Raw genomic sequence first — 72,089 nt, 5'->3', positions numbered from 1 at the left:
CCTTATACACTAGAGGGTCCACATTCTCGATCACTTGATCAAGAGAGCGCTCATCGCTGGACCCGCTCAGCACCTGCAGTTGCAAAGCCCCAGGAAGGTCTGCACTAGGCACGTGGGGGGGTTTAAACGCGCTGTGAAGCGCGGTAAATGGGCTCCAGAGGGGATCTGTGTCCTTTTCTCCTTCTAAATACATTTCGACATTATTCGCTTTTAATTAAAACTGAGGCAGGTGTCACTCTGCTAAGATCATACCTAAGAAGTGAGAGGATGGAGAGGATGTTAAGAGGGATGGGCGTGGATAATGCAAGGTAATTGCGATGATGTTTCATGAAATGTGTTTTGTTCTTAAAACTGGAATTGGCTTTGATGTCTTTCAAAGCCCCAATTCATTTTTAATCCATGCAGAGACTCTTTTCTTCGTTTTCCAGGCTCTTCCAGGGGCACTGGGGACCAGTGACATGCCGGGAGCTGGACGGAGCATGAGTTTGAACAACAGTCGTAATGAGATGGTCCAGTCCCCAAGCCTGTCCCACGGTGGGCAGCACTGTGGGCATCTGGGTGCAGAGGGTGAGGGGTCCCAGTCCTTTCGTGGTTGAGCTGAAAGTCACCTCCATGATGCAGAAGGGTACAGCACCTCCCCAGGAACCCGGGTCCAAGGCTGTGCTGTGTTCATGGGTCACAGTCTCTGCCAGGCAAGGGTCAAGGTCCTCTGGGTCCAGGCTACAGACCTGGACTCTGACCAGTGCCAAGCACCAGAAAACTTGGAGACACTTAGAAATTCAATGGATTTTCATCCTGATCTGAAGAATTTCCTCTTCTTTCCTGCTACCCCGTGCATGCGTGCTGCCTGAAGGAGGGGGGGAGGAGCTTGGCTCAAAGCGGACTTAAAGTGACATCTGTGAAACAGCCCCCTCACCCCACCCTGGGTGGGAGTTCCCCTCAGGACCCGGCAGAAGACACCACCTGCCAGGATTGGCTTCCTCCATCGGCCCCACCTTGGCAAGTTATCCACAGCTTCGTGAACGCCGACCCACAGCAGGGAGAGCGTTCCCGCGTCCTTTTAAAGGTGGAGAATAAAAGTGCTCCCAGGACAGAAAGTCCAAGTGCAGCATCGCTGCGTTAACAACCTCCTCGTGAGGGTCCCTGGCCTCGTCTTTTCTCTGAGCTGTCAGAGTGGATGCAGTGAACTGTGTTTCCCCATCTAACGCCGGCGCAGCCCGATTCCTGGAGATGCTCAGGGCCTCCGACGACCTGGGAGCCTGTCAGCAGTCACAACGTCCTGAAGAAGCCCCACTTCCGATAAGGAGAGGGGCTCTTGGGAGAGCCTAGGCAGCAGGACAGAACCAGGGAAGATTTGTGGAGTACGTCAAGGGTCCTCACAAGTTCTTTGTTATCTAAGAGATAAAGGCCTCTTTGCAAAGTATTTACTGCATCTGTGATGCTGGAAAAGAAATACACACGAGGGTTATTCTACTTAAACATCTTGACGGTTTTCTCTGGGGAAGACTGAAGGCTGATGATTTAGAATCGTGATATATGCTATACAAACAAGTACTCAGACCACCGCTAGAGCGCCCCAACCGTTCTCAGAGGCCCAAGCACCACAGCTGCCAGCCCTTCTGCATCCCTTCCCTGGTTTCCAAACATGTTTTGTCTCCAGGCAGATCTGGGTCTCAGGCTAGAGGGAAGTATTGGGCCCATATCTACTTCTTACCGAATATTATGACCAAGTATGGGCCTGAGACAGCTTGTGTACGTGTTCCACGTGGCTAATCTATGGGTGTGCATCTGGGGATGGTTCTGTTACCTGCAGGGGCTGCCTGAGACTCACCTATCTGGTTCCCACGTCAATCGCCCGAAGGTGTGACTCATGGGCTATAGCGGTGTGTGTCTTACATCTGCGATGCTGTGCGTGTCACGCACGAGCTGTTTTCTTGTGCTCCGTGCGCTTCTTACGTGTGTTCCCAGTGACTGTATCGTCTGCTTCCCACGTGTTGCTATCCGATGTCATCCCTGTATATGTGACCTGTGCTACACTCACGCACCTGTGCTACCTGGATGTGGCGGCATCCTGTGCGTGTGCGTGTCACTTGCATGTGTTGGTGCTTATTTGCGTTGCCACGTGAGTCTCCTCCGTATCCTGGTCCGCATCCGCCTCATGTACAAGCTTCTGCTGTGGGCTCTTACTGTGCACCGCCCCCCGGTGGCCTGTGTACCCTCCTCCCTGTTCCCGCGCCCGCTGCTCTGGGTGTTTCACGCACTCCTATATGCGCCCTACTCACGTCAGTTGTTTCCGGGCTACTCACCGCAACATTAACCCTCCATCCTCCTTTTACAGACGAGGAGGCCGAGGCCGGAGGGTCCGGGCTCGGACCGCACGGCGGGAATCTGCACAATCACGACCCTAGAATCTGCTCCGTGCCCTCTGCACTAACGAGGCCTCCTCACTGCGAAGTGACGGACCCACCTCACATCTGCTCAAGAAAACAGGGGTGGGGCTGGTGCACTCCTGACCTGAGGTCTCCGCAGGGCAGGGCCAGCTTCAGGTGCGGTTGGATCCAGGGCCCCAGTGACGTCATCAGAACTCAGTCCTTTCTTCCCTCTCGTCCCTTTGCCTTCGTTCAGCCTGGCTTTGTTATCAGGCGCCAATCTCTGCCTTCGGGCATCTTCAGGCCCCTCCACGGTGACGAGATGGCAGCGGAGGTCCTGCTCACCTCCTCTCAGAGCCGAGGCCTTCCTGTCAGCCCCGGGCGAGGCCCGGCACTCACTCTGATTGGATTGCATGAGGTCATGTGACCATCCCTGACCCAATCACTGCAGCCAGGACACAGCCAGTGGAAAGTGTAAGAGCCTTTCCTGTTGACTTGGGACAAACCCTAAACCTCACTCTGATTGGACATGTTAAGGTGATGTGACCTTCCTGAACCAATCACTGCAGCCAGAACACAGCCCGTGGTAAGAGCCTTTCCTGTCCGCCTGGGACAAGTCCTGATGCTCACTCTGATTGGACATGCTGATGTCATGTGACCAGCTCTGGACCAATCACTGCAATCAGGGCAGGGCTTGACTTGACCTGAATCACAGCCCCAACTGGAGCCAAGGGTGCTCTGCCTGGATGACGGGTCTGAGCGGGTGGATTCCCGGATGGAACTTGGGGCGCTCCTAGGAGAGGTGGATGCTGGGAGATGTCCAGCACAGAATCTGGGTCAGTGCCCCGGAGGCCCCCAGCTGCCCCTCATGCCGACCCTGCAGGGAAGAGAGGAGGGATTCCAGCCTGGTCCTCACTTCTGGTCCTGGACACGAATCTCTGAGACCCGCTGACCTCGGCCAGAGCCTGGGACCTGCTGGGACTATGGCCTCCTGTACAGCTCTGGCCAGAGGTCGGCCGCCCCGCCCCACGTCCTGCCCTTTCTCTGGCCCTGCAGATTCCCTGCCAGGCTCCCCACAGCCCAGCCACGGGCTAACGCCTCTCTGAGCCCACCTGTAATGTGCTCCTTAGACGGTACTTTCATATTTGAAGGTTTAGAACCCGAGTGTATCAGTGTGAAGATTGGGGGATTTGTGCATTCACCGAATATGAATTACACTGAGCTCTGGAAGGTCTTGAGGCTCTAATGAAATTTGAAATGTTAACCTGATTCATGAACTCGGAAGCAGATGAACCGTCCACAGGCGTTTCAAGGCGACAGCGAGCTGCCGACTGTGGATGTGTGTGTCTAGTGCCAGTCCTGGGATTCTCCACCCGATTCAGAAACCAGAAATGCCGCCTAATGCGATGCACAGCTCACACAGCTCTAGGATCAGAACGGGAGATTCTGGCGGGAACGGCTCCCAGAAGTAAGGTCTAAGACGGGGCCACAACAGCCCGTGTGACCAGGTGAGGTGCGCACACTCCCGTGGTGGCGGCCTGTCCTTAGGTGGAGACAGCGCCCAGACGGGCTGCTCCGCGGTCTGCTCTCGGTGCTGCTGGGGAGAATTCACATCCGCAGTTAAAGAACAGGAACCGCCAGAGGCAAAGGCTGAGACCCACACGGCGCTCAGACCCCCACCCGCCTCCAGAAACGTCTGAGGCTCAGCCTTTCACGCCCTCCTCTTCATGGGCGAGGCCGCCTCTCCTGAGCCCCTGGGAAGCCCTCCCGGACCCCAGTCTGCCCGTGATGCTCCTTCCTTTGAGCCTCCACGGCACAGGGTGGAGCCCCATTAGAGAGCTCGTCTCACCCACCTGGAGCAATGGGATTGCTGGATGGAGGTCATGCTCACTTCTACCCCAGGGCATCTGACGTCCTTGTGGAGCTCCTCCCCACTCTGACATGGTGACCGACTGCAGCAGCCTGGGTCCTGGGGCAACTGTGGTGAGCAGAGCACCCCTGTCAGTCCATGATTGGCGTGTGGCACAAGCAAGAAATGGACAGCTGTTTCCAGTCACTGAGATTCGGGGATTTTCTGTGACTGCTGAAAACTTGTGTGTGTTTTAGTCAAAAGCAGCTCCTGTAATAGAATGGGAGTCTTGGACAGCAGACAGAAGTCCCTACACAACTGCATTTAGCTTCTCTATTGCACAGGCTTAGGCTTCACCCTGGTATCTTGCATTCCAGAACTCAAAGCTGGAACACTCATTTCCTGGAACATCCTCTTCTGTAAGGATTAGCGTTTAGTTATTATTTACATCTGATACATCTATTTGTTAGTTCTAATGGGTTTACTCCTATCATTTCTAATCAGGCTTTGAATCTTTTAATGTATCTGTTTGTGCTTCAGTTGCCTCTCTTGGTTTCAGACACAGACTCTTTACCAGCCACGTCCCCTGTCTAGCCTCATTCACCCCTCTCCTACCAGCATTTCTCAAGCCTTCTCCCAAATACTTGACCTCCAAATAGCTTGACCTTGAATGTTTGCTCCAGATCTGCTTATGGGGGGGATGTAAACTAAGATGACATATACTAGAGGTAAACCCTCCAGGACTTAAATTAGTAGTGGGATGTGAGGCAAAGAGAGAAATCATGGATGAAGCCTGAGTAGTTGACCTGAGCATGAAGGCAGCACTGCTATAGAGATGTGGATTATATTAAAAGGAACCATTACATAACTGGGGACATGCCAGTAAAATCTTGATGGTCACACTATCTGAACTCTTCTTCAGCAGCCACAGGATAAAGGGCTGTGAATATTTCTAGAATTTCAAAAGCCTTAAACTCCTGATGTCCCCAGTGAGTCCTTTCAAGTCTGCCTTAGAACATTAGAGGATTCTTCTTTTTATCATCTATCAGCAATGGATTATTCAAATAGCTTCCAACAAGAACCATTCATTTCTGTGTAAAAAGTTCAGACACTGTCCCAGAAATAATTTCATTAGCCGTCTCATTTTCAGCCACACATGACTTTATTAAGTTTCCTCTGAGGAATTAAATTTCCATGCTTGGTCTCCACTGGATGGTGACTTCACTGCAGAATTTAGTTACATTTGTTTCAGTCCTGTGCAAAGTAACAGAATGTGCACTGGTAACTGACAAATGGGTTTTTACAACTTTATGCTTGTGCATACCTGGGAATTGTCAAAAGTATTCTGGTTGGGAACTTTACCATTTTTTCCCCAAATGTGCAACACCACAAGAAAAAAAAACTTAGTAGGTTTGGCAAATCTTCTTCTTTGGGGATCTTGTCCAATATGCTATTACTGAAAGTACACAGATTATTCATAACATATCCCCCTTGTTCTCAAAGCACTTGCAGGTTAAATAATCTCCCTAAGGCAGCCATTCATCCTGTAAGGTTTTTGTTTTGTAGACAGAATTTCAAGGTATCTTTTCCTTTCACATGCAAAGGCACAAAACAAGTCTCAACAAATTTAGGAGGATAGAAATTACATTGAACATCCTTTCTGACCACAACAGTATGAAACTAGAAATCGATTGCAGAAAGAAAGTTGGGACTAGACAAACACATGGATAACAAACAGCATGCTACTCAAAAACCAAATGGTCGATGAAGAAATCTAAGAGGAAATCAGAAAATACCTTGAGGCAAATGACAATAAAACCACAGCTTTCCAAAATCTATGAGATGCAGCCAAAGCAGTTCTAGGAGGGAAGTTTATAGCAATATAGGCCTACCTCAAGAAACAAGAAAAATCTCAAACAGCCTAACCTACCGTCTGAAGAAATTTAAGAAGAACAAACCAAGCCCAAATTCAGCAGAAGGAAGGAAATAACGAAGATCAGAGCAGAAATAAATAAAATACAGTCCAAAAAATAAATAAATAAAAATGATCAATGAAACCAAGAGCTGGTTTTTGGAAAGATAAACAAAATTGATAAGCCTTTAGCCAGGCTCATGAAGAAAAAAAAAAAAAAAAACAGAGGAAGGAACCAAATAAACAAAATAAGAAATGAAAGAGGAGAAATTATAACTGATACCACAGAAATACAATCATAAGGGAATACTATGAATAGTTATATGCCAGGCAATTGGACAACCTAGAAGAAATGGATAAATTCCTAGAAACATACAATCTTCCAAGACTGAATCAGGAAGAAATAGATAATCTAAACAGAACAATTTCTAGCACTGAAATTGAACCAGTGATCAAAAAACTCCCAAAAGGGCTTCCCTGGTGGCGCAGTGGTCGAGAGTCCGCCTGCCGATGCAGGGGACACGGGTTCGTGCCCCGGTCCGGAAGATCCCACATGCCACGGAGTGGCTGGGCCCATGAGCCATGGCCGCTGAGCCTGCGCATCCAGAGCCTGTGCTCTGCAACGGGAGAGCCCACAACAGTGAGAGGCCCGTGTACCACAAAAACAAAAACAAATAAAAAGAAACAAAAAAAACTCCCAAAAAACAGAAGTCCAGGACTAGATGGCTTCGCAGGAGAATTCTACCATACATACAAAGAAGAGTCAATACCCATCCTTCTCAAACTATTCCCAAAAATCAAAGAGGAGAGAATACTCCCAAACTCATTCTTTGAGGCCACCATTACCCTGAAACCAAAACCGGACAAAGATACTACGAAAAAGAAAATTACAGGCCACTATCTCTGATAACTATAAATGCAAAAATCCTCAACAAAATATTAGCAAACCAAATTCAACAATATATGAAGAGGATCAAACATCTTGATCAAGTGGGATTTATTTCAGGATGCAAGGATGGTTCAATACCACAAATCAATCAATGTGACACAGCACATTACTGAAATGAAAAATAGGAACCACGCAATCACCTCAAGAGATGCAGAAAAAGCATTTCACAAAATTCAGCACACGTTCATGATAAAAATTCTCAACAAAGTGGGCATAGAGGGAACCTACCTCAACATAATAAAGGCCATATACGACAAAAAAAAGAAAAGAAAAGAAAAGAAACTTCCCAGAGCAGAGATTGTAAACTGCAGGACACAGGCTGGGCGATCTCCAGGTGTTTGCTTAACCTGGTCAGTGCTGAAACAATCTGAGTTAGGGTCCAACGCTTAAAAATTAAGAAGTTTTGCCTAAAGTGCTCATTTCTGCATGTTCTTGAGCAGTCAGAGCTCAGATCCCACACGGCTGATCCCTGAGACCCATCCCACACGGCAGCCGCGGCTGGTGCCGAGCGGAGGACACCCCCTCGTGGGGCACAGTCTCACCAGCGCCCCAGGCCCTCCTGGTCCGTAGTTTCCTGTCACCTCCTGCCCGTGGGTGTCCTGAGGATTCACCTTTGCATCAGTTCATATTCACTGAACGGACCTTTGGAAATGTGAGACCCTTCTTGACCTTGAGAAGGTTTGACCCTCAAGTCAGAGGATGGGGACAGACAAGCAGTTCATCAAATCACAGCACAGCATCCCATCAGGGAAACGGAGGGGGAGAACCTTGATTCAAGTCCGTGATGGCGTGGCTGGGAGAATAAAGGCACCAAAGGCGTCCACACCCTGATCCCCAGGACCTGTGGCTGTGTTACCTTGCCTGGGAGACGGGGGCTTGCAGATGGGATTAGGGGTCCAGACCTTGAAATACAGAGTGCATTCTGCATTATCCATGTGGGCCCAATCTAATCCATCAGTGGCTAACATGTGACAGCCTTTCACTGGTATTGAGCCCAGAACGTCCTCTGTGGCCTGGAATGGGGGACCACTGCCCTCTAAGACCCACGGCTAGTTCTCAGGATGCCGCCGAGCCTGTGTCTGAGGGACGGGCACGACCAGGACGTGGATGGTAGACCCCGGACCTTGGCCCCCTCCCCGACATTCACTCTTTCTACTGGCATTGCTGACTCTGAATTGCGGGCCAGGTCCTCCCTGGGTGCTGGGGGTGAGTAGCAGTGGAAAGACCAAGCCCTGCAGGTCAACCCCCGTGTCAGAGATTCCAGGAGAGAGACAGCGAGGGGCAAAGAGGAGGCCTGCACCATGTGGACTCCAGGAGGGAGGTCATCTTGGCTTCACCTCAAACATTATCAGTTGGATTCCCAGAAGACTGGCTGTGTTCTCAATTGTCCATGTGACAAACCTCTGCTGTGTCGTGTCGCTGCAGGCCTCATCCTTGGCATCTCCCTGGCTCTGGGAGAGCAGCAGCGCTGTCCTGTGGGCTGGAGGGGGTGGACCTTCCTGAGAGATCTGAGGGCTCAGAGAGCAGGGCGTCCTGGATGGTGGGAGGTGGGAGAGTAAGTGTGAGGTACACCCGGAAACCAGGGAAGGGGAGACGCCCTGCTGTAAGGCTGGAGGAGTCCTAGAGGGACGGCCCACTGCATCTGGGGTCAGTTGAGTGGTTTGCCTTGTATGCGTGACTATGGGAAAGAGAAATGAGAGAAAGAGAGAGAGAGGTGATACTGACTGACAGTGATGCCGAGGGAATGCTGACAAGGTTGAACAACGTCAGCTCTCCCTCGGGTATAAATTGAAAATCATCTCAAGTGAGTGGACTCAACTCAGGGAGACTCTCTCCTTCCAGATGACAGGTGGGAAATGAAAGGGACGCTCTGACTAAATCTTAATAGCCCACAGGCATGTGTGAAAGGCGAGGTTATAGGGAACCAGAAAACCAATCTTGATCTAAGAGAAAAAAATACAATGGTATTATTTTTACATTATTATTATATCCTGTTCCTGTTGCTCTCCTAAAATCTAGGCTTAAGCATTAGGACTGAAGGGATAAGAAATATGGGTTGAGGCAGCCAGGCGAGGAAAAAAATACATACGTTAACATGAAGAAATATTTGAGTCCAGGGCCCTAGATATGAGAAAGCATGTGATAAAGGCCTTTGAAATCTAGTACTTCATTCACAAGTGCCCTGAAATATAGCATGACAAATTTCAAAATTGTTTCTGCACCGTTTACTGCAAAGTCCATCTCGTGGACGTGAAGTTAATAACCACATTTATGGAGTGCCTCCTGGGCGACAGGCCTTGTGCTAAGGGGCTCAGACGGATTAGCTCGTTCAATCCTCTCCCAGTGAGGTAGGTTCTGCTCTCACCCACACCCACCAACGAGGAAGCTGAGGCACAGAGGCGTCACAGAGTTGGCCACACAACCAGGGAGGGGTGGGGCCAGGACCCCACACAAGCGTGTTCCCCTCCCAGCTGGTGGGCCCTCAGCACCCAGGATGGAGCATGGTGTGGGGGGAGCCGCCTAAGACACACGGGCCACGGAAATCATGACAACATGGGAGAGCCCTACCTTACTCGAGGTTTAGATTTAAACTGAGTTCCTTTAAAAATTACAAGTTAACCAGTATCGGAACAGATCACAGCTGGATTTTTTTTTTCTCTCTGTTGAACATAAGATGAAATACATACCTGTCTGTAGGCCCATTTTGAATGAAAACATAATTTTAAACACTGGTTCACGTCAGAATGATGAGATACTCACCCCCTGGAGACAGATGAGGGGACAGCAGATGCCCATCCCCCGACTCCTCTGCATTTGGGGTGTGGACTCCTTGACAGGAATGACCCCAATGGTTTACACAGTTCTCCCTCTCCCTCCCCCTCCCCTCTCCCTGTTGTTGCGTGTATATATCTGAATTTAACAGCTAGATGAGCGTGTGCCAGGATCCCGCTGTGTCCACACCATAGCTTGGAAGAAGGTTCCTTGGTTGACATCCACGTAGTGAGCTCCCCACGTTGACTTCCGGGTCCCTCTGCACACGATGACCAAGGGCTGGGTCAGCCCCTCTCCAGTCCCTGCCGCATCTGCTCCTGCTGCGGGAGGTGCTGACTGACCAAGAATCAGTGTGTCTGTCCCCAACCTGCTCATGCCAGTTGTATCTGTTATGGAGTTTAGATATTTTAATAAATCATCATAAGTGAATAAGATAATAGGGCAAAATAGCGTTGTTCTTTCTATGAAACCTGAACTGAAAGCCTTAGGTTTACCTAATAAAGAGAGATGCTTTAGAAAGTCCTTTCGGGTCTTCCCTGGTGGCACAGTGGTTGAGAGTCCGCCTGCCGATGCAGGGGACGCGGGTTCGTGCCCCTGTCCGGGAAGATCCCACATGCCGCGGAGCGGCTGGGCCCGTGAGCCATGGCCGCTGAGCCTGCGCGTCCGGAGCCTGTGCTCCGCAACGGGAGAGGCCACAATGGTGAGAGGCCCGCATACCGCAAAAAAAAAAAGTCCTTTCGAATTAAGTTTGGGCGAAGCAACTGTAGAGAACTGGGTAAAAACTTTGAAGGATTTTGTACTGAGATTGTAAGTTTCATCATCTCATCTGAAAAAAAAACAAAAACAAAACCCTAGAACTATAGCTCCTAAAAACTATATTATGGCTGTGCTGAGATAACGGAAAGAAAGCCCAACTCCAGTTATCAAATCCATGCTCAAAATATTAGCAAACAATTGTACCTTCACATACTTTATGTTAAAAAATATTTTCAAGAAGTACAGGTCTTATTTTTATCATGATCCCACATCTTATTCCCCTTTATTCAGATAACCACACCAGCTAAAGAGACATCTACCCTGCTCAGAGGCAGGAAGAGGAAAGAGAGCCTTACTTTGGGGAACAGAGATTTTTCTTTTATGCTTTGATTCTCAGCTCGCTCTGCTCAACACTGATTCCTCCATCTCCCGACAGCCCTGCTCTCACCGTCTCTGCCTCCCCCGTCGCTGGCTTCCGTCCTCTCCGCTCCCACCCGATTCCAAGCTTACTTCCCCTTCACCTGAGTGAGGCTGCGGCCTCCGCTCACCCCGCCCCCCTCCGTTCCCACGACCTGAGATACTGTCCACGTGTTGGCGGAGGGTCAGGCGCTTTAAAAACGCCATTTAAGTGAAAGTTCAGCATTGTACCATCACATGCGATGCTTTTTACATGCTGGCGTCGAACGGCGACCACGCTGTCAGAGGAAGGGCACTTCAGCGAGACCTCGAGAAGAAGCCGCACACACAGCCCCACGCAGCGGCTCACACGCCGTAGGGCTATTCAACACGGTGGATCCGTCCTCCCAGCGGGAACCCTGGGTCTGTGTGGAGCGTGGCGAGGTGTGGACGGCGGGGCCTGTGAGCCTTGCGGCCCGGGGTCTGGCTGTGGGAGAAGCTGGCGTGGACGCCGTGCAGCCCCTGGCTGGCTGCGACACCTCCCTTCCCAGGAGACGTTTCCCTCACCAGGAGTCTCACTCCCCAGGGTGGAAACCAGAGGGCCGTTTCCCAGCCTCCCTTGCAGCGGGGCCCAGTCATGTGACCCCGGCCCACCAATCTGAAGCCTCCCGTGAGCCTCTGCTCCGGAAGAGAGAAGGTGGCGCTGGCGGAACCGGTGAGGGCGGTGGCGCAGGCGGGGAGCCAGGCCTCGGTGGGGAGGGCTGGAGAGAAAAGGTCCAGCTCTCGGGGCCAGCGGCCGCGGCGGGGTCTGGCTGAGTGGCCCTGGTGTGGGGCAGGCGTTTATTCCCCACGAGGGGCCTGAGCGCCTCCTGACATGCGCCCACCTGGCGGCTTCACCTGGGGCGGTTGGAAATGCTCAGGCTCGGACCCCGCCCAGACCTGCGCGCACGTGAACGCTCAGGGCGGTGAAACGTGCTCCTTTCCCCGTTCACCCAGCTGCAGGGGTTCCTGTCCTTACAGCTACCAGCCCTGATGATGTAGAAGCCCTGGGAGGACTTAACCCGGGAGTGAGGGGCTCTGGTTTATCCTTTCCATGTCTGTCCTGCTGCTGGGCTCAAGAGGGGCGGAGGGGAGGCCAGGCCAGGGGGCCACGACTTGTCCAGAGAAAACACGTTGTCACAAGGTAGGCAGACAGGCACATGCCCTGTGCAAGAACCGAGACACACACCTGCAAACTTAGACGCACACATCACAGATGCTCACACACACAGACTCCCATGCGCAAATTCAGAAACATCCCTATTTATACAGAGAACACAGACCCACAAAGACACAGGTGAGGGTGCTGGCCCCAGAGCTGCTTTTCTGTCTCGTGCCCCTAGAACCAGAGGAATGAACCAAGCCTGCCTGGCTTTGCTCCCCTTGTGCTGCAGAAAACCTTGCAACTGAATTAAATATCCCTGAGCCCCGGGAGCCTGGTTTGGGAGATTGGATCCGGTGATGAGAAGTCCCAGCTCCAGGCCAGGTGAGATGCCTGTGGTCCTGCCTCTCTCAGGGAGGATCACTGAGCTGAGACCCCATGGCTGCAGATCAATATGGACCAGATGCTAATGGCTTTTTAGCTGGGGACAGCCTTGAACCGGGGCAGCGTGTGCTGCCTTCCACAGGGCAGAGCGGGTCAGCCACGGGCTGTGACCCCTGGTTGGTGACCTGGTGCGTATCACTTGTGCATCCGCGGGGTGTTCTGACATTGGGGACATCAGCGTCTGTCCACGATCAGCTGTAAACAGTATTCATACCGTGGTGATTCTATCCCACTGATCAATTACAAGGGAAGAAAATCACATTTGAGAGGTAGTCAGACATTCTATAGTATATTGCACTTCAAATTATAATTTTATGAAATCTCATTATTTGTGTCTAGACTGAAAGAGATTTAATTTTGATTACTTAACTGCATTTCCTGTTGCTCTTATGAGGAATGCTGTGTTTCTAAAGGTCCTGTGTTTCGGTCCTTGAGCGTGGTTTCTTTCCTGATGTGTCTGGAACTGAGCACCGCCATCAGGGGCTTCTAGAAGAGTCTCTGGGAGTCTCAGGGCTTGATTCTGGAAGGACATTATATCCATTCTGGGCCGCTTGCTTTCATCACTGTTACTGTCGTCATCACCACCATTATTATCACTGTCATCATTACCAACATCACTGTCGTCATCACCATCATCATCGTCATCGTCACGATCACAGCCATCACTGAATGTGGTACTCACAAGTCCTGGCACTGCTCTAAGTGCTTTCAATCTATTACTCTTCTAACGTCATCACACGTCCATAAGATAGTGTCACCATCCCCATTTGAATGATGAAGAAGTTGAGGCACAGAGAGGTTAAGAGACTCACCTAACGTTGAATAGGTAGTGAGCTGCAGAGTCTGGCCTCAGACCCACCAGCCTGGTCTGACATCCACGCGCTTACCCACTCTCTGTTTTGCACAACACGCCCTCGATCTCCCTCGACAGTCTTTGCTCTCCATCATTGGGATTGTGTCCTCACCTCAGCTGTTCCCAGAATGTCCCTCCCTGCCCCTAAGCCTTTGTCAATGTGCTCATCCTCCAGACTTCCCTCTGGTCCATCGTCTCATGAAGCCCCTGCTAGCATCTCTCCCCAGCCCCAGACACTCACACTGCTGTGCTGTCCCCCCCGGACACGGACCCCCTGCAGCACTGTCCTGAGAACCACAGAGGCAGGTCTCCAGTTGGATAGACTCTAGTGCCCTAAGCGCCCCCCCAGGATGTCCAGGGACAGCCTGTTGTTAGCCCTGGTGACGGCACTGGGTCAGGGAGGAGGTGTTTATCACCTGAAATTCCTGGTCTCTCAATGTCCTCACATCACAGCCCACAGAAACGACATGCCGTGGCATCATTCGGGTTTGACAGGCATTTGCTGCTCCCCCCCTAGCGTGGGGCCCCCAGCTCTGGATGTAAGCGTGTGACGTGGGCAACTGAGAGATACTGAATTTGAATGAAATCAGATTGAAGCAGAGAAGCCTGTCTTGCCCCACAGCAGAGAAGCCTGTCTTGCCCCACAGCAGAGAAGCCTGTCTTCCCCCACAAGGCGACTGTGCCAGCACCTCTTAAACGGAACTCACTCTCATCTGATCTCCCTGCTGGAGACTCCATTATCTTTCCTTACAGAGAATCTAGCCTCTAAACCTACACAATTTTCCTGCTGTAGCAAGATGCAGACAGGGACTTAGAACAGCATGTGTAATAGACCCAGACTGGGCTTCCCCACTGACAGCTGACAGGAGCAAGCCAGCCCCCCTGTGAGCACGTCCCCTTCCTGGGCAGCCCAGGAAGGGGTGGCCTCTGCCATGGTCCCCTCTGAGACCCCAGCCCCAGGAAAAGGACCCCCAATCTCCCCTGGCCGATGTGCAGCTGAGAAGACCAACGTTGAGGATGTTCACTCAGTGCCGGCCATGCTTGAGGAGCTCTGATTACAGGACCAGTTCACTCAGTCCTCACCCTGACGTGGGGATAGTTTATCATCAGTTTTTGGATGAGGAAACTGAGGCACAGAGGGGTCCATTCCGTTGTCCAAGGAAACACGCTGGTGAATGACGGGACTAAGGTTGTCACCACCACTATCGTTATCTTCTCCACAATCATAATCGCCCTCATATCAGCACCTTCCTCATCATCCCATTGTCATCACTGCCCCTCCCTTCTTCCTTTTTACTTCATAAGTCTTTCTTTTTCGTGTCGTTGATTTCTCTGAGAAAGCAGAGTCGTTTTTGTCCTTTGTGGTTTGCCTTAACTTGTTTCTCTATAAAATAACTTGTTAAAAATTATATACATATTATTCAGATACTTACAAGGTAAATATTCAGACATTACGAAATTAAGACTAAACAACCATTTATAGAATAAGAAGAGGAAAAACTAATAATTCAGTTCACTAGTAATATTTTGATGGTTCTCCTTTGCTTTTATTCAAAGGTATGCAAAACTTGTCTTTCACCAAACATAGGATAATACGGCATGTGGTATTTCATAGCCTGCTTCTTCCACTGGACACTGTGTTGTAACGTCTCATGCCCACTCTCACCCATCTACCCGCACCTCGTGATGTGAAGCCCTCACAGGTGACACCAGCCGGCCTCTCCCACCTGTCCTCCTCGCTGCTCAGTGGGGCGGGCGTCTGCACTCCGGTCCCCCAATTCCCATAGGAACCCCACTTGTTCATGGTCATCAGTTCCCGACCTGCCTCCTGCGGGAGACCCCCTCACCCACACGTTCTCTGAGGCCCCCTCCCCACGTGGGTCATAGCTCATAAATCATCCCGCTCGCTGCCCTGTCACATTTCCCGAGAAACTTCTCACTGCAGACCCTGGATGGGTACTGGGGACACAGAGACACCCCCGCTGACCTCTCTTGAGCACTGACAGGCACCAGGCATTTACTATTTACACGTCTGGCTTCCGTAATCCCATAGCAACACCATGAGGTACGTTCTGTCATGTCCCCGATCCAGGCACAGAGAAGGTGAGGCAGGGGTTGCGCAAGTGAGAAGCCAGGCTTCGCTACAGGCCGTCAGAATCCAGAGCTGAGGCCCTGACCGCCTGCTAGTCCATAGTCCCTGCCTGAGAGGAGGCCACCCTGCACCAGAGGACTCTGCACCCGCCCAGTCCTGTGTCCTGGGAAAGGCCAGGCAGAGCCCTAAGTGCTCTGTGCAGCTAGAACTCGTTTAGTTGTAAAGGACAGAAAACCCAACTCTAACCGGCTTTAGGCCAAATGGAGGGTTTCAGCTTCAAGCTCCTCCAGAGGCTAGGGCCAGAGCTGGCCTTTGCAAGGCTGGACGCAGACCCGGTGATGCTGCCAGGGCTCACTCTCCCTCTCTCCCTCGCACTGTCTGATTTCTTCTTCCGGGTCAGCTTCCCTCTCTCCCTCGCACTGTCTGATTTCTGCTTCCGGGTCACCTTCATTCTCAGACACACTCTCCCTGATGAATGCAGAATGACTGCAGCATCTCTGGACCTCACACTCTCTCAGCTTCAAGTCCAGCGGGAGGTCACCTGCCTCTGTCCTGGAATGTGCACCAATGGAATGTGACAGGAGTGACGGGTGTCCCCTCTGATAGAAGCTTTAGGAACCAGTGTGCCACTTGTTTCCCTGCCGCAGCGAAGAGCAACGTTCCAGGTAGAAGCCGCCTCAGTAGCCTGGGGCCTGGAGTGACAATGATGGGCAGCAACTCCACGGCCAAGACGAGATGAGCATGAAGCATGAGGGAATTAGCCGCTGTTCTCATGAACGCTAGACCTGGGGCTGTTCGTTACTGCAGCGTAACCTAGCACGTCCTGCCTGATCCTCCCGTCCATGAACGTGGTGTGTGCAGGCTGAGGGTTTCCCCCAGAGAGCCGAGTCCACACGGAGACCCAATCGATACCTGGTGACTGATGGGTGCCAGTCACCTTTCCCATCGCTCCTGTTTATCTGGGCTGGTTCCCTTTTCCTATCAAGTCTCTCTGGCCACTCGCCCTCCTGGCTTCAGCCGAAAGCGCCCAGCAGGGCTCCAGGCGCCGGTCAGGAGCAGGTGATGAGCCCCGGCTCACCCTCCTGAACCATGCAAACGAGTCTGGTTTCCATCAGTTCTCCTTGTGCGCTTGGGCACAGTGGGATCTTCCCTGGAGAGGGTAGCTAGGAGCCCACCTTACACGATGCGTGAAGGAAACGCCCATCACCAGTTTTCAAAAAAATGTTTTTCTGCACAGTTGTGGAAAAACTAGGGCACTGGCTGCCGTAACGTTCCCTGAAGTCAGAAAGCCCCCGGGCTCTAACTTAGCCTTTGCTCAGCGGAAGACTCCTTGGCGCTCCATCGAGCTAGGCGTCGTCCCTCACAGAGCACAGGACACGGTGCCCACGGAGGAAGGACCGTGTCATCGTCAACCACAGCTTCCTACACTCAGCCTGCAGCCTGCCTCCTGACGCAGCCTGGCCCCTTCCCGTCTACCCTCCTCCTCGACGGGGCCTTCGTTTCTGGAAACTAGTCCAGTAAACGTACCTGTGTGTGTGTACGTGCGTACATGTATATGAATAAAACATTCACTGGAGTGTTTATAGACGTTTCAGACCAGCAACCACAGAGGTGTGCGTGGACTGGGGCAGGTTAAATGCCGCATATTCATTGTCCACAGGGACCCCGCGCGGCTCCTTTTAGACGTGAGACTCCTCCATGTCTGGCACCCGGGGGTGGGGAGATGCTCCAGGTTTGGGCAATGGGGCGCTTGCTCCAGGACTAGGGGCTCAAGTGAGGGGAGCAGAGCTGGAGCGGTCACGCGGCGGTCAGTGGGGCGCATGGGCCGGGGTGCCTGGGTGTGACCTCTGCAGGGCCCCTGCTGCCTGGCCCCCGGAGAAGGGCCTGCTTTCTGGGTCTCCGGCAGTCCTGTGAACCCTGAGAGCAGAGCATGATTTCCCTTTGTCCTTAAGACAGAAAGGCTGTCTGCCGTGGCACCAAGCCCTGGACCCCGGAGCCTGCCCTGCATCCTTTACCCTGAAGGGCAAGGTCGCACATGGGTCTCCCTGGCTCTGCACCTGGATCACAGGCTGGCAGAGGGCAGGCCCTTCTCACCTGTGCTTGTCCCCATGTCACCTCCTGCAGGACAGACTGGCTGCAGGGCTGACTGCACGGAATCCCCCGTTCACGTTGCTGGTCTCAGGTGGGGTGACAGGGTGACAGTGACGCAGGGACACACATGGCTGGAGCCCTGGCTGACTCCGGGAGCTGTCAGAGCTGAGCCAGAAGTCACCTCCTGGGAGCACCTGGACCCACCGCCTCCGTCAGGGAGAAGCTCGGTGACAGCTCTCCAGCTCGACGCCCGTCAAATAAAAGTCTCCCGATACACTAGGATGAATCTCCCTTCCCCAAGTTTTTCTCCCGAGAGTGGACACCTAGCCAAGATCGCCAGTTTTAACCATGGAATTTGTGAAAGATGAGCTGTCCTCGTCCCGCGTCCAGAGACGCAGGCATCAGCGTCCCCCCCCCCGCCCCCGCCGCACTCGGGGTCTCGGCAGAGCTCACCCCGCTCTGCGCGTGCTTCCTAACGGCCACCCGCAAGGGCGGAACTTCCTGTACAGTGAAGACCACCTGTGCCGCCTGAGACCAGCACAGCAGGGGGGAAGCCAGCGCCGCAGCCTGTCCCCAGACGCTCCCTGGTTTGGCATTTTCATCCCGAGATCCTCACTTGAAGCCAATGCCCACATTTGACACAGGCTGGGGCGGTTGGCCTGGACTTGCCTGGGGAGTCCCTGAACTTTCCACTCTGCCTTTATTTCCGCTTCTAGCAGCTTCACCGAGTTACTATTCGCACAAGATGAAAGGCACTTACTGACCATTTTGGACGTGTGTCTCCGTGTGGAGCCTCACCACAGTCACAGTAATGGGCGTGTCACCACCCCACATCTCCTCGTTCCCTCCTGCCCCTGCCTCCTGACGGGCACCTGCGCCCTGCCGGCTATCGCTAAGGAATTTCCGCCTTCTCGAGTTTTATAGCGTGGAATCCTGTCACCGACACTCATTTTGCTTCCTTTATCCAGAACGACCTGAGGTGCGTGTGGCGGCACAGAGCTTTTCATTGCTGAGTAGCTCCCTGTACGCATGGACCACAAACTGTTTTCCATTCAACTGTTGATGGACATTTGAGTTACGTCCAGTTTTCGCTCATTACACCTAAAGCTACTTGAATATTCGTGCACATGTTTTTGCTTAGACACTTGCTTTCATTTCTCGTGGGGAAGAATCTAGGAGTGGATTGACTGGGTCGTACGTATGTGTGTGCTAGCTTTTCAAGAAGCTGTCATGCTATTTTCCGAAATTCCGCCATTTCACGCTATTGCCAGTCGCGTGTGAGAGCTATGGTTTCTTCACATCCTCAACAGCACCCCGTCCCGTCCGTCTTTTAATGCTCGTCCATTGTAGTAAGGTGTGCGGTGGCGTTTTAAAATACCTTTATGGCGTATGATTTACATACCAAAACACTGACCTATTTAAACGTACAGCTCAGTGGTTTTCAGTAAATTTAAAGAGTTGCACAACCATCACCATAGTGAGATGTTAGAGCATTCCCATCGCCCCCCAAAATACTCCACTCAGTTCTCCCCCCAGCTTCTAGCGACCAGGAGTCTGCTGCTTGTGTCTGCGGACCTTCTTACTTGACGTTTCACATGAATGGAAGGGCACCTGAGAAGGACTTTCACACCTGCTTCTTTCACTTAGCGCCATGTTTTGGCGATTCACCCAAGTTGTTGCTTGCCTCGTGCTTTGGTCTTTTATTGCCAATTAGTACGTCAGTAAACACATATAACACATTTTGTCTCATGATTCACCATTTGGTTGCCATTTTAATTGTTTTGGGGTTTTGACTATCATGTTATGCCCCGAGCATTTGGGTACAAGTCTTTGTATGCACGAATGCTTTCGTTTATCTCGGGTAGACAGACACCTAGGAGTGGAATTGCTGGATCATACTGTAATGAATTTATATTCTTTTTTTTTAATTGACAGATGGGACTTCCCTGGTGGTGCAGTGGTTAAGAATCTGCCTGCCAATGCAGAGGACTCAGGTTCAAGCCCTGGTCTGGGAAGATCCCACATACCGCACAACAACTAAGCCCGCATACCACAACTGAACCTGTGCTCTGGAGCCCGCGAGCCACAACTACTGAGCCCTCGTGCTGCAACTACTGAAGCCCACGTGCCTAGAGCACGTGCTCCACAACAAAGAGAAGCCACTGCAATGAGAAGCCTGCGCGCCGCAATGAAGAGTAGCCCCCGCTCACTGCGACTAGAGAAAGCCCGCGCACAGCGGTGAAGACCTAACGCCAAAATTAATTCATTAATTAAATTTATTTTTAAAAAATTGACAGACTATGTTGTGGTCTGAATGTGTCCCCCCAAAGTTCATATGTTGACATCCTAGTCTCCAAGGTGATGGTACTTTGAGACAAAGCCTGTGGTGGGGGTGATTAGGTCATGAGGGTAGAGCCCTCATGAATGACATTAGTGTCCTTATAAAAGAGGTTCAGGAAAGCTCCCTTCCCCTTCCACCATGTGAGGACACCCTGAGAAGAGGGCTATGAACTAGAACCTGGGCTCTCAACAGACACTGAATCTGCCACCTTGATCTTAGACTTCCCAGCCTCCAGAATTGTGCTAAATAAATTGCTGCTGTTTATGAGCCAGTCTACGGTGCTCCGTCACAGCAGCCCAAATGAACCAAGACAGACTGCTTTCCAAAGTGGCTGTACCGCTTTACATTCCTACTAGCAGTGCATGAGGATTAAAGTTATTTCATGTACTTCTGTCTTTTATTTCCTCCAGTGTTATTGAGATATAGTTGACACATAACTTTGCACTAGTTTCAGGTACACAACATAATCATTTGATAAATGTATGTCTTGCAAAATGACCACCACAATAAATTTAGTTAACATCCATCACCTCACAAAGTTACAAACTGGGATATGATAAGAACTTTTAAGATCTACTCTCTTAAAAAAATTTTTTTAAAGATTTACTCTCTTAGGAGCTTTCAAACATGCAAAACGGAATTGTTAACTACCACCACGCTGTGCACTACGTCCCCACCACGCACTTTTTGAAATTTGTTATTATCTTTTTAATTGTCATTCTAGTAGGTGTGGAACTGTATCACACTTGAGCACTTTATTTTTCTAATGATTAATGATATTGGGAATCTTATCCTGAACTTATGTGTAACATATATTATATATGATTTATACGTACACGTTTGTCAATATTGTTGTAGCTTGTTCAAATCTTTTGCCCAAAATTTATTAAATTTTGTTTGTTTGTTTGTTTCTTTGTTTTTTTCTTTCTGTGGTACGCAGGCCTCTCAGTGTTGTGGCCTCTCCCGTCGCGGAGCACAGGCTCCGGACGCACAGGTTCAGCGGCCATGGCTCACGGGCCCAGCCGCTCCGCGGCATGTGGGATCTTCCCGGACCGGGGCACGAACCCGTGTCCCCTGCAACGGCAGGCGGACTCTCAACCACTGCTTTTTGATGTTGACGTTTGAGAGTTCTTTGAATATTGTGGATACAAATATTTTGTCGCTTATGTGATTTGTAAATATTTTCTTTCAGTCTGTAGCTTTTCTTTTTATTCCATTAATTTCATTTTTTTCAGCACAAAAGGATTAATTTTGCTGAATTTATCATTATTTTTTAAGGATCACGCTTTTGGTTTTATAGCTAATAATTCCTTGCCTAAGTATGGGCATGAATATTTTCTCCTACATTTTGTTCTAAGAGTTTTATCATTTTCCTTTTTTACAGTTGATCTGTGATCAATGCTTGGTTTGTTTCGTATAAGGTACAAGACTTCCTTTGATGATTATTTTATTTTTTATGTTTTGCATATGGATATCAATCTTTCCAACATCATTAGTTGAAAAGACTATATTTACTCCACTGAATTAGTCTTTCAACTTTGTAAAAAATAAGTTTCCATATTATTGTGGGTCTATTTCTGGATTGTATATTCTGTTCCCTTGATGTAAGTTTCTACCTTTTCATCAATACTTCACTCTCTTAGTTACTATAACTTCACATGAATTCTTAAAATTGGGGAGGACGTTCCTTCAAATTTTTTTCTTTGTCAAAATTATTCTTACTGTTCTACCTCATTTGCTTTTTCATATGAAGTTTAGAATCATGTTGTCACTATCTACAAATAAACCCTGCTAGAGTTTTTATTGTATTATGTTATACATAGAGAATTAATTGGGGGCGAATGAGACCCTAACTCCTGAGTACTCAAAGACACGATCGTGGTATGTTTCTCCATATACTCAGATCCTCTTCTTTGATTTGTTGCCTCAGCATTTTGTCGTGTTGAGATTACAGATCCTGCACATGTTTTATGACCAATTGTAATTATATTTTGTGATTCAGATTTGCACTTCGTGTACATAAGAACGTGATTCATTTCTGTCAGTTGATCCATATACTAAGACTATTCTAGACTCATTTATTAGTTACCAGAGGGTTTTCCCTTTTTCTTTTTCTTTTGGCAGATTTATTGAGACATTCTTCATAGAGAATCATGTTGTCTACAAATGGAGACAGTTTTATTGCTTCTCTTAGAATATCTCACCCCCAGGGGCAGGCAGAGCACCAGAAATCACGGAGATACTGTATCAGGTGAAATCCCCGTCTCCTCGCCTGTGATGGTCTCAGGATCCCCCAGACAGACCCTCACTCACACCTCAGACCCGCAAAGTTCACAATCAGCTACGAACAGCTTCTGCAGAGTGGATTAAATGTCATATTTTAATGACATAATTACCTGTCTTGATTATGTAATTAGTAAAAACACCATAATTATACACTTAGAACCTGAAATCATTTATTTCAGAGGCCCCGTTTTGTCATTTGAACAATAATTTGTCATGGTGAACCTCGTAAAATCCTACACAATCAGTGGAGAAGGTAGTTTTAAAGGGATGAAGATGGATGCCCTCAGCAAACTGGGTACCAACAATTTCTTCAGTCGTCAAAAAGAAGTTCAGAGCCCTGGTGAGAGCTGCAAGTTGTAAAAGCCAACAAATTAAATAAATAGAAAGTAGTTTTGAAATATAGCTCTACACAATGCTCATTCGTTACTGAGTGTTTCAAAATCACTTAGTCTGTAAGAGAGCGTAAAAGCCTCAGGGGTCCTTCAAAGGCAAGGGTTGCGACTTTTTTCTAAATATTTAGAAACAGGTGTGAGTGTGCATGTGTGTGTATAACTCTTACGGTTAAAGGTACTTTACATGAAGGTCGTGTCCACGACTCCATCATTTAATAGTCATCTCTGGGGAGCTTGGGTGTGTATTTGAAAACGTCCTTCTAGAAGGAAGCTCCACATTGGAAACAGGTTTGAAGCCCTTACAGTCCAGCTCCATGAGTGGGGACGCTGGGGAATCAGAGGTGACGAATAATAAAGGAATGAAAGGTAGATCCCTTGGCTTCCCTGGTGGTGCTGTGGTTAAGAATCCACCTGCCATTGCAGGGGACACCGGTTCGAGCCCTGGTCCAGGAAGATCCCACGTGCTGCGGAGCAACTAAGCCCGTGCGCCACAACTACTGAGCCTGCGCTCTAGAGCCCATGAGCCACAACTGCTGAGCCCACGAGCCACAACTACTGAAGCCCGCAAGCCTAGAGCCCGTGCTCCGCAACAAGAGAAGCCACCGCAATGAGAAGCCCACGCACCACAAAGAAGAGTAGCCCCTGCTCGCCGCAACTAGAGAAAGCCCGCACGCAGCAACAAAGACCCGACGCAGCCAAAAATAAATTAATTAATTATTTAAAAAAGAAAAGAAAGAAAGGTAGATCCCTCTTGTTGAGGAAAGTCTGGAGAGAGGAGGAAGCAGCAGGATGGGGATGGAGTAGGACGCTGCCTGGGAGATCTGATGCCTCTGGGTCAGGGTCTCCCAGAACTCGCCATCCTGATCGCACCTTGTTCTGGGGAGGAGGTGTCTCCTCAGCCCCAGCTGGCGGGTCAGTGCCTACTCAGTCCTCCTGCCGACCCCTCCCCACCTAGAGGGTCAACACCTCCCCCACCCCAGACATCTCTATGTGATGGAGGACCTGACTCAAGGCTGTCAAGGGCTCTCCTGCTTGGGGACGCTGGGGACCCCAGCTGCGCTGCGGTGTCACCATGCTCTCACTGTTGCTGTGCATTCCCCGATCTCTGTTTCCAAAACAGACAGGGACTTCTTGTGCTTGGTCATTGAGGTGCCTGCTCCATCCTGGTTTAGAGAAGGCCTGTCTTCATTCCCCAGAGCTGGTTCTCCAGTGGATTCCTGTTCACACACACAGTCAGTGTGAAGGAGAGAGAAGATCCTGACTGCAGCACCAGAGTGCCTGGATCCAGCCACACCTGAGGCAATACCCTGTACTTTTCAGTGAAGTGGGCCAATAACTCCCCCACTTTTTTAAATGTTTTATTTTATTTATTTATTTTGGGCCGCGTTGGGTCTTTGTTGCTGCGTGCAGGCTTTCTCTAGTTGCAGTGAGTGGGGGCTACTCTTCGTTGCGGTGCACAGGCTTCTCATTGTGGTGGCTTTTCTTATTGCGGAGCATGGGCTGTAGGCGCATGGACTTCAGTAGTTGTGGCACACGGGCTTAGTTGCTCCGCGGCATGTGGGATCTTGCCAGACCAGACCTATGTCCCTTGCATTGGCAGGTAGATTCCTAACCACTGTGCCGCCAGGGAAGCCCCTCCCCCTTTTTTAAGCCAATTAGAAATTGGTTCTGTCACTGACAAAGTTATAGTTGATAACCCATCTCTGCCCCTCCCACCCCCACTTCATTCTTCTGAGCCCGAGAGAAATGGGGAGAGAGAAATAAGTGGGCTGTGGAGAGGCAGGTTCTGAGCAGCAAGGTCATCATAGCCCCTTCCCACCACATCAATGGACCGATAACTTTGGAAATGCCATTTGCACCAAAACCTTTATAGCATCCTTCTGCCCACTGTGCCCACAACCTGGACACCCTTCCGCAGAACTTCTGCTCCACCCTAGAGAGTCCCCGGCCATCACCTCACGCATCTCTGAGGGCATTCCTGACTGCACCCTCCCTGAGCTCCCTCCCCAGCCCCCGTGCTTCTGCCATCTGTGCTCAGCCCAACTTCACATCTCTCTGATACTGGGACCACCCTCCTCCCCAGCTGCGCTTGGCCCCCTGAGGGAAGGAGCTCCCTTACAAGTTCCTGGTTTCTTGGCTCCTAGCAGAGCCCTGGGGTCCCTGATAAATGCTCATCAGCAATAACCATTCACCCGCTGCCACAAATGCACAGGTAACTGCAGGATTACAGAGGGTGTGTGGGCAAGAGAGAGATTGGGAATCCCTGCTCTCGTGCTTGTGGTTTGGAATGCATTGCTACGGGGTTCTAATTAGGCTTATACTGCAAGCAAAGCCACACTTCAAAAAAAATAATAAGCCTACTACAGGAATAAATGGACAGTTTTGCACGTAAAGTTTCCACCCTGTGCTTTCCTGGCAGGATTCCGAAGCCTTTTAGAGCTTGTTATCCTAACTGGAGAAGCCCCAGAACGGAGAGCTGGAGGGGAGTGACGGTTTCCTGTATGTCACTCCTGACATTCTGGGTCTCTGAGCATCCCAGCCTGGCTGCAGGGGAAGAGGGTGGGAGGGGACCTGGCTCAGGGAGGCTCCTGGGGGCTGCGGCAGCTGCAGTGACCTGGCGGGAGCAGCATCGGGCTGTGGAGGGACCTACAGACCCTCCTGCCCCCATCCTGAGACACCATGCAGCAGGACTCCCTCGGGGCAGTGCCACCACCTGCCCCTCCCTGCACAGGATGGAAGGCAGACTCGGCCGACCCTGGGCACATGCCAGAACCTTCTAGAATGTTCTGTCCTCAGTGTCTTTAGTCATGACAGTCAGACACACAGCAGAAGAAAATCACCAGGGAAATGCAGCAGCACCAAGGCCCTGTGTGTTCATTTATTCTTTTGATTTGTTTAGCTGCAAACCAGACTCGTTTTTCTGCGGACTGGAATAGAGCTGACAATATCGATAGTTTATTACATGACCATTAACAGCTGATCATTTATTCCTACTGCGTTTTTTCACTCAGATTTATTTTTACATCTAGCATAAAGCACCTTGTTTATTTTTCTGAGGGACTCTAGGCTTTACTTAATTGATTACCACAACTGACCTCCAGCCCCCAGATTTGTTAAGAAAAAAAAGTACACACTCTAACTCAGGGCACACAGAGCAACATTTCTTTACCTGAATTTTGATTTTTCATTTTTCTGAAAGTTAACAAGTTTTAAGGGGCTTTTGGCCTAAGCTATTCATCTTTTATGACAAATTGTTTGGGAACATAGTATCTGAACTTTAAAGGTTAGCAGGGGGCTTCCCTGGTGGCGCAGTGGTTGAGAGTCCGCCTGCCGATGCAGGGGACACGGGTTCGTGCCCCAGTCCGGGAAGATCCCACATGCCGCGGAGCGGCTGGGCCCGTGAGCCATGGCCGCTGAGCCTGCGCGTCCGGAGCCTGTGCTCCGCAATGGGAGAGGCCACGACAGTGAGAGGCCCGCGTACCACAAAAAAAAAAAAAGGTTAGCAGGGATAAAGCTAATGTTCACTTCTCACTTTCACTCACTGGCTGTATTCCTGGGGCAGGAGCTGAATGTCACGGCATCCTGTCTGTAACAGGACAGCGATAAACCTGCCTCCCGCGGGTCCTGCAGGTCGAGTGGGCCTTGCGTGGAAAGTGCTCAGACGGTGCCCGGCTCACGACAGCCCCAGCGCATGGGGCTTCCCCCGTGGAGCTGCCGGGCCAGGTGACAGCATCACCGGTTCCTGTGCCTGATGTGAGATGTGCACCTGCCGGGCTGTGTCTGTGCTGTGTGAAGTGGAGCCTGTTCTCTGCTGGCCCTTCTGAGACTGAACGACTGTGTTCTCACCAAATCCACGTTTAATTCCTAAGAATTCAAATATATGCATTTTGCCAGAAAAAAAGAAGAGAAATAATTCAAATTGAGCTGTAAAATGAAATGTACACATGTACTGTTTATGACACGTTGTTCATTTCAGTATGTATTTTGCATTCTGAATACATTTGCATCTATTCTGTACGCGTTTTGCAAAGCTGTTGGGTATTGGTTTCATGGCTGATCTCAGAGGTTTGTAAAGGCAGTTTTGCCCAAGCACGCTCTGTGCCAGGACGCAGCCCACATGGCGCACGAATCCACCACATAAGGGAGAGCCATGCGCGTCTCACCCTCTGGGCAGCGTCCCCACCGGCACCCACCTCTTGGTTTCTTCCCAAGGGCACGTATCTGAACTCACACAACTTGACGTGGACGTGTGACGGCCTCGACTACACAGTGAGGCCACTGTGGTCGTCCAGGTGGGAAGGGACGGCTGCCTGGACCAGGACGGCAGCAGGGGACCTGGGGAGCGTGGATCAGACCTCCCTAGTGGGATGGGGGTGGAGAGGGGTGAGGGGACGACACCCGTCACTGTTCCCTCCTGTCCAGGGCTGAGGGAGGGTAACCTATGGATGACCCCCTCCATCCTCTGTCCTCTGTGGACCAGATGCTTCCTGCCACCAGCCCCGTGCCCCCCACTTCCCTGGCAGCCCCCAGGCGCGTTAGGAAGAGCAGGGTCCACTTTCACACTCGCCACGACGGAGTGCCCACGAGCTGCTGGCCCCGGGTGCTGGGCGGGGCTCCTCGCAGCAGGAACGCCTCTGCAGTGTCGCTCTGGCTCTGGCCCCTACTTGCTTCTTGGCTCCCTGAGCAGCGCCAGCCCCTCTGTCTATTCCTTTCCTGTCATAGGCGGCTGTCTGCGTAGCCAGGGTTGGCTCCCCGCAGGGACTGCCCAGGGTGACACCGGGGCTGCTGCAGGTGCCCCAGCCAGACCCAGATCCCTCTCCCAGCTCTAAGACCCCAGTAACCCACTACCCATTCACCCAAGAAGTATTTAATGAGCACCTACTGTGCGCAAGGCAGCAGGGAAGGGTGGTCCCTGAACACAAGCACTGCGTCTAGAGGGGACAGTATGGACCAGAGGTTACCTTGTCAGCTGTGCTGAGTGGGATGAAGGAGAGGACAGCCCGGGGGACCTGACCTCAGGGACACAGGGCAGGAGCACTTCCCGGGGGAGGGAGGCTGGAGCAGAGACAGGAGGGTTGGGGAAGGCCCACCAGGACAGCAGGGCAGGCTTGAGGGCAGAGGGGCAGGAGGCCAGGGCCTGAGGGGGAGGGACACGGTGACGGGACACACAGGGTCCAGCGAGGCCGGACCACAGCCCGTGCTGGGGAGGGGGCGGGGGGACATCTCAGGGCCCTGTCGGCCTCAGTGCTTGGATGTCCTGCTGACACAACGCCTCAGCCCCCATCCTGCTTCGCTCTGCATCGGGAGCTGGGGTCCGTGGACGCACTGCCCTGCGCAGGACCCTGCCAGCTCCTGACCACAGGGGCTCCGCGGGACCCGAGGTGGGAGGGGCCCCTGAGCAAGGAGGTCTCCCTCCAGCTCCCCCAGCTGCCCTGCAGAGCCCCCTCCTCGGGCTCCCACCCCTGCTGGTGCCGTCCGCCGCAGTGCTGGGGTCCCCAGGGGTCCTTCCACGGTGGGCGGTGGTCCCGCGCCCAGGCTGCTCCTGGGCCCCGCCCCGCTGGCCCCCGGCCCTGGGAGCTGCGCGGAGCTGGCCCTGCGGTGGCTCTTCTCTGCCGTCACCCACGATCTCTGCCTCTCCAGCCCGAGCCACCCCCTGCCCTCCCAGCTCTGCCACCGCGGGTGTGACCCAGTCTCCACTTTCCTGCCTAGATCCTGCCTTTACCGCATTTGAGGTTGGCAGCAGAGGGAAACCACTGAAGGGATTTTAAGCGAGGAGATGACTTTATTCAGTTCAGTCTTTAATGACTCTGGCCGAGCAGAGAATGGGCTGGGTGTGGGCGGAAGTCAGGAGCCTGCAGGTAACCTGACAAAGGTGACAGCGCTTGGGAGGGTAGCAGTGCAGATGGATGAAAGTGGACACATTCCCCAGAGCTTAGGACATGACACCCAGAGCCCCGGGAGGTGGACCCCGCCGGGCTGGTCGTACAGAAGGAACTCCTGAGGTTCAGAGGCGCCACCACTCCCGCAGCACCGCCCACCCTGGAAACCCGGAGAGGGAGTCGCCTCCAGTCCGGCGCCCACCCTGCCGACCCCTCGCCTTCTCTCAAGGCCACCTCCGCAGACGGGGCCCCATCATCCCGACTCTAAACTCTTCGTATTTGAGGCAAAATTGAAACACGGTGAGAAATGCAGAGAAACATCGCTGACACCACTGACCTGGCTTCAACCACCATCAGCCACCATCCGTCATTTTTACAGTCTCCGCAGAACGGTCTCTGCGCACAGAATGTCGATGTCCTGATGTTTCCCTGCACGAAGGCCTGCGCAGGGCTGGGGGCGTTGGGGAGGGAACTGTGGGACCCCCATCCCTGTAGGCTCCTCCCCAGGAGGGGGACAGGACGACGTTGGTCTTCCCGGGGCTCCCTACAGGTGGACGGGAGGAAGGACAGTGGGGAAGTGGACATAGGGAGCAAATGCCCGGGGTCCTAGAGCTGCACACCCGCCCATCTCCACAGGGTCTGGGTTTGCACCAGTGAAGGGGCCTCGGACCCCCTGTTCAGGCCTGTGCAGACCCAGGGTTGTGAAGGCTCCGGACTGCACCCCGCAAAGGAGAGGCCATCCCACCCATTGCCAGACCATTTGAGCTCATGGTAGGTGTGCTCTGTGCAAGGTGGGGAAGGCCCAGGTGGGGGGATGAGGGTGGGGCCAGGCTGGGGGCGGGGGCAAGCCTGAGGGGCGGGGCCAGGGTGGAAGGGCGGGGCAGGCCTGAGGTGGGGGGGCCTCCATTGTTCTCTTGTGCTGATGGGGGATGAAAAGAATGATGTCCACTTTGGAGGGGCCTCCGTTGGTCTCACAGCCCCTCTTTTGCTGCTTCCATCTTCACCTTCTTTATCGGACCTCAAGACAAGTGTGGTGAACTAATCACACTACACAGATTCCGTGTCATTTTTCTGCAGGTGGATTCCGTCTGGTTTGATTGTTTCCTTATTCCCCTTGAATCCATTCCTCTTCTGCTCTTAGGAAATCACAGAATTGTGTTTACTGGTATTTGATGTTTATCGAACTTTTATGTTATTAATTTGAGTGTGTTTATTGAGACTCTTTCCTAAGATTTCACTCCTCGGACATCCTTGAACTGTGTTTAATGACTATCTTTTTACTTGAATGTGTTCTTGTAAAATGTCCACTGCTGTTTTGTGGGCATATATTTTCATTCTGTTTATGACACTTTATTTTTATGAATAATTATGTTATGTTATTTATTTATTCATTCTTGGCTGCGTTGGGTCTTTGTTGCCGCACGTGCGCTTCCTCTAGTTGCGGCGATCGGGGGCTACTCCTCGTTGCGGTGTGCGGGCTTCTCATTGTGGTGGCCTCTCCTTGCGGAGCACAGGCTCTAGGCGTGTGGGCTTCAGTAGTTGTGGCACGCGGGCTTAGTTGCTCTGCAGCACGTGGCATCTTCCCGGACCAGGGCTCGAACCCATGTCCAGGGAAGCCCGGAATGTGGGCTCTTACTTGCGGCATGTGGGATCTACTTCCCTGACCAGGGATTGAATCCAGGCCCCCTGCATTGGTAGCATGGAGTCTTAACCGCTGGACCACCAGGGAAGTCCCACAAATAGTTATGTTGTGACCAGATGCTCACGTCGCTAAGTGCACAGCGACTGCCTTGTTTTTCAGGCTGCATCCTGCTCGGGGTCAGGCACCCACCACATTTTCCCTCCACGTTCCCAGGTAGCCTCCAACTCCCGGCCACCACACACACGCTCAGAGAACATCCTCTTACGTGTCCCTCGTGGGCCTGTGTCAGCATCTCCCCAGACTCATGCTTGGGGGCAGGAGAGGGGGGACCCCTGCTAATAGAGATTTCCTGTACTTGGTCTGACTAAATAACGCCAGGTTCCTCTCCAGGATGGGTGCTCCCTCTACCCTCCCACCTGCCGGGCACTGGAGTGCCTGTGTCCCCATCTCCCCGGCAACACTGGCCGTTGCCAGTTTCCTAATTGCCGCCCGTCTATTAGGTGTAAACGGGTATCGCTTTGCAGGGTTCATTTGCATGTCCCTCATGACCAGCGATTTGGAGCACCTTGGCATAAGCTCGTTAGTATTTTGAGGTTTCAGTCGCTGATGATTATCTGTTAATATCTTCACGTCCATTTGTGGGAATTCTCTCTTTCTCTTGTTGATTTTCAGTTACATTGTGTATTCTAGCATTGACTGTTTACCAGTTTCAAGCATTACAAAGGTGTTCTCCCACCTGTCAGTGGTCTGTTAATTTCCATGATTTCCTTCATGAACAGATATCCTTACTTAGATGTAAGAAAATTAATCATTTAACGATCTGGCTCATACGTTTTAAATTTGTTTAAAATATACTTGCCAGCTCCACGTTCACCAGCGTCCTATATAACCTGCTGCTTTATTTCCTTTCCTATGTAGGCTTGTAATCCACCTAGATCCCACCTTTGCTAGCGGTGTGGGTGGGGACTTAGTCTTTTTTCTCCGTTTATACAACTGGTTTCCCCCCACCAGTTTCATACCATCCATCCTCTGTACCTGTTTGTGGAGCCAACTTCACCACTGTCTTTACAGCCATCCTGTGAACACGGTATTTAGTTTGTTGGTTTTGCTGCAATATTCTAGCTTTTGCTGACTGTGCCCCCTTAGGGGGAAGCCAACCAGAATCACACAGAACAATGAAAACATCACCATCAATGGCAAAGACGCCTGGCACACACTCAGCTGCATGCTGGTGGAGGGCACGGCCGTGGGGTCCAGGAGGCCAGCCTGACCTGGACCCCAGGAGCAGATGCTGCGGTGAGGACCCGGGGATGAGCCATGTGGTCAGAGGCTCTCTCGGAGAGCTGGTGAGGGGCCGGGAGCCAGGCTGGGAGGGGACAGAGCTGAGCAAAGTGTGGTGTCCACGTGGCCCTCAGTGCGATGGTACCGGGGCAGGGAGTGTCACCACGTCTCTGAGCGGAATCTCGGGAGCTGAGTCACACCCCACACCCGACACTGTCGTCGGTTAAAGGCAGAGTCGTGATGCTAAGTGTTTGACAACTGTCCCTGTGGGGTGGGGGAGACGTTCATAGCGTTTGTCAGTTTTCTGTGGCATAGATATTTTCCCCCAGGACTCATTTTTAAGCTACCAACTGGCTCATAGAGTTCCTGAAAATTTAAGATGTAAAACTCAGCTCTCACAAGCTGGCATCTGCTGGCCCCACGCCATTTCACCCCCCTGTGATATGAGCACATCTGGCTCAGCAGCCTGCGGCCGGGCCATGTCCCAAGAGCAGTGCAGGGGCAGCTGGGTGCTGGGGACGGAGGGGTCCCAAGGAGCTGAGTGGAGCTCCAGCTCTCCCTCCCCTGGCTGTGCGCCCTCGCTTTTACCAGGGTGCTGTGACGCTCACACCAGCTGCTTTTTAAAAAAAAAATTATGCTTTATTGGGTAACACTGGTTTATAACATTCTATAAGTTTCAAGTGTACAACACTATACTTCTACTTCTATATACTCTACAGTGCGCTCACCCCCACAATTTTAGTCTCCATCCCTCACCACACACGTGATCCCCTCTACTCTCCCTACCCCCCCAACCCCTTTCGCTCTGGTAACCACTGCTCTGTCCTCTGTATCTATGTTTCTGTTTTGGTTTGGTTTGTCTCGTTCAGTTATTTTGTTTTGTTTCTTTCTTTGTTTTTTAGATTCCACATATGAGTGAAACCAAGCAGTATTTGTCTTTCTCCATCTGTCTTATCTCACTTAGCATGATACCCTGGAGTTCCATCCATGTTAACGCAAATGGCAAGAGTTCGTCTTTTTCGTGGCTGAATAGTATTTCATTGTGTGTGGTGTGTATATATATACACCGCATCGGTCTTAGCATTACCTTTTCTGGATGTGTCTGGATCTGTCTCCTTAGGCAAAGGAAAGAAAAGCAAAAATAAACAAATGAGTCTACATCAAACTAAAAAGCTTCTGCACAGCAAAGGAAACCATCAACAAAACAAAAAAATAACCTACCAAATGAGAGAAATATTTGCAAATCATAGATCCAATAAGAGATTAATATCCAAAATATATAGAGAACTCAACAGCAACAAAATACCCAATCAAAAAACGGGCAGAGATCTGAATGACATTTTTCACACCAGCCTCTGAGAACAGATTGTTAGCTGTTTGGGGTTTTTGTGAAGCAGCTCTTAAACTGCTGAAATCAGATGTGTTGGGAGTATTTACCCCAGGGAACACAGGAAGCTCTGTGAGTCAGGGTGCTTTACAGGAGAGCTGGTTGCTGTGTATCTCCCAGCACATCACGCTGCTCCTTCTTCCTGAGCCTCAGTTTCCTCTGCTGTGAAGGGAGAAGAGGACTGGCCCCTGCCCCAGGGGGACCGAGGGGGTGAATGGGATTGTACAATAAAGCCCCAAGCCCAGTGTCTGGAAGCCGCGTCTAAGGATGTGCGCTGCCATGATTGCCCCAACCCATCACGGCAGGAGATGTACCAACCATAGCCCTTTCCTGGGGAGAGGTGGAGGGACAGTCCGTGTTCACAGGGAGTGAGCCGGGATCCAACCCAGACCTCTCTGGATTGGAAGCAGCCTTGCAAACTCCCCAACTTGGGGTCCAGCTGCTGAGACCCAGCTGTGAGATGGGCAGGTGTCCTGCAGTGCCTGCACCCCTGCACGGGGGAGGACATCGGGAAGGCAGTTCATGCCCTGTTGAAAGGGCAGCTGCTACTCAGCGCCACCCACGGTAGCGGGTTTGTCTTCACAGAGCTGGCCTCAGGTCACAGGGCTAGGGCAGGAGAGAAGTGAGTGATGGGGCTTTGCCCACACCTTCCAGGGATCGGCTGTGCTCCAGCCCCGAGACCACCTGGTGCCCATGCCCCACCTGCTTGAAACTCGTTAGGGGTGACCTTATATGTTTCAAAATATCTAAAATTACAATGAGAATCTATAAACTCTTTACCAGAGTTATATATTAAACAATTGCATAGCCTCAGACTATTTACTATCTGAACAGGAAGAAATATACATTATTGTTAATACATCATGTTTTGCTGATATAAATAATTCAGAAAAGTCAGGAGCCAATTAAAAATTATGCAAAACAATGCAGATTGACTTTGAAAAGTAAAAAATGAATCCAATTATAACCCACTTGATATATTTTTTAACATCTTTATTGGAGTATAATTGTTTTACAATGGTGTGTTAGTTTCTGCTTTATAAGATAGTGAATCAGCTACACATTTACATATATCCCCATATCCCTCCCTCTTGCGTCTCCCTCCCACCCTCCCTATCCCACCCCTCTAGGTGGTCACAAAGCACCAAGCTGATCTCCCTGTGCTATGCGGCTGCTTCCCACTAGCTATCCATTTTACATTTGGTAGTGTATATATGTCCATGCCATTCTCTCACTTCATCCCAGGATACCCTTCCCCCTCTCCATGTCTTCAAGTCCATTCTCTATGTCTGCGTCTTTATTCCTGTCCTGCCCCTAGGTTCTTCATAACCATTTTTTCTTTTAGATTCGTATATATGTGTTCGCATACAGTATTTGTTTTTCTCTTTCTGACTTACTTCACTCTGTATGACAGACTCTAGGTCCATCCACCTCACTACAAATAACTCAATTTCGTTTCTTTTTATAGCTGAGTAATATTCCATTGTATATATGTGCCACATCTTCTGTATCCATTCATCTGTTGATGGACACATAGGTTGTTTCCATGTCCTGGCTATCGTAAATAGAGCTGCAATGAACATTGTGGTACATGACTCTCTTTGAATTATGGTTTTCTCAGGGTATATGCCCAGTAGTGGGATTGCTGGGTCATATGGTAGTTCCCCATTTGATACTTTAGTTGTTTAAATTTGGGCAAATGTACATCTTGGCTTTGGAGTATTTTTTAAAACACTTGATATTATCCTCCTATTAATCATATTAATAATATCCCTTTTGTGTTGTATTTTCTCATGTGTCCTCAGTGCTTTTCAGCAGTCATTGACTAATCAAATGATCTCCATGTGAATTGAACAACAAAAACTACATGAACAAGAATCATCAGAAGAACCTACTGAGATTCTGGTTCATGATCTTCAGATGTCCAGAGAGGGAAGTTAAAAAAAAAAAAGTGTAACAAATTAAGGAAAAAAAGTGTAAAAAGTTAAATTTAAAAAGTGTAGCTATTTTAGAATGTTTTAGAATGTTTTTGAACTTAATTGACTACCAGTTTAAAACAAGTAGGTTGGGCTTCCCTGGTGGCGCAGTGGTTGAGAGTCCGCCTGCCGATGCAGGGGACGCGGGTTCGTGCCCCGGTCCGGGAAGATCCCACATGCCGCGGAGCGGCTGGGCCCGTGAGCCATGGCCGCTGAGCCTGTGCATCCGGAGCCTGTGCTCCGCGACGGGAGAGGCCACAGCGGTGAGAGGCCCGCGTACCGCAAAAAAAAAAAAAAACAACAAGTAGGTTTAGGGCAATATATATGAATCACATGGTTACCACAAATCAAAAGCCTACAATAGATACTCAAAAACTAGGGAGAAAGGAACTCAAGCATACTCCTACTAAAGAAAATAATCAAACCACAAGGGAAGAAGCTAAAAGAAGACGAAAAGGTCATTGAAGAACTACAGAAACAACTAAAACACAAGTAACAAAATTGCAATAAGTACATACCTAACAGTAACCACTCTAAATGTCAATGGGCTAAATATTCCAATCAAAAGACATAGAGTTGATGATTGGATAAAAACCAAAACCCATCTATAGGCTGCTTACAAGAGACTCACTTAAGAACTAAAGACACACACAGACTAAAAGTGAGGGGATGGGAAAAATTATCTTATTCAAATGGAAACGACAAGAAAGTGGGGAGAGCAACATTCATATGAGACAAAATAGACTTTAAAACAAAGTCTCTAACAAAACACAAAGAAGGGCATTATAAAGTGATAGAGGGGTCCTTAGAAGAAGAGGATATAACACTTATTGACATATTTGCACCTAATATAGGAGCACCTAAATATAAAGCAAACATTGACAGACATAAAGGGAGAAATTGCCAGTAGTACAATTATAGTAGGGGACTTTAACACCCCACTTATGGGGCTTCTCTGGTGGCACAGTGGTTAAGAATCCACCTGCCAATGCAGGGGACACGGGTTTGAGCCCTGGTCCAGGAAGATCCCACATGCTGTGGAGCAACAAAGCCTGTGCACCACAGCTGCTGAGCCTGCACTCTAGAGCCTGCAAGCCACAACTACTGAGCCCACGTGCCACAACTACTGAAGCCCACATGCCTAGACCCCATGCTCTGCAACAAGAGAAGCCACCTCAATGAGAAGCCCACACACCAACAAATAGTAGCCCCGGCTCGCCGCAAGTAGAGAAACCCCACGTGCAGCAACGAAGACCCAACACGGACAAAAATAAATAAATAAATAATTTTTTTAAAAAAACACCCCACTTACTTCAATGGGCAGATCATCCAGATAGAAAATCGATAAGGAAACTGTGGTCTTGAACGACACATTAGACCACTAGGACTTAATAGATATCTACAAACGTTCCACCCAAAGAGAGCAGATACACATTCTTTTCAAGTACACGTGGAATGATCTCCAAGATACATCACATGCTAGGCCACAAAAGAAGTCTCAACAAATTTAAGAGGATAGAAATTATAACAAGCATTTTTTTCTGACCACAATGGTATGAAACTAGAAATCATTACAGGAAGAAAAATGGGAAAAACACAACATGTGGAGACTAAACAACATACTACTAAAAAATCAGTGGGTCAATGAAAACAATCAAAGAAATCAGAAAATACCTTGAGACAGTCCCTTCAATAAGCGGTGCTGAGAAAATTGGACAGCTACATGTAAAAGAATGAAATTAGAACATTTTCTACACCATATACAAAAATAAATTCAGAATGGTTGAAGACCTAAATGTGAGACAGAAACCATAAAACTCCTAGAAGAAAACATAGGCGGAACACTCTTTGACATAAATCATAGCAATATTTTTGGATATGTCCCCTAAGGCAAAGGAAACAAAAGTACAAATAAACAAATGGGACCTAATTAAACTTAAAATCTTTTGCACAGGAAAGGAAGCCATTGGCAAAATGAAAGACAGCTTACTGAATGGGAAAAAGTATTTGCAAATGATATGACTGATAAGAGGCTAATATCCAAAAATATATAAACAGCTCATACAACTTAATATCAAAACAACAAACAACCCAGCTTAAAAACGGGCAGAAGACCTAATAGACATTTTTCCAAAGAAGATACACAGATGGCCAATATTGCTAATCATCAGAGCAAGAAAAATCAAACCCACAGTGGCTACCACCTCACACCTGTCAGAATGGCTGTCATCAAAAAGTCTACAAATCACAAATGCTGGCAAGGATGTGGAGAAAAGGGAAGCCCAGTACACTGTGGGTGTGAATGTAAGTTGGTGCAACCACTATGGAAAACAGTATGGAGGTTTCTCAAAAACTAAAAATAGAACTACCATGTGACCCAGCAATTCCACTCCTGGGTATATATCTGAAGAAAATGAAAACACTAATTTAAAAAGATATATGCACCCCAATGTTCATAGCAGCATTATTTACAATAGCCAAGATATGAAAGCAACCTAAATGTCTATTAACAGATGAATAGATAAAAAAGATGTGATATATATATATGTATGTATATGGTATTTATAGTACTTATTATATATATCTAGTGTAGAGTATATATATATACATATATACGTGTATATAGATAAATAGATAGCACGGAATATTACTCTGCCATAAAAAAGAATGAAATGATGTCATTTACAACAACATGAATGGACCTAGAGGGTATTATGCTTAGTGAAATAAGTCAAACAGAGAAAGACAAATACTGTATGTTATGACTTATATCTGGAAACTAAAAAATAAAACAAATTAATATAATAAAACAGAAAGAGACTCACAGATACAGAGAACAAGTTAGTGGTTACCAGTAGGGAGAGGGAATGGCGGAGGGGCAAGATAGGGGTAGGGGATTAAGAGGTACAAACTACTGTGTTAAATAAATAAGCTACAAGGGTATATTGTACAGTGCAGGGAAATATTGCCATTATTTTATAATAACTTTAAATGAATTATAATCTATTAAATAATGAATCACCATGTTGTACATCTGAAACTAGTGCAATATTTAAATCAACTATACTTCAATTTTTAAAAAAGACCCATAGTTATGTAACCAAAATTTAAAACTGTCCTGATTCCAGAAATTCTGACTCTGATCTTGAACAAAACTCAAGTTTATTCATGTCAGAACGACATTACAGCTTTCAAGCTAATCAGCTACAGTCAAGTAAGCTCATGTGATGAAAAGAGATGTAAGTGTCTGGTAAGCAAAGCACAACGGAAAACAATGAATGTACTTGCAGGTTCGTGCCTTATAAGCTACCTGGAGCTACTGAGAGTCAAGTTCCTTAGCCATTTCAATTGGGATGTTTCCCTGTTTCCCAAAACTCTGCTTCTCACTCAATAAAATATTCATATAAAGAAAAATTCACTAAATTTACTTTTGATAGCAGACATACCTGGGATTAGAAAGACATCTCAGGTTAGTGTAGACATATCAGGTGAAGGAGGGAGACACCACAGATCAGGGCAGTTAAACATGCAGAACAAAGGAGACGTCCTACAATAAGGTGGACATCCCTGAGGAGCTAGGGAGACATCACAGGTGAGAGGTAAGACACAGAGGACATAGAGAGACATCTAAGGTCAAGGTAGACACACCAAGGGAATTAAGGGAACAACTCAGGTCAGAGTAGACATAACTGGGGAATAACGGAGAGGTCCCAAGTCAGGGTTGACAAGCTGGGAGAATTAGCAAGACATTAAAGGTTAGGGGAGACACACCTGGGAAATTACCGTGACATCCCAGGTCAAGATGGAAACTCATATGGAATAAGGGAGACATCCCACATCAGTGTAAACGCATCTTGGGAAATAGGGAGATATACCAGTTCAGTATAGACCTACCTGAGGAATTAGGTGAGACATTATTGATAATACAACTGGGGAATAAAGGAGACTTCCCAGGCCAGTGTAGACACATCTGGGGATTTAGAGAGACGTGTGAGGTTAGAATAGAGACATGGGGAAGAAAAAAAATGACACATGCCAGGTAAGGGTAGACACACCTGGTGAACTAGAGAGATAATCCAGCTCAGAATAGTTACACTTGGGGAGTTAGGGTGACATCCCTGGTTATGACTGACATTTCAGTGGAACAGAGGAGACATTCCTTGTTGGGGAAGACACACTTGGGGAGATAGAAAGGCATCACAGTTCATAGAAGGCAAATCTGTGGAATCAGACATCCTAGATTACTGCTGACACACAAGCATGTTTAGGCTGGCATCAAAATTAGGATAGATGCACCTGAAAATTTGGTGAGACATCCCAGTTCTGTGTAGACACACCTGAAGAATTAGGGAGCCATTCCAGGCCAGGGTAGAAGCACCTGGGGAATTAGAGTCTTCCTTGTCGGTGTAGACATACCTAGGGCATTCATGAAACATTCTAGGTCAGACAGATATTAGATATCCCAGGTGAGTATAGACACGCCAGGGTAATTAGAGAGAGGAACCAGAATTGAGGTGAGAGGTAAGTGGGCCCCGGGGCAGAGAAGCTGGTGTTGGTCAAGCAGAGTAAATTGGAGCTTTGTTTCCCCCGGACACTCCAAGGATAAAGCTAATGGCAGGAGCTGAGCCCTGCTGGAGTAAAGAGATAAGACGACCACATCTACCACTCCTGAGGTCAAGGAAACCTCCCTGACTGTACCTGCGTAGGAAGGGTCCTCGGGGGTCAAAAAGAGAGCGAGCGCCATCTCGTAATAGGCGTCGTCAAGCCTCCCACAGGCCTCTATGCTGGACCATCTTGGCAAAAATACGCACACGCATATTGGGAGAGCCCTAGGACATGTCAGGTGTGGAAAGGAAACAGGATAACTGGTCACAGGTACACGAAGACCCAGAAGAACTGCCCCTATATGAGTGACTTAGCCACCTCTTCACTGCACTCCTCCTCATTAGGGAGGACGCCCACACCACTTCTCTGCCCTGCTTCTGTCCTACATAAACTGTTTCTCTGTGTGCTCTCCCACATGTTGTGCTATGTCTCTGATAATAAATTTTGTACCTGTTTTTTTTGCAGTTTTTGCCTCTTTTGCCTCTTTGAGAAATGCATTTTTCAAATGGGGCAAGAACCTGGGAAATTAGGGAGACATATCAGGTCAGTGTAGACACAACTAGGAAATTAGAGAAAGAGCCCAGGTTGAAGTAGTCACACCTGGGGAATTAGGGAAACACCCTAGGTTGGGTTGACACACCTGGGGAACTAGAGCGGCATCCCAGAAAGAGTAAAGCAGTTGGGGAATTAAGGAGAAATTTCAGGTTAGAGTAGACGCTTCTGGGGAAATAGGGAGGCGTCCCAGGTAAGCTTAGACATGCTTGGGTGATTTGGGAGAAATCTTATTCAGGGGAGACAAAGGGTGATATTAGGGTGACATCCCAGATCAAAGCAGACAAAGTGGGGAATTAGGGCAGAGGCCACAGGTCAGGGTAGACACACATGGGTAATCAGGGAGACATCCCAGGCTAGAGCGGACACCTCAGGAATAAGGGGGAAATCCCAAAGCAGAGTCTTCACACCTAGGAAATAAGGAAGATGTCCCAGGACAGTGTGGACACACTTTTGCTGATTCTTCCTGTACTGCTCCCTGTGCACATGGGGTTTAAGTTCTCCTCAGAGAGGCTGTCCTTTTTAAGGGTAACATCTGGTCATTGGGGATCTTTGAAACATCTGGAAGTCTGTCATGGCTAGAGAATCTAATCTCAAAACACTGCAGTTGATAAAGCTTCAGGAGACGAACACCATAAGCTGCCTCTTCACCTCCTTTACTCAGGGGACCAGCTCATTACAGTATGCGCGGTTGTCATGGTAACAGGTGCCAGACAGGAGGCAAAAATTCCAAAAGGCTTGGAGAAGATAGTTTTATAAGTCACTCCTGGCTGCCAGTGACTTAAACCTGATTCTTTCTCGCTTAAGCAGCAAACAGGGTTTGTTGTTTTTGTTTTTGTTTTGCTTGCATTTTTGAAAAGACTATGTTAGTACCAATTCCAGGCAGAGCTGCAGTCAGGGCTCCGCAGCGTCATCAGGACCACAGTCTCTAGCACATAGTTCTGCCTCCTTGATTAAAGTCATTGTCAAGCTTCCCATGTCATCACCTGAAAGGTTCAAACTCAGATCATCATTCCTATCAGTAGGCTCAGATTTTAAACAAAAAAATTACCAGTCATTTTATGAAAAATACCACACAACGTACCGAAACAAGAAACTCAATAACATACTGTTTTCCACAGTCACTGCACCAATTTACATTCCCACCAACAGTGTAGGAGGTTCCCTTTTCCCCACATCCTCACCATAGTTGGTTCATTTTAATGAACAGGGAGTTAACCCCACAGAGCAGTAAAGCCACGACCTCCCCCCAGACAGAGGCTCCCCTCAGCAGGATCCAGGATTCCCAGCATCTGCTTCCCCTGCCCCAGCCTTGTTGCTGCAAATGAGCTTCGTAAGAGCGCTCAGGCCAAAGAAATGTCATTTTACAATTGTGTAATGGAAAGCCGTGATCCTAGTACAAATGTTATATTATTGGAGGACACTGCAGCAGCGTTGGGAGTGACAAAGCACCCACTTGTATGGGCCTTGCTTCTGTAACAGGCAATCCGCTGTGCGACAGCCTAGGTTCAGGCAATCCGCTGTGCGACAGCCTAGGTTCAGGCAATCCGCTGTGCGACAGCCTAGGTTCAGGCAATCCGCTGTGCGACAGCCTAGGTTCTTTGGGTGTGGGCGCCTTATTAGGTGTGGTCTCAGCATTCCTCATCTACACTAACACAGAAGCACTCTTAGGGCGATCCAGCCAGCCAGGACAAGTACAACTTGTTCTTACTTGAACTCCTGGAGAACGACCCATGAGTAAGCGCAATTCGTGATGTCAAAGCCACAGATCTAGGATTAGGGAACGTAAGATTTAAGGCAGGAGTAGATTTCGATGCACGAGTTGTTACAAGATCATATTTGGAAAAACAAGATTTTGACTAAATGCTACAAGAAGTTCAAGAAGGGAAGACTCCTGAAGAACTAGAGACCTTTACGCTTAAACATGGAGAAAATATTATTGATACTTTAGGAGGTGAAGTAGATAGACTTGAGAAGGAACTGAAAAAACGAAATCCTGAAGTTCGACATGTAGATTTGGAGATACTATAGACTTGACGGAGTGAATCACCTTGGAGGCAGCCTTGGAAGCAAGTTTGTCAAGACGACCTTCCCACGCTGAAGGGGTCAATGCCATCCAGAAGCCGTTCCGGTTTGTTTTAAGATAGAGGAAATATTGATGTAAAGAGCAATTCAACAGTCCGCAGAAACTAAAACAACTTCTTACTTCTCAGAGACATATTACAAGTTGAATCAATTTGGAAATCATGTTTTCATGTTTCAACAGGAAATATTTTGGTTACTTATATCGTTCATAATTTCTCATTTTAGTAATGTAATTAAATTCTCATTTTAATTACATTTAGATTCAATGTAATTTCTAACAAGATTCCAACGGCATTTTTTACAGAAGTAGAAAAAAATCATAAATTTATTTGAAACCACAAAAGACCCCAAATAGCCAAAGCAATCCTGAAAAAAAAGGACAAAGCTGGAGCCAAGAATACTCAGTGGAGAAAAGCCAGTCTATTCAATAAATGGTGCTGGGAAATTTGGATATTCACGTGTAAAAGAATGAAACTAGACCCATCTCTTATAGTGCTCACAAAAATTAACTCAAAATAAATAACGACTTAATATAAGAACTGAAACCATAAAACTAGAAGAAAACAGGCAAAAGCTCCTTGACATGGGTCTTGGCAATGAGCTTTTGAATATGACCCCTAAAGCACAAGCAACGTAATCAAAAATAAGGGAGCGGACCTGCATCAAACTAAAAAGCTCTGAACAGCGAAACAAGCAGCAAAATGCAAAGGCAGCCTATGGAACGGGAAAACCATCTCCCTGGTTAATCTGACAGGTGGGGGTCATAGGGCAAATGTGAGCTGAGATACAAGTCTCCTAAGAGCTTAGATGCAACCAAACAGGTCGGTGCCTGCGTTCCCATGCTTGGGCACACGCGCGCGCGCGCGAGGATAAGGAAGTGAATGATTCCACGTCAAAATGGATGACCTGGAAAAGGTGTGGTCCTGCAGTGATGGGAAGCAATCTGCCAGTCTAGAGCCATGGCTTGTGGGGGAAGGGGGACAGGTGGAGCAGGTGAGGTCACCTGGAACTTGAAAGATGATCGGTATTTGTCAGTGTTGCGGGGTCTGCAGGCACCGTTACAGATCTGCTCCATTGGTCCACTTTCTTCAAGTAACTGAGCCTGCATTTTCCTTGATGAGCCATCATCATTTTTTTTTAAGAAGACTGTATCCTTTTTTATTTTGTTTTTTTGTTTTGTTTTTCAAAGATTTATTTATTTTTGGCTGCGTCGGATTTCAGTTGCGGCGCACGGGTGCACCGCTCTTCGATGCAGTGCTCGGGCTTCTCTCTAGCTGCGGCGTGCAGGTTTTCTCTTCTCTAGTTGTGGCACGTGGGTTCCAGGGGGCGTGGGCTCCGTAGTTTGCGGCACGCGGGCTCTCTCGTTGAGGCGTGAGAGCTCAGTAGTTGCGGCACGTGGGCTTAGCTGCCCTGCAGCATGTGGGATCTTAGCTCCCTGACCAGGGATGGAACCCGCGTCCGCATTGTAAGGCGGATTCTTTACCACTGGACCACCAGGGAAGTCCTCAGAGCCATCATCATTCTATGTGGTCAGGTTATCTGACTCCTGTCATGGGTCTAAGATGGCTATGTTACCCAAACCCAGCTTACTAAATCATTAAACCTCTTGCCAGAGATTGACCCCAAAATGGACGTGTAGCACTGGATGGACCAATGAGACTCAGTCCTGGATTTTTCATTTAAATGATTGAGAAAGAAGCAGCTGAGCTTTCTAAGAAGATGCAAATATTAGTGAGACTCAGATCCAAGCAGCTATCTTGATACTACATGGGGAGAGCCAAGGCACAAATGGAGGAGTCAGATCTGCAGAATGGAAAAAAGGGAAAAAATCTTGATAATGTCACTCGAGTCCCTAGAGCGAGCGTGCCTGAAGACATCGCCCTGGTGTTTTTGTTCTATGAGCTACTTTCAGTTGAGTTTCTGCCACTTGACATTGAATTAAGACAGAATAAATCTGCCTGGTATTCACAATGCCATGTCACAGTCTGTTTGGGGATTGGGAGTTGGAAGAAAGCTCTCATACTGAGAATAAAGTTTTTCAAACCTACTCTGGATCAGCTATCAGTCATTCCGCAAAGAAAGGGCCCTATGTTCAAGAAGAGCTTTGGGAAATCTGGCCTGACCACAGGGAACCTTCCTCTTTCTCTTCCAGATGACACTGTGTAGCTTAGAGGCATTTATAAGCTAATATGTCTATGGACCTCAAACAGGGAGGCAGATACGCAGCATTCCCCACCCCAGTTATCTGGGGAGTTTGTCCTGGAGAGCACACATCGAAAATAGGACTTTCTCCACTTCCACACACACAGGTGAATTCTGAGGGTCATGACTTGAGAATCGGACTTGACTTCTGAAAACAACCCACCCTAGTTACTCAGAAAGTCGTGCATCCTCCAAGGTCTCTAAATGACGCAGCCGCCCTGAGCACAGCAGCCTCTTCCTCTGCTCCCCCTGCCAGTGAAGGGCTCAGGAACCCAGCCCTCTGCTCCCTCTGCCAGTGAAGGGCTCAGGACCCCAGCCCAGGGTCTAGAGCTGATGTGCACCTGCATTCACAGTCTAGCGTGAAGAGACTGGATCCAGGGGCAGGGCTGGTGCCTGACCAGGGGCAAAGAGCTGAGACCACAGTTTCCTCTGCATGAGGAAGCGGATGTCCCTGAGGCCCTGCTCCTGGGCAACATAACCTAAGGACTCCATCACGTGGATGCTGCTGGATTCCATGGGTGCAGCGCAGACCCAGCTCCAGGTCCTGGAAATACTGTGACTAAGCCCTGAGTGTGCCGAGACCTCCACCTCTGGAGCAAAGCACAGGAGCCAGGAGGAGCCAGCGCCTGTTCTTGCTGAGCATTGGCGCTGGCCATTCCCTGATCCACCTAGTGTGGCTCCTGCGGGGTAGAAACCCTGCGCAGATGAAGCCCAGGGGGCTCCAGAGCATCAGGGCATCGGGACCCGCAGGGGAGGGTCAGGACCCCACTCGCACCAACTGTGAAGCCCAGGGGGCTCCAGAGCATCAGGGCATCGGGACCCGCAGGGGAGGGTCAGGACCCCACTCCCACCAACTGCAGCTGCTCTTCGGGCTTCTGCTGGAGCCGCTGGAAGCGGATAATGATTATAGGGTCAGCCTGAGCATCTCACATGTAGCTTTCTTTTACCTCCACTTGGAATTCAGTCCCTCCTGTTCTCTCTGTCTAGAACACCACCCATCCTTTGTAGTGAGGACAATTTTAGACTCTCACAAGTCTACCTTGATTAAAAATTTGAAATGGCAGTGAAAGGGAAACGGAAAACAGAGCTTCCTGGCAAGGTGCCGAATGCCTGGAGCTGATGCCTCACAGACTCTTCTGAGTAACAGCCAGCTTTGTGCCAAGTCAGAGTGTGTCTGCAGCCCAGACACATTTTCCCTAGTTCTGACCACATACAAATGCAAGATTCTTCCATAGTAGGATTTGATGACCATGACTTTGTCCCACTACCCTCCTACTTCCTGTGTCTCCAGATACTTGGAAGATAATCTGTGTAAGGATGAGAGGCCAGGTCAGCATGTCGGTGGCCTGTGTGTCTGGGAGGCCATGGGATGGTCCTATCTGATCCCAAATGTGGGACCAGACTCCCTGGTTGAAACCCAGGTTCTGCTGATCCAGAGCTGGGTGACGTTGGGCAGTCAGTTTACCTCTCTGAGGCTCAGCTGCCTCGTTTGTAAAATGGGGGTGACAACAGTCCTTACCACGAAATGTCACTGTAAGAACTAATAAGTAGTTTATCATTCTTGGTAAATAAGCACTCAGTGAATGCTAGCGGGAGGATGATGGGGGGGAAGAATTATCAGATGTATCGTATTTAAGATAAGTAAGCCAAGTCTTAAGATCCCTACTGATCATTGGTGAGTCAATGAACTCACTCATTCAACAAGTGATCATGGGGGAAGACTCAATAAGAAAATACACGCAAAGTTCTTAACCCAGCCCAGTACGCACACAGCTGAACAGCAGTGCCCAACAGATGTTAGCTGTAAACGTGATGACGGTGATAGTGAAGGTAATGATGATGGTGATGATGATGGTGATGTGATGAAGTGACGGATGTGGAGGGTGATGGATGAGAATAAGGAGAAACTAACAGAGCATCTAAAATATGGAACTGCATGTGTAACCCTGCTAATGACACTGGACCTAGATAAACATATCAATGTAATGAATGTTTATCGAGGACCAAGTACCAGGTATTGTGCTTGAAATTTGTCCTGCTTAAGTACGAAGATATTCTCTGCAGCTTTGAGGGTAGCAGCAAAATACTGGCGCAAACACTCAATAGAAAGTAGAGACTGGGATGATCTTTCCTCGAACTCACAGCTGCAGAACAAGCTACAGAGACTAGATGAGCGTGTGTGTGTTAAGAAAAAGTTCACAGATGGCAGAATGAGGAACGTGGGAGCAGGATGGAGAAAACAGTGAGTGGGTTTGGAGCCAAGCAACACCTGGCTCCTTTCCCAGCCCCAGACCAGCTGTGCAGCCTTAGGGAACTTATTAAACCCCTCTGAGCCTTCGTGTTCTCATTGTGAAAACTGGTAATGAATACCTTCCTAGTTAGGCTATTGTGAGAACCAAATGAGGTGTCCCCATGTGTATGTAAAATAAGTCACTCAAGGCATGAAGCTAATCCCTACAATAATCTGCTATTATTAACTACCTCGCGTTCCCATTTCCTTTTTCTCTATTACCAGCTTTTGAACTGTGAGATACCAACAAGACAGTTGATAAAATTTCAGAATCCTGGTCCCATCTTAATGAAATATATTTTGGGGGGGTTCAAGCTTTCACCTTTGAAAATAGAAACTTTTCAAAGCGATCAGGCTGTGCTTTCTTCATTGAGATTTCTGCTGTCATAAGTGGAACCTCCTGATTCTCATGAAAGACATGAAGTGTGAGCGAGAAAAAAACTGGCTGTTTCAAGCTACCGGGATCTTGTGGGTTATTCGCTATTGCAGCACAATACGGCCTGGGACGCGCCTTCAGCTATCTTGGCGCTGTGTAATGAGTCTTCCTGGTAGGATCCAGAATTGGCTGATGAAATTCCACCTTCCGGCTGAACGGGAGCTTCTGAAAGAAATAAGGTAGCATCACGAGAAAATACAGCACACACGTCTCTTCCGCTCCTGAGTGTGGGAGCTAAGGCTGGTGTACACTATGCTGGTACTGAAACTCTTGTGTGCTCACCACTGCCGTCCTCTCCTGGATTCCTCGTGAACTTTCTAGAAGACAGGGTGTATTTGTCATCCACCTCCACCCACTGCATACTCGCCTGCTCGGGGCCTGGCATCCGAAGGTGCCACTCCCGCCAGCTTCAGGTGGTTTGAGGGTCGGGGTAAGAGCAGGGAGGGAATCCGCGGAGAAGCGGCCTCTCTGAGGGGCCCTCCCTGCAGGGTGACCTCCTGGGGCCCTGGGTCAGCCTCCACCGCCTTCCTAATTAATAACTGCAGGTAGAGAGAGGCCAGCCACCTGCAGATTGTCTGTTCTTAGGCCCAGAGCCAAGTCTAGCCCAATCAGAGCGAAGAACACAGCTCCTGAGCCGCTGATGAAATTCATTAAGGGGAAGCTGGCAGGAAGATGGATGGAGGCTGCTAGAAACCAGCCTAGCGCTCTGTCTGCAGGGAGCTCACATCCAGGCCCGCAGGCTTGGGGTCCTCCAAAGGGAGGAGACATGCGCTGTCCAGCTCCAGCCAAGTACCATCAGGAAGGGACAGAGTCCAGGGTGCCAGGTCTTACAGGGTGCCGATTCCGTGTCTGGTCTCAGTGGACATGGGGGCTTGCAACCCCTGACTGAGAGTGAGTCCTCAGCTGAAGCGACCAGCGGGAGGGTCGTAGAAGGCCCTCGTCTTCATAACCCTGCTCCGTCCTGGCTATCACACAACTGCTAAAAAACATAGTAACCCCTTCCTTGTCAGGAGCACATCTATTGCAAAAGGAAGACTGAAATTTTCAATAAAAGATATAAAAATTCTAAGCAATAAGATAATGCAGAATGAGGCAGAGACAGTTCGTCTACCTGCATCCATTCTCCCCTTCTTTCTTCCCAGGAGTTTCCCTCTCCCTCTAGTGGCCCCTCCTCCAGGAACGCCCCCCCCCCCAACAGCTGCCCTTCAAAGTCCAAATTCTCCCTCTTCTATCCTCCCAGGGGAATAATGAAGCTATTCACTCCAGGAAAACCAGTGGGGTGGGTAAGGTCGGATCTTAACAAACGGCACCGCGGAACAGAGGAAAGCTTCAAGTGAGCTTTATTAGGGAGCGCCCCCGGGCGAGGTGCACTGGTCCGAGAGATTAGGGAGCGCTCCCGGGCGAGGTGCACTGGTCCGAGAGATTAGGGAGCGCTCCCGGGCGAGGTGCACTGGTCCGAGAGATTAGGGAGCGCTCCCGGGCGAGGTGCACTGGTCCGAGAGATTAGGGAGCGCTCCCGGGCGAGGTGCACTGGTCCGAGAGATTAGGGAGCGCTCCCGGGCGAGGTGCACTGGTCCGAGAGATTAGGGAGCGCTCCCGGGCGAGGTGCACTGGTCCGAGAGATTAGGGAGCGCTCCCGGGCGAGGTGCACTGGTCCGAGAGAAAGGGGCCAGAGAAGTCGCGCCCGGGCGAGGGTTGGGCAAGACTTTATAGGGGAAGAAGGGAAAGGGGTGTGGTGAATCTGGGAGGGCACAGGGTATTCCTTATTTGGTGGTCTTTTCGGGTATCCTGGGGGACCGTTGGTCCCGCCCCTCGAAAGGCGGGAAGGCTGGGCTGGGTTCAAAGTCCCCAGGTCAGTTCCTGGAACTGGGTGGTCCGGAGAATTCGGTCTGATGCAACCTGTGAATCTGATTGTGTTCCCCTGCCTCGGCCCGTTGGCCTTACAGGGTGTGTGTGTATTTTCCCTCCAACTCCTCACCAAAGAAGTATTTGCCAGCTCGAAGCATAGAACAAACGTGTCATCTTCGCATAACGAGAACTGTGAAAATTAAAACTACTGAGAGACAATCAGAAAGAAATCGCAGGTCTCCAACGGCTGGTAGATTCCTTACGGCAAATGCCGGAAGGCCAGGTGTCAGTTACATAGCCCAACCCTCCCGCAGGAAAGGAGGCCTCAGGTCCTCACCAGGACTCCTCAGGATGGACAAGAACAAAGAGAAACAAACAAACCGAGAGGTCTTTGCCATCAATTGTCCAACTCTCCTTCCTCTCCTGCCCTTCTGGGGGCAGAGGGGTCCGAAGAAGGACCTGAAAATGAAGGTACACCTGCCCTACACCATCCTATCCCCACCTAACTTGTTCCAGCCCTCCCTACCCCATCCCATCCCACCCTATCCTATCCCATCCCATCCCCACCTACCCCATCCTATCCCATAGTAGTAGCGGTGTTTGCTGTCCTCTGATCCAAAGACCTCGATCACCATGCTGTAGAGATGCAGCCCTTCCACCAGCATCCACGCAAAGACGCTCAGGAAGAGGTAGTGCAGGAGCACGGCCAGCACCTGGCACGGGGCCTAGGATCAAAGCAACGGCAGGGAGGGTAAGCTCTCTCGGGTGTGAGCAGTGGGTGGGTGCTGTTGTCTCAACGTCCCTGCACCCATTTTCTGGGGGGCGCCTTCTGGTCAGGTGGCCTCATTTTCTTTCTGGGGAGTCACATCTTGCCTTTCTAGATGGAGTGATGTGGATGGGGCACGTGACTCAGGAAGTTGCCAATCACTGCATGCCCCCCTCCCCCACCAAGCACGGTGATTGGTTCAGGAGAGAGCAGGGAATCAGGCCTGGCCAATCAGCATAAATATCCCCATCCCTGAAGCAGGATTGGCTGGGGAGGGTGCACGTGACCCTCCTGGTCCACTGGGGTGGGTTCTGAGGTGGGCAGAGCTGCCAGGGAGCCAGTGAGCGAGGCTGAGGCTTTGGAGACACCCGGGCTGGGCACCCACCGGCAGAGCCAGAAGCCATCAGTGGAGAAGGCACGGCAGGCCCACCAGGACGCCGGCTCACAGCAGGTGTGGAGTGCCCCTGTTTGGTTTAGACCTGAGCGAGGGCACTGATGTGAGGAGAGGGGGAGAATGCCCAGGCACCACGCATGTGTCCCCATGGGACCCGGAGAGGGGCACGGCCTGGGAGGAGAACTGGAGATGGAAGGGGATGGGAAGGTGACGGGAGGGAGGAAGGAGGAGATCTTTTCAAAGGAGAAAAAAATAAAGAAAAGCATTAAAGACAGAAACCTATTACTGTACCAAACCTGGGTCTGCTAGCAAAGCACCAGGTTGTGGTGACAGCGGAAAGTACAGCAGTTACTGCAGGGCCAAGCGAGGAGACCAGTGGGTCTGCTAATGCTCGAAAGACCAGGACTCCCTGATGGCTTTCAGGAAGAGTTTTTAAAGGCAAAGTGAGGGAGAGGGTCGCAGGTGTGTGATCAGCTTGTGGACATCCTTCTGATTGGTTGGTGGTGAGGTAACAGGTGGTATTCTGGGAGTCAACATCATGAACCTTCTGGTTCCAGCTGGTCTGGGGTCTACGTGGTGGTGGTCGGCATGCATTTAGTTTCTCCACCTGGTGAGGGTCTCGGTATCTGCAAAACACCTCAAGGATACGGCTCAGCACAGTATCTACAGCCCTTGAGGAGGAACAAAAGGTCCTTGACTTGATGGCTGAACTATTATTAACTTGTCTTACTTGACTCTTTTCCTTTGTTTCTGCATTTTCTCACTTCTCGGATTAAATTTGCTCTTTGGAACTTGGGGAAGGCCTAGGAGGCTAAAGTTCTTCTACAAACAAGAGAGAGGGGACACAGGGCAGGGGATCTGTCCCCAGGAAGGCCCCACAGTGTCCTGCTCAGTTTCAAATCCAGGGACAGCATGATTTGTGGTGGATACACCAAGTCCTATGCTTACAATATTCAGCAGTCTGCTAATTCTCAGGATAAAAATGTGTACTTGATACCTCGGTTTCCTGTTTGGGGTCACAAAACTTCCGTTTGGTCATTAAGCACAGATATCAAATACACACAGTCCTTGTCTCTGAGGTCCCAGCACCGAGTGGCCTCCTAGGACCAGCTGCCCCTTGCCTGGGGCTCAACCCTGCCTCCCTGTTCTCTTTGTTTTTTCCCCCCTCCTCTGGATTTCCTTTGGGAGACCTGACCACCCTCTCCCGGACACAGCCAGGCGGGGTGGGGATAGATGCTGTCCTCATGGTGTCCCCACCCCTAGCTGAGAGGTGGGCATGTGCTCGGGCTGCCACTCGCTCACATGACTCTTCATGAAATGTTCATTTTTAGCACGGATAACTTCAATCCGTTTTCAGATCAACCTTTCCTGGCAACGAACAGATGTGATTTGCTTCCATGCAGACGCCCACAGACTGTCTAAATCTGGTGTCACCTACATTGAGTGGTGACAGATTTGGAGAAAGAGTTACATTTAATCATAAATAACTCTGTGACTTCATTTCTTTAAACTTGTGGATTGAACCACTTTACGTCCTCCCTCTCCCCTACCCTCTCACAAACACGCTTCCTGCTGAACTTTTGCCCCCTTCTGCCCACTCCCACCACCCAACAGACCCACCCACGTCACAGAGGAAGACAGCTTGGTCTTTAGTTCTCAGTGTGTAATGGATCCAGAGGCGGAAGCTCTGGTCATCCAGGCTCACGGTCACTGTCACACAAGGACATGATGCCACCTGAGCATAGGAGGTAAATGACATCAGACATGAGGGACCCAGAACACCCTGCAGCCACCAGCACTCCGGGAGCCGGGGGGCAAGAATGTTCTAGAATAATGGCTGCAGAGCCTGAGCTGAGACTCAGTCTCCAGACACTTTGGCAGTGCTGAGCCCTCACCTGCACTCAGTGCACCCACCCTGGGCTGGCATTTTAAGACGCTGATGCCCTCACGGGGACATCCACGGAGAGCTCATCCACGGAGAGCTCATCCACGGAGAGCTTCGGGCATTCTGCTTTAGGGCACGGCTCCCCGGGGGTGGGCTTGGTCAGGGCCCGGGTGGGCAGCCCCCCTACGAGGCCCTGCCTGAGCCTTCGGGGCCTGTCTCTGCCCATCTGCCCATCAGCCTGGGGAGGCTGTACCAGTCACGGCAACTCATAAACATCTGTCTGGTGGGAGGTTCCACATGGGGCCTGAGCAGCTGCTCCTCTCAGGCTCCCTGGGGAGCTGTGAGCCCGGGAAGGATGTAACCCAGAGGGACAGGTGACCCATGGCTCATCACAGGGACACGGACACAGGGCGTGCACGTGTGGGGAGAGTGAAGCCCGGGGGAAGCCGAGTACCAGACCTGCCCACCCACACCCAGGGCCCCATTTCCCTCCTGTGCACTGACCTGACAGCCAGTGCGGGGGGGAGCCGTGCACAGCCCCAGGGACACCCAGCACATGTGCGAGACGACACAGTTCTGTGTGACCCCTGACGTGGCCCAGAGCTGTGTCACTGGGTCACCCTCTCCAAGGCCAGTCGTGGGCAGAGCTTCTTCACAGCACAAGACAGGGTGTCTTCTGAGTATGACTTGGGGGCTCATAAATTCCTCCAGTGCCCCTCTGGGGGTCTCCCCCGTTCCCACCTCTGTGCACAGACAGCAAGACAACTGAAAACAGCAGCTATTAATTTCAGAAACCATGAGTGTGTGTGTGTGCATATGTGTGTGTGTGTGTGTGTGTGTGTGTAACAGGAAGAGTCAGACGTGCACTTCAGAGACAGTTTCCTGCCCCCTCCCATCTCCACCAAGGACCCCCGCCGGCTGGGGGGGGGAGGGAGGCGGGGGCACGGAGAGACGATCAGGAAGGGGGCGGGGCGCCGTTTAGACTCTGTGCTCTCACTGCAGGGGCACAGGTTCCATCCCTGCTCAGGGAACTAAGAGCCCACATGGGAGGTGCAGCCAAAAAAAAAAGGGGGGGGGGCGGGAGGCTTCTTCCACCAAAGTCTACGTGGGGACTGTGAACGGTGAGGGCTCAGCAGCGTTGCGCCCTGGCACCCTGACAGCGCTCCAGTAGAGAGCGTCCTCCAGCACGACTCCTCTGTGCCCCAGCTCACATGTGCCCTTGCACTGAGCACACCCTGGGTGCTCGTCTCAGCCCTCGAGTCCGACGTACTCTGGGTGGACAGTCCCCATTCCAGGACCCAGAACACTCACACCTCACCCAGTGCTGCATGGGCTCTGGGCATCGGGACAGCAGCCGTGGGATGAGAAAGCCCCACACCTCCCCAGCTACATGGAGCAGCGCTTCTCAAAAAGAGGAAGCCAAGATGGAACACACTCACATGTGTAACGATGCTGGGTGGTGGGGAGGTGGACCGTACCCGGGGCACTGGGGACCCTCAGGCGCTGTGCTCGGACCCTCCCGACATCCCTCAGTGTGTGACCAGGTCATCCGAGGACACCCCAAGGCCCTGACCCCTGGCCCGGCACGCGCCCTCCCCTGTCCAAATGCCGCCTGAATCCCCAGCTCCCCCGGCCCTTCCAGGCCCACCAGCGATAGAGGCCCCTTTGGGCTTGAGTCGGTCCGGCCTGTCTGTGGACAGACACGTCGTGACCACACGAGGCACCGACGGCCCGGCAGGTGCTGACGCGCTCGTCATCACCCTCAGCTGGCGGCGGGAACTCAGGTCCTGACCTGCCGATCCCTCCACGTGCAGCTGAGCACGGCCGGGGACGCCGGGAGGGGCTCCTGCGGGACACAGCAGACGGCCACCGGGTCCGGGGCAGAGACGCCCACCGAGGACCCGTCCAGAGCCGGGGAACGCGGGGTCCACACGTGCGGGGAACTCGGGTTTCCCCGCCTTCCCTGTCCCTGCAGGGTGCTGGGCGCAGGGGTGGGTCCGGTGCCAGAAGGGAATTCAATTCTAACTGTGATCGCCCGTGGTTCCCCAGGCCCTCTCTCCTCTGTTAAACCTCACGGCTCCAGTTTGAGAGGAACGGGGCCTGCAGACTCCTGACTTTTATGCTCACGGTTTATATTCGGTGTGTAAACCTGCCCGGCGGGTGAGGGAAACACGCAGAGAGGAAATTGCTCCGATGCTTCCAGCAAAAAGCAAAGAAAAAACACCTGTGAACTTACATGGGGATCTGGAATTAGAACAGCCGGCCTCAAAACTGAACAGAAAGTGTTTTCAAATCGTCCCCGTGGCCCAGGTAACACGAGTCAGGAAGGTCTCAGTGGAAAATGCGCTGACACCGGCTAGACTGGTCCCCAGGCCCGTTCGTGCATCTGGCGTTTACAGCTGCGGCGTCTCAGAGCAGAGAGGTGGGTCCCAGGGAAGTCGGAGCAGGGAGCAGAAAACAGAAGCAGAAAGAGGCAGGAATGCGTGAGGACGAGGGCAGCCGTGAGCGCCTGTCAGCCCGCAGGTTGGGGCAGGACCGCCCCAGGGAGAGCCGCATCCCTGGATGTGCCACAGAACCTTTCAGTGTGGCCTCTGCCTGCTCCCCCCGCCCAGAATAAACTCCCCGACCGTCCGGAGAGGCGAGAGCTGTCATTTCACACACAGGTGGCTGCTGCTGCACTGCCCGTTACACGTCTTGGTGATGCTGACGTCACTGTGATGTGTCCTGAGGACATGAGGAGGTGTCACTGTGATGCAGTGGGGGATATGGGGAGGGGCCACTGTGATGGGGCCAGAGGACACCATGAGGGGACCCGCCAGGAGAGTCCTCAGGAAACTGAGGCCCAGAGAGGTCAAGTGTCCCTCCCGAGGGCACCCGGCGCATGGACAGAGCTGGGATTTGCACACAGGCCAGCTGCTCCAGGGCCCTCACCCTCCCACTCACCATGTGGGGAGCTCACAGACTAAGCTGGGCACTCAGAATGGAAGGGGGGGGGACACAGAGCCCAGGGCAGTGTGAGGGATGCTGGGATTCGCAGCAGGGAGGGGGTGGGAAGGAGGCTGGACTGAGCTGCCACTTTGCAGACTATCCGTCCTGTCACCCTGGCGGCTGCACAGCTTCCCTACTTGTGTGTAAGGACGTGTCACTCTCCCAGCGTTCCCAGCGTTCCCTGTGAGGATGTGGAAGTAGAACTGCTCCCCCGCTGGTCACGTGGAGACACTGAGGCCCAGAGAGGCACAGTGATGTGTTTGGTGGATAGATGGGTGGGTGGCCAGGAGCAGAGGAAGAGGGAGGTGGAGAGGTCGGCAGGGCCTAGATCTTCACTCTACAACATGGGAGCACGGGTCACTATGTAAATTTAAATCAGTTACATTATGTAATATGCAAATTGAGTTCCTCAGTCGCGCAGCCACATTTTAATTTCTCAGCAGCACATGTGCCTGTGACTACCATTTTGGACAGCACAGCATGGGTGGAGACCCTGGAGGGTTTGAGCAGAGGGGGACATGGTCTGACATATGGGGGCAAGGGACCCCCAGGCTGCTGCGTGGGGAGCCGACTGCAGGGGTCTCGGTGGAAGCAGAGGCTGGTGGACCTCATGCAGGATCCAGACAAGAGGTGATGGTCCTGTATGAGAATTGCCATGTGGGGCAGGGAGGTGGCTGGATGGTAAAGATATTCTAAAGGTAGAACCGTGAGGATTTTCTGAAAGATTGCATACACAGTTCAAGGCTTGGGCGTAACCAGCTGGAAGAGTGGAGATGTCCTTCTCTTGGATGGCAAAGAACGTGGGTGAGCGGACTTCAGATGAAATCACATCGCAACCCATGAGCATCAGGCAGAGCCTTGGCGGTGGATGTCCACAGCTCAGGAGAAGCAGAGCCTACCAGAAGGAAGGGTCGTAGGAGGGGGCTGAGCAGCCAGCGCTCATGGTTTCGGGGTGGACACCCCTGTCCCGGGAAGGGCGCAGGAACATTCTGAGCCTCAGGTTATCCATCTGCAAAATGGGCAGAATAATTCCTGACCCTTTTTCTCTAGTTGGAACTTTTTAGGGATATAAGAAGAAATAACACAGAAAGACTTGGAGGCTTAGCCAGGATAAGGCATGAGATAACTCCAAGGTAAGATGATTATTATCTTAATTGGATGTAGTCAAATTTAGTTTTTTATTTTAATGATTTAGATTTGAGGAAGAAGTATTCATTTATGAATCATCTGTGACAGTAAACAGACCTCCCTGGTGAAGACTTCCCTAATTACCTGTAACCACCTGTGACTGATGAGCCAGCAGCAGGGATGGTAGGGATGTGATGGCAGGAATTATCTAATCACATGTCCCTGTAAATAATTCAGGGGCGGGGGCCACTTCTGAGGCTGGAGCAGAGTTCCCTTTGCCTCTCGTGGTGCATATTTTCTTTCTCTGCAGGAGCCAGGAGGAGGGGTGCAGGCACCAAGGCTCTGTCTCTGCAGGCTAAGCCATGCCCCTCTGACTGTGGCTGTGGCTGTCCACGGCTCAGCAGAAGCAGAGCCTATCAGAAGGAAGGGTCGTAGGAGGGGGCTGAGCAGTCAGCGCTCATGGTTTCAGGGTGGACACCCCTGTCCCGGGAAGGGCACAGGAACGTTCTGAGCCTCAGGGTATCCATCTTTCTCCACACCTGGGCCAACATAGAGCTGGAAGGCATTCCCTCCACCTTCTTGCCAAGCTGGGTGGATGCATTTGAAACATTTCACTGTCTTTGTTATCAAACAAATCTTGTCAAGCTCATTAGCTATGGGGGATCTTAGGTGGGTTTTTGTTTTCAAAAGTAGTCAAACAAAACAAATGTATATTATGCTTGGCCCGAGGCTAACTTTCTAATTAAAGTAAACTGCAGTTGGATCACCAAACAAAAGTAAATAAATAATAAATGTGTGTGCACATATGTTCAGAGAGGAAAAGCCGGAGGTAAAATGAGACCCAGCAGAGCAATTGGCAGCCGTGAACTGAGCACAGGGTCCAGGTCCCAGAAGCAGTGAGGTTGCAGGGTGGGAAGCTAGGTTCGTATCACTGCCCGAAGGGGGGAATGAAGAGGGGAAATAGGTTCGTTTGTTTGTTTGTTTAACAAATTTTTTCTGCCCGGTGTTGGGAGCTAACATTTCTTCTCTGTCCTCTTTCTTTTCCTTCCTGTAATAAGGGTCTGGCGTGCGTCAGAACGCAGACCACGTGTCACAATGGCTCAGTCAGTGTACGTTTTAGGTCTAGTGTACGGGACCCTGTAGGGCCTGAGTGTGAGATGGCCACCAAGGAGCGTGGGTAGTGACAGTGGAGAAAATCTGCCCAAATGTGGATGGATCCCTGACCTCAGGCAAGTTGTCTCCTGATACTCGAGAACAAGCCATCCAGGGATGCTCCGCCCTGCGCGCCCCTGGTCTCGGCAGAGCTGGCAGAGCCGGAGTGTTAGGTTAAGTGTGGGCAGCCGCATGCGTGCCGCCGAACCGATCTGCTGAGCCTGTCGCTGCCGCCGCCCCGCCCCGTGCGCCGGGACCCGCGACCCCAGACCCGGACCTGTTTTCGATCTGCCCGCGCGCCCCAGGCCCGGCCCGCGCGGCGCGGCAGAAGAAGGCGACCTCTCAGCCGCAGCTGGCCAACGGGGCCCTCAAAGTCTCTGTCTAGAGCAAGGTGCTGCGGGGCAACGCGGCCCGGGAGGACAGGGATGAAATTTTAGATGTGATCTACTGGTCCCGACAGATCATTGCTGTGGGCCTAGGTGTCATCCGGGGCGAGTTACCATTGCGAGGTTTCTTGGGACGAGCAGGACTCTGCCGGATCAGCGCCGGTGTCCTGTACCCTCTACTTCAGCAACTACCTACAGATCGATGAGGAAGAGTATGGTAGGGCTTCCCGGGCTTCCCTGGTGGCGCAGCGGTTGAGAGTCCGCCTGCCGATGCAGGGGACGCGGGTTCGTGCCCCGGTCCGGGAAGATCCCACATGCCGCGGAGCGGCTGGGCCCGTGAGCCATGGCCGCTGAGCCTGCGCGTCCGGAGTCTGTGCTCCGCAACGGGAGAGGCCACAGCAGTGAGAGGCCCGCGTACCGCAAAAAATATAGCAGCACGTTGGAGCTCACAAAGGAAGGGTTTATGACATCGTTTGCCTTGTTCACTGCCATCCACTATGACTGTTGGTGCACAGTCCCCACCTGCGCCCTGTCCGGTCCAAAGGACCCTCTTAGTTACACCACAGAAACATGATTCTGAGGGGCACCCAGCCACGTAGAACCTGCAAGGTTTCCTGGACCGAGAATCAGTGTGTTGGGCGTCAGTGTTTTCTGCAAGGGTTGTGACCTGAAACTTTTTAAGGAACCATACACCTTTTGGGGAAGCATTTCTGAATTGTCCATCACCAGTCGATTCTTCTCGGATACGATCATGAAACACCCGTTTGCCGATTGGAGCTGTCCTTTCATCTGTGCACCTCTGGATCCGGGTGAAGCATTAAACTGTCTTCCTTCTCCATCAGGTGTACAGTCTTTAAACTGTCAATCACTGGCATTTCAAGTCTTCTGAAAACAGTATGGCAGTATGCAAGTGGTCCCTAGCACAGTATAAGCAGCAGCTAATAGCAGGTTTCATTGTAGAATGTTTTCAGATGCTTGAATAAATCAGATCTTTAATCGAAAAAAAAAAAAAAAAAGAACAAGCCATCCAAAGCATGTGTGACACGTTTCCCCAGGTGGTGGCCTTTAGACACTCCTCCCCCACAACCCCTTCTGTCCTCCCATCTCTCTCCCATATTCCTGTCCCTCAGCTGCCGACTTCATTCCTCTGTTTCCCCCTCACCTCACCAGGTGGAATCGTCCTTAGCAACTCCCTCCAAGACTGAAGAGCTTCCCAAACCAAGTTGGGCATTGGCCCTATCCAAGGTTCTGAAACCTGCTGGGACGCCAGGATGGAGCTGGTGTTTCTGTTCCACGGTGAACACATGTGAGGATTCAGTGGCAGTACTAAATGTTATTTTAATATTTCCTTCATGCCTTAACTCCAACAGGTAACAGCTTAAAAATACATAATTGAAAGATTTTCTGTCTGAAAAGATGCTTCTGGGCTGAAGCCTGGGGAGATGGTGGCTTTATCTTGAATATCCTCAGAAATACAGATTCTGAGACACATACGTCTCTAAATCCATTCAGATGTCTGCAGACTGTAAGACAGATGTCAGTAGAAATAATGCTAAGGGGTTATCAATCGACTCAGCAAATGTTTACCAAACCCCTTCTGATCACCCACTGTGCTGGGCATCTGGGTGCTTATAAAGAGATAGAAGGAGAGGTTTTAAATCTGAAGAGTTCTAGATCTATAAGGAGTCAACATTCAATATAATAATATTAAAGATGAGGGACTTCCCTGGTGGTCCAGTGGTTAAGACTCTGTGCTTCCACTGCAGGGGGCATGGGTTCGATCCCTGGTAGGGAAACTAAGATCCCACATGCTGTGTGGCACTGCCAAAAAAAAAAGAATATTAAAGATGAAATAACATGTATTGTAGAACTGCCACCAACTAGCTGGTACATTTAGGAAATAAATGGTTTGGTCAGAAACCAGCTTTCTGAGAGCTCACTATCATCCCCCTATTGGAGCAGAGTTTGTGATTGAAGAGTGTTAGCAGGAGACCTTCACGTGGGGCATGGTTTCCTATCATGATCCAATATCTCTGTTAAGTTTAATCTAAGATTTACTTTTGTTCCCAGAGTGTACTGGAGCTTTGGAATAGGATCATCCATGAGCAGTATAAATCTCAAGGAAATTATAAACCTTTAGCCAGACTCATCAAGAAAAAGAGAGGGGGGGAAATAGGGGAAATGAGAGAGGAGAAGGTACAACTGACACCACAGAAGTACAAAGGATCATAACAGAGTACTATGAACAACTACATGCCAATAAAATGGACAACCTAGAAGAAATGGATAAATTCCTAGAACTGTATGATCTCCCAAGACTGAATCAGGAAAACATAGAAAATACGAACAGACCAATTCTCAGGAATGAAATTGAATCAGTTTGAAAAAAAAATAACTCCCAACAAACAAAAACCTAGGACCACATGGCTTCATGGGTGAATTCTACCAAACACTTAAAGAAGAGTTCACAGGCATCCTTCTCAAACTATTCCAAAAAAGTATAAGAGGAAGGAATGCTTCTGAACTCATTCTACCAGGGCAGCATCACCCTGATACCAAAATCAGACAAAGATATCACAAAAAAGGAAAATTAGAGACCAATATCACTGATGAACATAGATGCAAAAATCTTCAACAAAATATTAGCAAACCAAATTCAACAATATAGTAAAAGGCTCATACACCACGATCAAGCTGGATTTATCCTAGGGATGCAAGGGTTGTTCAATATCCACAAATCAATCGATGTGATACAGCACATTAATAGACTGAAAAGTAAACTCATATGATTATCTCAATAGATGCAGGAAGAAAACTTTTGACAAAAGTCAACATCCATTTATGACAAAACTCCTAACAAGGTGGGCGTGGGGGAACATACCTCAACATAATAAAGGTCACATATGACAAACCTACAACCAACATCATCCTCAAGGGTGAAAAGCTGAAAACATTTCCTCTAAGATCAGGAACAAGACAGGGATGCCCACCTTTGCCACTTTTATTCAGCATAGTATTGGAAGCCCTAGCCACGGAAATAAGAAAAGAAAAAGAAATAAAAGGAATCCAAATTTGAAAGAAAGAAGTGAAACTGTCACTGTTTTCAGATGATGATACTATTTAGAGAAAATCCTAAAGATGCCACAAAAATAAATCTATTAGAACTAATAAATGAACTCAGTGAAGTTGTAGGATACAAAATCAATATACAGAAATCTGTTGTGTTTCTATACAGTAATAACGAACTATCAGAAAGAGAAATTAAGAAAACAACCTCATTTACAATTGCATCAAAAAGAATAAAATACCTAGGAATAAATCTAACCAAAGAGGTAAAAGACCGATACTCAGAAAACTATAAGACATTGATGAAAAAGAATGAAGACAACACAAACAAATGGAAAAATATACCCTGATCATGGATTGGAAGAATTAATACTGTTAAAATGACTATACTACTGAAGGCAACCTGCAGATTCAACACAATCATTATCAAAACACCAATAGCATTTTTCACAGAACCACAACAAATAATTCAAAAATTTGAATGGAAACACAAAAGACCCTGAATAGCCAAAACAATCTCGAGAAAGAAGAACAAAGCTGGAGGTATCACGTTCCCTGATTTCAAAGTATACTACAAATGTACAGTAATCAGAACAGTATAGCACTGGCACAAAAGCAGACACATAGATGAATGGAACAGAATAGAAATCCCCCCAGGCACATATGGTCAATTAATCTATGACAAAGGAGGCAAGAATATACAGTAGGGAAAAGACATCCTCTTCAATAGATGGTACTGGGAAAACTGGACAGCTGCATTCGAAAGAATGAAACTGAACTACTTTCTTATACCATATGCAAAAGAGAAAGAAAGCTCTAAATGGATTGAAGATTTAAATATATGACCTGAAACCATAAAACTCCTAGAAGTAAACACGCAGTATGCCCTTTGACATTGGCCTCAGCAGTAATTTTTTTTTTTTGGATATGTCTCCTCAGGCAAGAGAAATAAAAGCAAAATAAATGAGACTACATCAAACTAAAAAGCTTTTGCACAGTGAAGGAAACTATCAACAAGACGAAAAGACAGACAACTGAATAGCAGAAGATATTTGCAAATAATAAATCAAATAAGGGGTTAATATCCAAAATATACAAAGAACTTGTACAACTCAGCATCAAAAAAAACCAATTTAAAAATGGGCCAAGGGGCTTCCCTGGTGGCACAGTGGTTGAGAGTCCACCTGCCGATGCAGGGGACGCGGGTTCAGGCCCCGGTCTGGGAAGATCCCACATGCCGTGGAGCGGCTGGGCCCGTGAGCCATGGCTGCTGAGCCTGCGCGTCCAGAGCCAGTAGCGGGAGAGGCCACAACAGTGAGAGGCCCAAGTACCGCAAAAAAAAAAAAAATTGGGCAAAGGACCTGAATAAATATTTTTCCAAAGAAGACATATATATGGCCAACAGACCTATGAACAGATGCTCCACACCAGGCAAATACAAATCAAAGCCACAATGAGCTACTATCACCTTCAGGCTTGTCAGAATGGCCATCATCAAAACGACAACAAGTAACAATGTTGGCAAGGACTTGGAGAAAAGGGAACCCTCATGCCCTGTTGGTGGGGATGTAAATTGGTGCTGCCACTATGGAAAACAGGATGGAGGTTCCTCAAAAAATTAAAAGTAGAACTGCTATATGATCCACCAATTCCACTTCTGGGTATTTTTTTCCAAAGAAACAAAAACTCTAGGTCAAAAGATACATACACCCCAATGTTAATAGCAACACTATTTACAATAGCCGATATATGGAAGCAACAAAAGTGTCCATCAACTGATGAATGGATAAAGAAGATGTGGTACATATGTACAGTAGAATATTACTTGGCCATAAAAAAGGAATGAAATCTTGCCATCTGCAACACTATGGATGGACCTGTAGGGTGTTATGCTAAGTGGCTTAAGTCGGACAGAGAAAGAATCATATGATTTTGACTATATGGGGAATCTAAAAAACAAACTAAAAAAAGAACAAATGCAACAAAACAGAAACAGACACACAGACACAGAGAACAAACTTGAGGTTGCCAGAGGGGAGGGTGACGGGGGGATGAGTGAAATAGGTGAGGGAGATTAAGAGGTATAAACTTCCAGTCATAAAATATCAATAAATGAGTCACAGGGATGTGATGTAGCGCATAGGAGTAAAGTCGATAATAATGTAATAACTTGTATGGTGACAGATTATAAATAGAATTTAAAAGGTGAACACTTTGTAGTGTATATAAGTATCAGATCACTATGTTGTACACCTGAAACTAGTATAATATTATAAGTCAATTGTACTTCAATAAAAATAAATGAGAAATAATAAGAAATCTCAAGAAAATAAGGCAATTGTGTTAGTCAACGCTCAGTTTTACTTTCAAATAGCCACGTCTCTCTCTCTCCATCTTCTGTTTCTGTCTGTGTGCAAACTTTGATCTCCTTTACCTCACACTGACTTTCCCCACAGACCCCCACACACTGACTACTACAGAAACTCGATATATAATAGACGAGATCCTTCCCTCCCTGATTATTTGGTCCAGTGGGTGTCAACAGTCCAGCCTTAGACCAGTTACCATGGCTAGGAAAGGTAGTCAATTGAGAAGGTGGAAATTACATGTTTAGTAGAATATAAGTATATTCTACTTATAATTGTCTAAGTAGAAACCCCAAAACCAACATCACAAATCAAAAGGACAAATTCAAATCAAAAGAAAAACTTTTAATAAAAAATCAAAATGGTCCTAATTATCAGCAGTAACTGCTTAGAAGATTCAATAGAAAAGTAATTTTCCATTTACAACGGCAGCAGGACTTTAACATACGTGAGTGAGCCTGATTAACGTGTGAGATCCGTACAAAGATGACAGTAGGACATGCTTGCAAGACATTGCGACGCCCTGACAGAGGGAGCAGAGGTTTGCTACCGTCCTAAACAGGAAGCCTCAGGAGTGCGTGGCTGACTTTCTTCCATTTTACTCTACACGTTCAGTGAGACAACAATCAAAAGCTCAACATAGATTTTTAGAGATATTGACAAACGGAATCTAAAATTCATCTTGAAGAGAAAGGGCCAGACCAGAAAAGATAAGAAAGGAAGAAAAGGAGGAAGAGGGGGTGGTGATTCTCTCTGCATGTTGGGCACAAAACAGATGGGTATAAAACGGGGAGGGCAGCTGACGTGAGCAAATAGATCAATCGAATGTAATGAAAAGTCCAGAAACAGAGACTTTAGCGTATGTGGAATTAATACACAGGAAAGGACGCGTTTCGCATCCACAGGGATTGATGGCACTAAATGGTGCGGAGACACTTCTCCGCTGCTGTGGAAGAAAAACAGAATTAATCTTCAACCTCACATCATTTCCCGAAGTAATTTCAGGTGCATTTCAGACATCAGTGTAAAACAGAACTGTAAAAACATTGGACAAAAATATAAGACAATGGAACCTGGAGAGACAAAAGACCTCAAACAAGACACAGAAAATGCAAAAGGCTAAACTAAAGAACACATAAGCTTGACTACCTCAAAATTTAAAATCCCTATACGACTCACGATACAGTTAAGAATTACCCACAGACTTGGAGAAAACATTCACACCATACATAGCAAGGGATTCACAGATACAATATGCCATCATCTCCGTATAATAATACGAAAAAGATAAACAACGGTGGAAATTCAGGCAAAGGATATAAACACACGATTCATGGGGGAGAAATTACAAATGCCAGTAAGCGTGGAAATGCTCGATTCGGTAGGAATGAGGGGAAAACTCGTTAAAACAAGACATCCTCTCTCACCTGTTTGATTGGCAAACACGAGCACGACGGACAAGAGCGGGTATCAGCAGAGACGTGCGGAAACAGGATTCCTACGTGCTGTTGGTGAGAACGTACTTTGAAGGGCCTTCTGCGGAGAGGGATCTGGGCACATCTATTGGCGCAAAGACCGCACAGGCCCTGGCTTCTCCGCTTCCCAGATCTACCTGGAGAAACACCCACCCGTGTGCAAAGGAGGCGAGAAAGAGAACACCCACCACGATGTTCCCTGAAGGCGTGAGAGCTCGGAGGAAAAAATGAAACGTCCTGCAATGGAGACTTGGTTCAATGCAGAGGAATCTGGTGCTTCAGTTCTTGGACTTTGGAAGCCTGGGGGAGGGGGTTCCGGGCTGACCCCTTTGCCGTAAAACGGTGCGTAGAAGAGTGTGGTTGGGAGGTGGGGTGTGCGGCTGCCCCCCCCAACTGTGATGCAGTGAGGCTGGGTCAAGGGGTCTGTAAGTCCTACAAGGCAGTCACCGCAGGGCGGACGGTGAACCTTAGTGGGCAGCACCCTGACTTGTCAGTGTTTGCGCCACGCTGATTCCTGTGGAGTTAGGTTTGTGGGACTCTCTCATCTTTCACGGGCATTAGCTGACGCTGGACCTCAGGTATGAGCGAGGGACACGGGCTGGAGGCCTTGGAGATGCGGCTCAGGGTCCCTGATGAGCGTGTGTCCTGCCCACTGGGCGCTGCAGCCCGGTGCACCGTGGCCCCTTCCCTCCCACATCTTCTGCACATTGAAGACAAGCTCCCCGCCCAGGAGGCCGCAGGGGTCCTCTCCCCTTGTCTGGAGTCTCAGGGTCTCCTCACGCCGGTCCAGGGCCGCACACGCCTTCCCCTCTGAAGTTTGAGGCAGCGAGAGACTGGTGAGTATTTTTAGGTTTCCCTCTGTGCAAGCAGGTGGAATTTTAATGAGCAGTATTGGCGATGCACTGAGTATGTCTGATGTCCACAGGAGAAATTAGCCCTCTGCTAAGCCAGCTCTGTGCTTTCATTACATGCATCGGATCAATGCTGGGAAAACAAACACAGGCGCCAGGTATCCCGGGGACGCGTTCTGGGGGAGAATCCACCGCAGGAAATGCTGCACTAATTAGCGGAGGAGACCGCGCGGGTCTGTCCTCACGGGTCCATCAGGAGGCACAGCGGAGAGGACCCCGGGGGGTGATGGGTTACAGGGCTGTGTGGGGACCTCTAGGGTCCTGAGCAGGTGCCTCCCACGGGGAAAGACGCAGGGGTGTTTGAGCCCCTAAAGCTTTGCTACTCAGACTGGGGTCCCTGGACCTGCAGCAGCAGCAGCATTGGAGCTCGTTATAAATGCAGATTCCCAGGCTCTTCCCTCCGCATCGGCCCCTCCGGTGCATCAGAACCCCGAGCATCCCCAGGGCACACACTGCATTTCCCGGCCGCCTTCGCAGAATCAGGGATCATCTGACCAGTGGATTGGAGTTCTGCCCAATGCACTGCGAGCAGAGGTGATGGGAGCGGCTGGCGGGTCGCGCCCTGAGGGGATGCAGGGGAGCCCTCCCCTCCCATTTTTCCCATCCACTGGCTGAATGAGGCCCGGTCTGCTTGGGTCAGCTTCTTATCTGGGCCCAGGAGGCCCCAAGGGAAAAGGGGGTCTTGTGAGCTTTGGAGAAATTTAATCTCTTTATCATGTGCCGATCACTGAGCTTCCTGTGGCTGGGCTTCCGCAGCTGCGCAATAGGGATGATGACGGTGATGGTGATGATGGTGGTGAAGATGGTGCCTTATTTCCAGGGAGAGGAGGAAAGGTGATGCGGCAATGGCAGGGCTTGGAGCAGGCCCTGTGCCTACTGTTACTAATATCATTCTCACTAATACCTCATGTTCTTGGTGAAGTGGACTTTCCCCCTCCTGTCCTGGGCCCCTGGTTAGAAGGCAGGAAACGAGCTCCCCTTTAGAAAACCTCCTTTCCCAGCTTGTCCTCAGCAGGAGTCCTCTACAGAAGGCACGAATGTCCCGCAGGCAAGCAGGGGACACAGGCCGTCCCCCAACCCTGTACCAAGGGCCCCACTGGGCCTGGTGTCCTGGAAGGCGCATTAACATCGCAGACCCTGCTTCCTGCAGTGGCACCGAGACAGCGGCTCCCATTGTGCTTGGCTGAGGGGAATCGGGAATGGACGCCAGCGGGCAGGCGCTGGGTCACTTTGTTGACGAGGCTGACGTGCCCACCTCCTGGGGAGTTTCCAGGGGAGGCGTCGGGGCTGGCGTCCCCGGGCTGGTGTCCGCACTCCGAAGCACATTAGCCTGGATCGGGAGGGCAGAAACGTCACAGACCTCTGCATTCAAGGCCTGGTGATGAGTGGGACGGGACATCTTGCCTCATGGTTTTTTTTGTTTTTTGTGTGTGTTTTTTTTTTGTGGTACGCGGGCCTCTCACTGCTGTGGCCTCTCCCGTTGCGTAGCACAGGCTCCGGACGCGCAGGCTCAGCGGCCATGGCTCACGGGCCCAGCCGCTCCGCGGCATGTGGGATACTCCCGGACCAGGGCACGAACCCGCGTCCCCTGCATCGGCAGGCGGACTCTCAACCGCTGCGCCACCAGGGAAGCCCAGCACTATTTTTAATGGCTGCTTCAAGAGCTGTGAGAATACTGCACAATAATTTATTTAGTGGATCCCTGTTTTTAAACCTTTTGATTGTCTCCAATTTTTCCACCATTATAAATAGCATTGCTATGAGCATAAATCTTCACATGCATCCCTGAATACTTCCTTGGGATGAATCTCTAGAAGGAGCTGCTGGGCAAACACGTTTTAACCTTGAAGCTGCTTCAAGCCCATTTCCCGAGGCCTGAGACAGGGCTGCCCCGCTGGGGGTGCAGGTTGCCCACGGCTCAGAGGTCCCAGAAGGGGCAGGAAGGGGCTGAGGAGGAGCCTGTGGTCCACTCCGCAGGCATCCAGGTGCCTCCTGGAGCAGGTAATTTTTTCTAGTCTGCACAGAGGCACAGAAATTGCTAGCAGAGCCCTGGCTGAATTGTCAGAGTCTGAGGTCAGTGGAGTCCCCTGACTGAAACCACCCACAAGGGGCCCCAGGGGCTGGGGTCGGGGCCAGCGACTGTCCTGTCTCATCCAGGTGACCCTGAGCATTGCCCAGGGTGAGGTGCAGAGCCCTCTCCCTTCTGCCCACAGCCCCTGGGCCTGTCCGTCCACAGCAGGCACGGATTCCCCCACTGGTCACCAGCTGAGTGATGCCCGTCTGTGTCCTGAGGGTTTGCCTAACCCCACAAGTCACCCCACGTGGACCAGACATGCCCCGTGGGCCTGGGGGCCCGTGGATCCCAGAACGGAAGATGGGGCCTGGGCAGCAGCCAGGATGCTGGTGGGGACCGTGAGGAAGTTCCTGCCCCCGACGAGGGGGGTCGGATGGACTGAGCTGGGCTCTCCCTCTGAGCCCAGTGCCTGGGCCCCCCGCCATGCCCAGCACAGGGAGGGGTGCTGGCGTCTGGACAGAGAGCTGTGCGAGGGGAGACGCGGCCTGAGGGAGCCGTCCCAGCCGAGGGAGCTCACAGCCCCGCGGGGGCCCTGCAGACGGACGCCGTCCCTGTGAAGACCCCAGTCCCCAGGCTCGGGAGCCAGCTCTGTCCCCAGGGGCCGGCCTGGGGCTGCGCAAAGAGGGTCTCTCCTCCTGGGCCACCCAGCGCCTCCGCCGCGGGGGTGGGTGTCCCAGCCGAAATCTCTCAAGGTTTTCACAATTACACTTTATGGGGAAATCCCGGCAGAGCGCCCGCCTCCGTCCACACTAGTGGCAGCGGTCACCTCGGAGCGATAGCGCGATCTTAGTGGGTGAAAACACACTTAGAGTAACCCCTACGACAACCTTCCAGGCAGGGCTTTGCCCGTCTGAACGGAAACGGCCCCTCGAGGGGACCTGCGATGGGAGAGTCAGGACCATCTTCACCGCGGAGGCAGCCGCGGGGGGTCTGGGAGCTCCAGCCACTTTGATTGCGGACTTAATGCACTGACCTTGTGCAACTTCAAGCCCCCGTTTGGGTGCAGAAGTGGCTCTTTTGAGATGATGGGCTTTTAATGATCACCTTTGACCCTGTCAGCTCAGTGACTGAATCTACAGGAGAGACAGAGACAGGGAGGCAGAGAGATGGAGAGAGAGACAGAGAGAGACAAAGACAGATAGAGACAGAGAGATAGAGAGACAGAGACAGACAGACAGAGACAGATAGAGAGACAGAGACAGAGAGACAGGGAGACAGAGAGATGGAGAGAGAGACAGAGAGAGACAGAGAGATAGAGAGACAGAGACAGGGAGACAAAGAGAGACAGAGACAGACAGACAGAGATAGATAGACAGAGACAGAGACAGATAGAGAGACAGAGACAGGGAGACAAAGAGAGACAGAGACAGACAGAGACAGAGAGAGAGACAGAGGCAGAGAGACAGGGAGACAGAGAGATGGAGAGAGAGACAAAGACAGATAGAGACAGAGAGATAGAGAGACAGAGACAGGGAGACAAAGAGAGACAGAGACAGGGAGACAGAGACAGATAGAGAGACAGAGAAAGAAAGAGAGACACAGACAGAGAGGAAATGGCATTAGGAGTGTCTTCTGGGGGTGCAGGGTGGCCCTGCCGGGACCCTACTCCCCAGTCCTGTGAGGTAGGGTCTGGGCAGGGCGGTGATTTGGGGTTTTCCTCTTTCCTTCCTCTGCAAAGAGACGTGGAACCAGAGCCAGAGGATGGGGGAGAGAGAGGAGGAGAAGCACCACGTGTCTGCTCCAGAGACAGGAAGCACTGATCCCAACGGGCACGTCCGTGGGTCCACGTGATGGGACTGAGGCAGGAGATGGGCTCCAGGCTAGACGTTTACAACCGGCCTCCTGTTCACACTTCCTGGGGGGAGAAGAAGATGGGCTCCAGGGTGGACATTCCTTACCAGCCCCCTGTTTACATTTCCTGAAGCAAGAGACAAACGGGCTCCAGGAATACATATTTATGACCGGACTCCTGTCTATATTTCGAGATCTGCACCTCGATATAAAAACCAGTAAGAGAAATAGGGTAAATAATCGGACATTGGACATTTTTGTGGCAGGAACAGAGTGGGACTAAATCCCGTTAAAAGATCAAGAGGCCATACATCTCCCATCCTTGGGGCAAGGGAGACACTGCACATGCGCAGAAAGGCTCCTTGGGGGTCAAAAAGGAGGGGGCACCACCCCATAATAGGTGATGCTAAGGCCGTCCCATAGGCCTCTGGGCTGGGATCCATCTTGGAAAGAAGCTGCCCACGCGTGTTAGGGAGGGTCCTAGGGCAGGGCAGGTGTGGAGAAGGAAACCAGATAATTGGCCAGAGGTGAACAGAGACCCGGAAGACCTGCCCTATATAAGTGACTTAACTGCCTCTTTACTGGGGTCCTCCTCGTTAGGGGGGACGACCACACCCTTGCTCTCCAGGTGTGCATCTCTGCCCTGCTTCTGTCTTAACCAAACAAGCTGTTTCCTGTGTGCTCTCCCACTTGTTGTTGTGCTGTGTCCCTAACAATAAACTTTGCACCTGTTTTTACAGTTTTGCCTCGGTGAGAAATGCGTTTTTCACTGGGGGGCAAGAGCCAGGGGGTGTGCTGGCTGGGATTCCTGGTTTTCATCCAGGCTCCCCAGGTTCAACTCCCGGGCAGGGAATTAAGATCTCACTTTACGCCACCACTCACTGCTGCCCCTCCGAGATCAGTGTTAGACTCACTCAGGGAGAGGCCAGAGCAGCTGGAGAGGCCTGGGACAGTCAGGACACCACCTCCCCACCGTGTGGCTTTGAGTTCACGGGCCCTAACAATTGTTAGTGTTGAAATATGGGAACACGTCTCTAACCGTGGTGAACAGGCACTGCCCCAAGCCCCGCAAGCGCCCGGCCCTCTGCCAGCCTCCTCAGGACCTGGTGACTGAGTGGTTAACGCCTGGCAAGGCTGAGTCGGGGAGGGGCAGGGGAGGGACACACTGAGTCCACAGGGACAGCCACTCCCCAGCCCCAGGACAGCATGTACATGCCAGAATCCCGGAATCGCGGCCCAGAGTTGCAGACATTCCAGTTCTTCAAGAGAAGTTTCCAAATACATAAATATTGCTTCAGATTTTTAAGAAAACCCTCTGTGGACCAAACGTGACCCATTCCAGACAGAATGCAGACCGCAGGCGGCAGGGAGACCTTTCTAGTCCAAAACCCACCTATGTCCACATATCCCAAATTCTGCAAATCTTCAGGTCCCCGAAATCCACCAATTTTCATTTATTTACACGGGGAATTCAGACCTAGAAGCTGAGTGGAGCTGGGGCATTTGGGGGCGTTGCCCAGGGAGAGCTCAGGTGGGTTTTGTCCCTGTGAACCCGCCCTCCCCCGGCCCACTCACTCAGACAACCCTGACTCCCGGGGCCATGGGCAGGGCTCTGAGAGCCCAGACAGGTTTATCCAGCACTTCGACAGTGAATGTGATCCCTGAGATTTAACTCTCTGGGAACAAACCCGTTCCCCACCCCACCCCCGCACAGGAAACAGCAATCAGCCCATCATCATTTCCACGCTGCTCACTCACCAGCCGCCGTCTGTAGGCTAATCAGCCTGCCCAGCCCAGTAGATTCCCGAGCACCGGTCCCAGCACTGAAGTCGCGCCTCTGGGCCTCCTAAACCCAACCTGCTGGGGTCAGCCACCCCGCTGCTCTTTCCCACCTCCAGGTCGGCCAGGCCGGATGCCCTGCCGCACGCCTGGCTGCCAGCCTCGTAGGCAGGAGGCAGGTGGTTCCCACCGACCCCAGGCTCTGGGAAGCAGGAGGCAGAGGCCAGCTCTCTGTGGACTGGGCCCAGATTGTAGAGGCTGTCCGTGCCTGTGGTGGCCCGTGGCCTTCTCTGCATGCGTGCCTCCCTACTGGGTTCTCCTAATGACAAAATGACACAGCTCTGGCAGGTGAGCAGAGGAAGGATGGTGCCCACAGTGAGTCTCAGTGGGATCGGAGAGCTAAATTTAGAGAGAGCCGTGCATTCAAATGTGGACACACCCCAGGGGATGCATCACCCAGCGAGCACGGCGGGAGGACATCTCACTTCCCGGAGCCCCTGGGGAGGCGGCCGCCGTAGCTGGAGCAGTCCCAGTTCCTGAGGAAGTGGATCCCTGTGGGGCATGCCCGAGGGACTGTTTATAGGGCAGACGCTCGGGCTTTTCCAGGGGTCTGAGAAGTGCTGAGCTCCGCAAGGTCCCCCCTACCGGAGCCCCTTCGTTAAAGTATGATTTTGCTGGTTCAAATCACATGTAAAATCATGTAGGGACTTCCCTGGCGGTCCAGTGGTTAAGACGCCGCGCTTCCAATGCAGGGGGCGCGGGTTCCATCCCTGGTTGGGGAGTTAAGATCCCACATGCCGCGGGCCGAGGCCAAAAAATAAGTAAATAAATAGAAGCATGGAAAGCAGAGATTGAAAGATGTTTATTGGGGCCTGCTTCTTCTCACTTTAAAAAGGGGGAAAAGACGTTCACATAAAAACCCAGACTTTCACCTGCGCCTCGGTGGCCCTGGGCTGAGGTCCGAGCAGGGCGTGGCCAGTGTCCCTTTCCCCTGGGCTGGGGTCCACTTCCCCGCTGGGGCGTCCTCATCGGTGTTACATGCCTGGGCCCTTCCATGTTCCCGATGTAGAGGAAAAGACTATTTGGAGACTCGTAACGAGCC

General features: G+C 50.3%; 1 long non-coding RNA gene across 1 annotated transcript; it reads right to left on the bottom strand.

The window, feature by feature from the left end:
• Positions 1-63,281: 63,281 nt before the first annotated feature.
• On the bottom strand, positions 63,282-71,438 carry LOC117307598 (uncharacterized). The gene is made up of 2 exons (XR_012325089.1): positions 70,967-71,438; positions 63,282-69,272 (listed from the first exon to the last, which is right to left on the bottom strand). It is a non-coding gene; the product is annotated as an uncharacterized lncRNA (long non-coding RNA).
• Between the last annotated feature and the right edge of the window lie 651 nt (positions 71,439-72,089).

The sequence above is a fragment of the Tursiops truncatus genome, chromosome 13, assembly GCF_011762595.2.
Source record: "Tursiops truncatus isolate mTurTru1 chromosome 13, mTurTru1.mat.Y, whole genome shotgun sequence".
Taxonomy (NCBI): domain Eukaryota; kingdom Metazoa; phylum Chordata; class Mammalia; order Artiodactyla; family Delphinidae; genus Tursiops; species Tursiops truncatus.
The sequence above is the reverse complement of the archived record's forward strand: the minus strand, read 5'-3'. Positions and strand labels throughout refer to the sequence as shown.